The sequence below is a fragment of the Homalodisca vitripennis genome, chromosome 8, assembly GCF_021130785.1.
Source record: "Homalodisca vitripennis isolate AUS2020 chromosome 8, UT_GWSS_2.1, whole genome shotgun sequence".
Lineage (NCBI taxonomy): Eukaryota > Metazoa > Arthropoda > Insecta > Hemiptera > Cicadellidae > Homalodisca > Homalodisca vitripennis.
This window is the reverse complement of record NC_060214.1, coordinates 42,635,818-42,707,906: the sequence shown is the minus strand read 5'-3', so window position 1 is coordinate 42,707,906 and position 72,089 is coordinate 42,635,818. Positions and strand designations below refer to the sequence as shown.

The 72,089-nt window shown below is 30.8% G+C and overlaps 1 protein-coding gene across 1 annotated transcript; it reads left to right on the top strand.

Annotated features, from left to right (window-relative positions):
* The first annotated feature begins 35,825 nt into the window (after positions 1-35,825).
* Positions 35,826-67,582, top strand: LOC124368115. The gene is made up of 2 exons (XM_046825389.1): positions 35,826-36,277; positions 67,468-67,582. Exons 1-2 carry the CDS (start codon positions 35,826-35,828, stop codon positions 67,580-67,582), a joined length of 567 nt encoding a protein of 188 aa, XP_046681345.1.
* Positions 67,583-72,089: the final 4,507 nt, after the last annotated feature.

Here is a 72,089-nt window from a genome sequence, read left to right as displayed (position 1 = left end):
TTCTTTCATTACTAATGGAAACTTTATTTGGCTGAAAAACGTGTGTCCCAAAAATTCAATTTTTTGAGTGGCCAATACCATTTTGTCTGGGCTAACAGTGAGTCCCGCCTCTCGCAAACGATCCAAAACCAGTTTTATGTGCTTTAAATGATCCTCAAATGTATCACTGTAGATTAAAATATCGTCAAAATATGTGAACACAAACTGAAACTTTAAGTCGCCAAGCACCTTATTTAATAAATTCGCCAGAACCATGCTCCCCGATGCTAAACCGAAAGGAACATAATTCCATTCAAACTGTCCCGTACTTGTCACGAAGGCGGTATATTTTTTTGAAGCCTCCTGTAAGGGAATCTGATTATATGCGTTCACTAAATCCATGGTAGAATACCAAGAAGATTTTCCGAGGTACTGGAAGGCGCTTTCAATAGTAGGCATAGGTGTTGATTCTAATTCAATTATTTTGTTAATTCCCCGGTAATTTACTACTAATCTTTGCGAACCGTTCTTTTTTGGAACTAAAAAAGCTGGACTGCTGTATGGTGAATTTGATGGTCTAATTACACCCTGTTCAAGTAACGATTTTACGTGTTTTTCTACCAACATTTGCTTCGGAGGCGCATACTGATAGGGTCTAGTCCTTACCAACTGATTTGACGTTACTCTAATGTTGTACTCAATTAATTTTGTCCTTCCTAGTGTCTTGGTAATCGTATTTGGGTAGCTACTGATTATATGTTTCAATTCATTTATCTGAGACTGATTAAGAGATTCACCAAAACTTGGTCCTTTAGGGTTCGAATCGTCCACGACCTTGGCTTCCAAATTTGCTAAAACCAATGAGGTATTAAAATTAAATGTCACTGTTTTCCTTACCGTGTTTATAATCATACCCGAAGCTTGCATAAAGTTAAACCCTAAAATAATTGAAACAGGCAATTCCTCGGCTACTAAAAAAGGAAAGGTCCATGAACAGTAATTTATTTTGAAATGAATATAACTCTCATCTATGAAATTTATCGGCTGGCCATTTGCGATGATACCGGTACAATCTGTGGGCTTTATTCCTTTCAGAACACCCTTTTCGTTGCTCAACTGTTTTAGCGCACTGGCACTTATTATGGTTCTAGATGAACCTGTGTCAAGGAGACCGAATAAGGTAACTCTCCCAAATTGCATTGGAATATACATCAAGTCTGACTTGGGAACCCCAGTTTTAAAGGCATTGGCAGGTCTTACCACGGACAAAAGCTTTAAAGGGGGCGTAGGGCCTGCCTACCAACGTCCCCTTGAATTGTTTTAAATTATTATTTTCCCGATAATTATGAGAACTTCCACCAGTATTGCCTCCACGACCACTCCAAGGTCCTCGCCTATCACCATGATACCGTGTTCGTTCCGAGTTACTCCCTGTCTGTTGCTTGCTGACCCACCGGAGTGCCTGCAATCTCTCTTCGTGTAGGATTGGTGTGCGAGTAAGTTCTTCTCGTGCTATTATTTACCTCTGCAACCACATGATTTGGGCGACCCGAGTACTGGGGACTTGTTCCTGTATCACTGGGTCTGGCGTTATTATCAGTCCCCCGTCTGTGTTGGAACCATCCCCTGTTACCGGAGCTATCATTTCGGCCCGAAAGATTACCATATCTACTGTCTCGAGGCCAGTTTGAGTTATATGACTCACTACTTTTTCTATACGGGTACAAGGTGTAGTTTGCATTAGGCCGAGAAGGGGTTTGCTGAACATTAAATTCCCTAATACCATCGATAGTGGAACCCATCTCTATCAAATTCTGTAGGTGTGACGGAGTAGGCAGTCCCGCAAAACAAGCTCGCGTATCAGGCAAAATTGCTCCCATTATTATTTCAAAAATATCATGATCCTCGGCTTCCGGAGTTAAGATAGCACATATAGTTCGGATATCATCTACAAAATCGGTAAACCGCTCTTGTTGGCGCTGAGTTCTGTACACATGCCGACTTATTGCCTCCCGAAGTAATCTTCCAGGGAAGAATGCTCTTATGATTAATTTTTCTAAGCTGTGGCCAGTCTAATTTTTGAGTTACCGCTTCGTGAAAAATGTTTCGCAGACGCCCTTCAGTTTTGGGTAAAATATTCAAAATTACGCTTTGATCTGAAGTTATCTTCAAATTAAAGATTTGGAAGATTTGCGAAAGAAATTTAAGTATTTTATGCGGATCTCCACCGGAATTATAAGGTAAGGCGGCAACAACATCCCTCAAAACTGAACTTGAACCATCCTGACTATACGGTGGAGGATTTAATGCCGTAGCTAGGTTCCTATTAAAACTGTCAGCTGTCTGCTTTATAACTTCCATTGTTGATTGTTATTGCGCAGCTGAAAAATCAAAGACATTGGGTCTCCTAACGCGGCGTTGGATGATGTTGTTGGCACTGCAATACCATTAACCGAGGGTTTCTGTTGATTCGATTCCTTATCATCATTTAGATTTTCTGTAAGACCGTTATTTTTAATACTACCTGGGGTTTCCCGTTCGTTTACGTCCACATTTACTTTGGTAACATCAGACCGTTCCTCTTCGAAATTGTTTCCAGATATTAAGTTAAGTCCCATACCGTCATTGATTCGACTACTAGATGGAACCAACTCCGAACCAATTTTCTTTTGCGATTTTACAAAATCCGATAGCGCAGCCCTCATCTGCCGGACCGTACCACTAGCTAATTTGAATTTATCACACTGTATCTTGAGTTGATCCCTATCAAGTTTGTAAATCCAATTCAGACTTTCATCAGAAATTTGGATATCTTCGTCAGACGACATATTAATATCAAAGCACACAGATTCCCAAAAACAAGTAATACTATAGATCAAATAGCAATAACAATAATATGATAGTTGCGGATGGCCTACCCCTGAGCTCAATACAGGACGATTCTACCGGGCAAAGTTGTATGTGACATTTGTTTAACTCTCTAAGGCCTCCCTAATTATTTGAAAAAGAACCGCGTATCCCTGCCCATTCAAATGTAATAAATCTGGTTTCCCATTAAAATATTGCAATTCAAAATGTTTTAGGTTGCCTGTCCCCCTAGTATAGCCCTGAGTTACCACAGGATTAATGTCGACTAATCGTATTTCATGACTTTTGAATGTGGACAAGTATGAGTTGAAACTGTTAATTGCGTTCAGGTGCAAACTACCAGATTTAATTCTAGGGGATAAAGGCACTTTCATTAAGAGGATTTTAGACGGACTATATTTAATTCTTATTAGCCTGATAAGCGATCGGTATTGATCTCTTAACTGTTGCATAGCTTTGTTTTGCAGAATATCGTTTGTGCCTATTGAAACTAAAATAACTTGATTATTCGGAATTATTGTTTGTTTTATCTTAATGTTTTTTTTAAGATTAGAAACTGTAAAACCTCCCATGGTAATAATAGGATAAATATTTAATTTCTAAGGAATGTGGGAAATTCATAAGCCGTTTTAAGTGAGAGTCGCCAAGTAAAAACACATTCATTATTCTTTTATATAATATAGTATGGTATTCAAGGTAAAGTTTGAAAATTAGTGTAAGATTTAATTATACATAACTGGTGCCAACTATTACAATAAAATCCAGTATGTACAGTAAAGATTTATGAACACCTAGAATTGTTTGTTCAAAAATTGTTTTATAGAGGACATTTATTTATTTAAGCGAAACCTCTTATCGGGTCATATGATACTCACTTCAATCAATCGCAATAAAAATTACACAACTATAAAAACTTTCTTATGGTATTTATTAATGCTGTTTCAGAACTTAATATTAATTATTAATTAAGTTCAGGTTATTGATCAAGTTTACTATTAATTACTATTAAATTAAAATTGGTGATTTTTACTATTTATGAATTTCTTACAACAATTGTTAACACGTGTATGCTAAGCATCTAATATAATATGTTGTATTTTGTGAATGAATACCCTAGTTTACTATCACTAACCAAGGGACTGTGTTATCAGTCAATCAGCTGAGCTCTAGTGATAAGGTTTGAGGTCACAGCCCTTTTCCTCGGTTGATAGTTTCGTTATTTATTTATTCCTTACACACGTATTTATATGTGAACCTTAAATACACCCTATGTATTAAACACTGCAGTAGTTTCATGTACCTATTTGTAACACATGAAATTTAATTTAGAAGAGGAAAATTCATGTTATTACTCATCAATATAATTCTAAGATATATATTCTAAAATTTAATACAATATATACAATGTATTAAAACAATTTCTGTATGGTATTAGCAATAATGTAAGTTAGAATTTTAATGAATTGACTTTTTAACCAACACCCTCCAATAACACTACATTTCCAACCAATAAGTCTTTAATTTAAGAGTACCCAATTAATTACTGAAATCAAGCAATAATGTTACTTTCATAATTTACTTTACCCTAGGGGTTAATAAGTTATTATTTAAGATTTAAGTGAGAATATTGTACTGTTGTACCCCTTAACTAAAATTCAAAATAAAAAGAATTCCTGTATATAATCCTTCTAATTAATATCCTAATAATATCTTATTTAACAGAACTTCTAAATAACAATTATTTATGTTGAAATCAAGTATGACATGCTAATTTTCCTTCATGGTAATGTTTTCCCTTCCTAAACAATTTCTGTCTCCCGTTTAATAATATTACATATTTTCCATCTAACATAAAACTAACATGCTCCAATTTAGACTTATAAATTAATAAATTTTCCAACTTATTCGATTTAATAATCCAAGTACAATTCGAATACTATGCAACATGCTATGATCCCATTTCTTTGTTTTAGTTATTAATGAACACCCTTTATTTAATTAACTTTACACTATAAATACCCAAATCGGCCAATTCAATCTTTTGTTAAACGCTAAGGATACCGGAAAGACGTACAAACGGACAGACCAAATTACTTTCTAATTCATGATAACTAACAGGCTAATCACTAATTTCATGCCCGATCAGGTCTGCCGATTGAACCCGTTTCCTCCTGCATGAACCCACGAGGCTTGCCATCCTACACTAGTGAATTTAGAACATTACAATGAATTAAATGATAATGCAAAATAATATTAATTTACCTTATTTAATTTTAAAACAAAAATCTATCACAGACTGATCAACACCTTGAGGTTATCGCTCTGCTACCATCTGCAACGTTTCTAAGCACGTGCGTGAACGAAAAATTGTTTCGTGTCTCGGTTAATAAATAATTTGACCGCGCCAATTTGCAATTCACCAACTAATTTAAGCTTTAGGAGCCCGAGGTCGAGGTGGACACCCCTCAAGGTGCAGAGACAGCCAGCTTTGATAGATGTTTTAGTTTAGAAAATATAATTTAATTCAATCTAATCCCCCCGGTTTTATAACTATCGTGATCCTATTCAGACAGCAACTAAGGTGCACCACATTTATAAATGGTAATAGCATCTTCTGTAAAAAAGCACCATAGTATAATTCCCCTAAAATTAACCAAATTAAGTCCTAAGAAACTATTGGAAGGATCTCACCCATACAGCCACGGAGCCACCGGAACAACTGCGCTCGTTTTTTGAGCGACTCCCCCGACCTTTGATAACCGGCGTCAGTAGCGCCCTCTATCATGCAAGACAACTATGCCTATCTGACCACCTGCTAACTAACTGTTGTGCCTTCGGCACAACTCTCCTAACCTTGAATATTCATGGAATAATCCTTGAATATTCCTTGTTTTTTTGCGGATAAACCTACGTCGTTATATTGACTGCGCTACCATGCTTGTTATTGTTTTTGGTGAATGCATTTAAGTGGTAACTAAGAATACAGGTATATTGAAATTTTAAAGAACATTGGACAAAATTAGAATTTTTTTGCAGTGGTTTTTTTTTCTTGGTTACTGCAATGTAATTGGTGGTCCTTTATCACTGTTACTTATTTTTTTAGGTATATCAGTATTAGAGACCTTTGAAAACAGGACTTGAACAAATTGTAAATACGTTTTAATGTTGTATTAATGTTCTTAATCGGATAAAAGAGGCAAATTGTCACTGGAAGATATAACAGTCTCCTGATCTACTTCAGAAAAATTTTTAGGGTTTTAAGTTGGAGTGTGGAAACAGATGTTATGAGTACAAAATAAATATACAAAATTCTCTGCAATATTCCATAATACATAAATGAATAACTCGAACAAGTTCAGTAACAACATTGAACTATTTTATTCCACATTAGATTAATAGTAAGTTTGCAGTTCTCTTAGTGAAAGGACCTATGATAATGTAGCATTATGAAGCCCTAAAATAATTGCAAATCAGATGGATGTATGTTTATAGAACATATTATTTACGCTTTAATTATTGAGAGTTTCAAAACCTAAACTAAATTATCATTGGTCCGTATTTAAGGTTTGGTTTGTGATGAAGCATATTTGGTATGAATCAATTATATTGCACACATCATAGTTCAATTGGCGTATTCCCATTAAAAAGAAATAAAAAAACTAAATATTTATAGTTTTATTTAACTATAAATAAAACTCTGAGTCGTACTTGTGCCAGTCTCGGCGGAACAAGCTATACACACAATTGATCTTTTGAATACTTCAGGAAATACAATCTGCTTACTTCCAAAAATGTCATCTCATGATGGACTAAGGTATTTCTGGGACTGTATTTGCGTTTAATTTTTGTCCGATTAATAAAATATATTATACGTTATAAATTGTAAATGCGCAGAAAAATATTGTCTTTCACACAGTAAATACAAATAGCTACCCACTTTCCGGTTCCATAGTCAACTATCATAGTTCACATTAGGTTTGTTAAATGTATCGTTGAATCATAAGCATGAGTAAGAAATTTAAATAATATTTAACTATAAAAATTTGCATAATTTGTGTATTCTTAGAGTGATTAAAACAAATGTTACCGAAGCAAAGCAATTAATATAAATTTATGTGATTTATAAATGTATAATGAGTCCTAACTTCTTTAATTAGCTAATCATTAACAAATCCCATCACTCGAGGGGCTGGTAAATTTTAATTTGTGTTGGTATTTGTGTCATGATTTGTGATATAATTTGTTTTAAACATATACGAGTATTTAAATACAACAATAACAATTAGTGAAAGTTTCTATGGTTATTACGAGAGAAAACTAAATGTCTATCTCTAGCAATGCAGCCACTTATTTTTAAAATTTAGATCATAACATTAATAATTGGCTGTGTTTAGTAAATCTCGACGAGCAGCGAAAAAAACTAAAAAAATTTGTCTCACTAAAGTATGAAGACACTATAAGGCACACATTGTAAGTACAATATCCTTTAAATTTGACATTTTTCCTCTTGAAAATCCGAATACTTATATTTATATCCATCCCAGTTAGGGGCTTAGCTCATGGGAAAAATTTTATTTCGTGAGTAGAGTTCAATGGGTTTTTTATATTTATATTTTTGTTTATATTTATAATTTTACTTCAATTGAGTTGATATCCCTATATTTCTCAGATATAGGCTAAATTATGGTTTATGATACTAGACGGTAAAAATATTTTACTATCCTACAGTTATTCGGCTTTCTCATTAGTGACTTTAATCATGCCCTAATCAGCGTATCACACGCTTTGTGCATATTACACTGCATTTATGAGGAAATTATAGCATACTAGTAGACCTACAATCGCTAAACTAGGTAAATAATAAACTGTATGTTAGATAATATTGTTATCACACCGTCAAATTAATTAATTCTACATCAACACAGAGGGTATCAGGATATGGTACGTTAATTCCTATTACCACTTTGTATGATTTAACGATTGGTTTTATAACTTGGCATGTATTGAGTAGAAATATTGCTTTAATTTAAACTTTTATTCAAGTTAGTACTATCCTATGTAAAAATAAAGAGCTTAATTTAGAAATGCTTCCCATATCGTAAATACTAACTTATCTTTACATTTATTTAAAACTTATATGTGACCATTAGTGATATAGGTTATATGTTGTGTAAAAACTAAGAAAATTTCAAATGACCTATAAGAATGTTTAAGATTTATAACTTATGTAGATTACATTTTGTATTTTAATAATGATTACATTTATAGAGGTGACTGCAATACAAAATGTGTACCTTTACACGATTGTATGGTAATACCGCAACATAGTATACGTAAAAATATCATTACACTTTTTTCATTGACATTCAATAGTTTAGAATGTTTTGAAATAAGGAAGTATTAATTTTAAAACACATCACCACGGATATTTCATTTAAAATGATTATTTACTTGATAAACAATATAATGAGAGGAATTTAAACTAAATACTGATTTAATCATTTGTAATATCAGAAACATTAAATACAAAAACGTACCTTAAGAGTGAGGTTTTATACAATTCAATACGGAATGTGGCCTGTTTTATTATTCCTATATGATTTCAATCATCCCTGAAGTGTGTTATAACCTTAAAGTGTCATTTAATATGCTAGCTGCTTCACTTCTCATATATTCATGTCTGTGTTCTGACTCATCAGGTAAGGTTTTTACCAAGTAAAAGGAACCGGTAAAGTTTGATTTAAAGAAAAGGTTCTGATCTCTACCAGGGTGGCATATATTTTTCAGACCTTAGATTCTGACCCATACCTTTCTAGGATTGTTAGTGAGTCACATTCCTCGCGAAAAAGGATATATTAACCAAACGAGCTCAGTGTAACGATCCAAAGTTTCTTTCTTAAAAATAGTATGATGCCTTAGACAGGTATTTATTTCTATTGTCTTTACTTGAACAATACCAATGAATTAATTACTATTAATATCAGCCTTCAAGTGCAGAGCCTCAAGCAAGTCTTTCTAATACGGATTCTAATAGTACACACACACACACACACACACACACACACACACACACACACACACACACACACACACACACACACACACACACACACACACCACACACACACACACACACACACACACACACACACACACACACAAACACACATACACACAAAACAAACACTTATATATATATATATATATATATATATATATATATATATATATATATATATATATATATATATATATATATAGACAAATATACTGATATAAGGAATTGTTGAAGGACTCGATATAATGTAATGAAATTCATACTATAAATCTATTAAATATTTCGTGATAAAATTGTTAAATTATAGTATTTAATACTGTTAAGAATTTGCGTGTTCTACAATTTTCTGTTTTTCCATAATCATGGTTACTCATAAGAACAATTTACAGTAAAACTTATAAATTTCCCATGGAGTAACCTGCTCAATCATTGCACGCGATGTTCCTTGTTTTGAAATTAGGCTAATTCAATTTAAATAATCGTGAAGAAAAAAGTTTTAAACTTTAGAATGTGAAATTAAGATCGTCTATGTATTACGATTACCAAAAGGTCATCTATCTATATATCGTGTTTGTGATTTTTGATTAAGGATAGCCGTAATCTAATTCAGGAAGTATTTATTGCAATACAACTAATTGCGTAACACAGATCATGTTTATGTATTCGAAACCAATATTGAGGCTTCTGGCACGAGACAAGATACATTTCAGTTTAATGTATTTGTTAGTTGATAAAGCGCTGATGGCAGTCTCCTCCTGATACAATTGTACAATTATTTTATCGGATAAAATTGATCTTAGATTATATTATTGTGTTAGGATTTAATACTAAATCACCTCATATAAAGCGAGGTACATTAATTTATTCCTTTCTGGTCACTATTGAGTTTTGATACTGTATTGCACCCTATAGTACAAGACGTAACGCATGTTTGGGCCGTTTGGCTTAACATTTTAGTAATAAATAAAAGATACTGTAGTAAGAAAGGTTAATACCAGTGTTATAGCAATATCTTCTATACTCATGTGTAGTTAAAAAGACAAAATATTTTACCTAAGTGCATTAAAGAACAGTTAATTTGCATAAAAAATAGTCTTTAATGAAATGTCTTGCACTATAGTAGTACCTCAAATATTGTTAGTGAGTTGGAATTTAATGTATGTCAATATAAGTGAGGTAGAGCACTTGGTTTTGTAGCAGATATTTTTTTGTTAAGCACTTATTGTTGACTTGCCTCATCGGAGGGACCATAAATGTGCATATATGTCTACTTGTCCGTCCGGGTTTGCAAGATGGGGTATATTCGTTCGAGGATTATCACCCAGTATATATCTGTCACACATTAGAAAACTTGTAATATTGTAGAAATATGTTGAGTGATGTTTGACTCACATTTTGTAATTACGTTAATATATGTGTAACACCAAAACGTTTAATGAAGAAAAGTCATCAGGATCTTTAAATAAGAGTGTCTTTTTCAAAAGTATTAAAGTTTGGGCATGTGAAATGTTTCATACTGCAACTATTTCATTACCGGATCACTTATTATTTCATTATTTTTGTAATATTAGTCATTACGTTGCACACAACAGATCCAAATCCAATACAACGTTATAAAAAAAAAAATATGATTCTAAATGAACTTAGAAACACTTTGAGGGTTTCTTCCCATTTTAATCCACTACGATGACAGCAATATAGTGCAAAGCTGGAAATAGTAACTATAACTTTTTAGTAGGGTATAAATTCAAACAGCAATTAAGTGTGCTTTATACAAAATCATTACAGTGAATGAAAAGACTAGAAATAAACTCTGCTATTGAATCCGTTGAAGTTGCTCATAATGAGCATGCCCCCTCGAAACAGAACTGTTCAAGTAATCGCTATATTGTAATGTTATAAAATAATAATTAGGTAGTTAATGAAACAGAATTTTTAAAACAACTCCACTAACATTTTCAAGAATTTCCCCTGGATTGAAAAAACCAAACTATTGCATTTAAACATTTAAAACTCCATTATGAACCCAAACAGAAACCATTTTGTTTTTTTAACTTAACTATGTTTAATTTTAAAGCGGCTTGCTGTATAATCTGAACTTTTATATAAAGTTTTATAACCCCAACACCTATATCAGAGCATATACTAATTCATTACAAGCTACCTTTCAAAATGGTGGGTAATTATAAATTATAAACGGTAATATCTCAATATCTCCATGTAATATAGTATAAAATTGCGGGTAATATATTTTGTGGAGACAATTTAATTATAAATGCAATAACCTATTTCAGAAATTTAAAAAAATGGGTTGATAAATAAAGTAAATAATCGTTTTAAAAGCTGTGTACCAAACGATATAAACCCCTTTATAATACGATATCATTACTTGTGAGTTACAGCAAAGATTGTAATTTTAGCTGTTTTAACCTGCTAAATATAACGTTGAATTGTGATCATAATATCCATGCCAGTGGTGCGACTTAGGATTCATTGAACTAAAATGTAATAAAATAATAATGTGTAACAACTTTACAGGATTACACAGGATTGCAATTAGTTTTGTAGGGAATTGTAGTAAACTCGGTGCATTAAAACTAAAGATATAATTGGATATTGACATAATACAACTTAACGAACTCATAAAATAAGGCAATAAACAGTTGGGGAATGTAAACACAGTGAGAAATAATAAAAATGAATAATAAACCCCTTGGAAGTGGCCTCTAACTGAACAGAATTAATTCTAACCTTATACTGCAGTAAAAGTTTTGAATGATAATATCGTGCCTATTTTTCTATTGAGTTTTTTGATATTATTTACATATAGTCTCTTTTTTATATGCAGCTTAACTAAGGCAATCTGTAAATAAATATGAAAATAAATTTATTATAACCAATCCAGCATGATGGATAGCCCTTTCTTCTTATCTCATATACATTATCATGTTCTTTTTACAGCAGTTTCTTTAATACAATTCATTTTAATTGAAACAGAAATCTTTAAAAATTAAATAATTACCTTGTTTGTGCTAATAATATATAATTTTTTCGACCATTTCTCATCATATCCCAAATGCCGTCTTTTGACTAAAGAAATAGGCATTGAAAAATTAATTTCTAAAATTTCGCAGAATAACTACTGCCTCACTGTTTGAACTTAATGTTACAACTGCGTAATTTAATATGTCTTCTTTCCAAGTCTGTGTTGTGTGGGTTGGACAAATGACTGTAATTTGGTAACTTTCTTTTGATATCGTGACACACTGGTCTGCTGTGTACAATGGTAGTCTCATATTCATCACACTATTTCAATGTGCTATTTCTTGAAGATTTTACACATTGTTTGAACAGTTGATAATCCAGTTATCCCCTTTCAAGAGAGGAAATACCATGTGTAGGTATAAGTGCCCTGTCACTGCGTATGATCAAAGCTAAAGTTTGTTTAGCCTCACCATCTAGAAAATGGGGGACAATAGTTGCCAAATACTTGTTGTGCTAAAGAAATAGACTTATAAAACTTGTTATACATAACCAATAACCTCCACGTTTTAAACAATAAAAAGAGACTAACATTTTGTTTGTATTAATAAGCTGAACTATTACCATTGTCATGGAGGTAGGAGGGTACTTGTAAGTACTATTTATTGTTGTCCTAATTATATTTAATTCAGTGGTGATATATGTGTTTGTGTGCGTGTGTGTGTGTGTGTACGCGCGCGTGTGTGTGTGCGCGTGTGTGTGTGCGTAGTGTGTGTCGACAACAATAAAATGATTCGTTTCTGTTTATCTTTTTGTTTTTCTTTTCTTTTCCTTTTTTATAGGTCTTAAAATAAGGTTTCTTGGGCACTCTTTAAGCATATCCCGTATGTTGTCTTACTTCTTATAGCCATAAAACCTCATATACTAGAATTTGTTGCATCTTTGTCATGTCGTTCCATTATCATAACTGATTAAATTATTACTTTTTACACTGCTTGAATTTAGTGATATGCATCCAAACAGAGTATGTTTACTATTTAGTTATCTTTAAATCATACAATTGTAATTTTTTTCTAATATTTACATTATATATTAGTATTATTGTGATTGCAAACTCGAGTGAAGATGGACTCGGTTCTCACACACAGGCTTTTGCCCATGTGGGTACCTTCTCTTGTATATTATTATCACATGTTTGTATTATATGTAAATGAGATAAATAAATGAAAATGAAATGAATGAATATTATTATAACAAAAGAGTAATAAAATAAAGTGTCAAACTTTTCACTCCTAAAATGCATATTAGGATTTTAACGCTTGCAATCGTGACAAGTTGCAAAGTGCAATAATACAACGTTTAGAAGCCATGTTTCCCACTCATTCTGGGGTGACGTGAAATATTACTCTTTCCTTCTTATGCTTATGACTTGTGCTAGTGTTGTTTGAACACCTGGGTTCATTTTCTCCTGCCTGACCTCTATGCAGTTTTCGAATATGTTTGATCTCTTTTCATTGTCTTAATTTTTATAATTTTTATGAACTAATTATCTTTACATCTGACCCAGATTATTTATTTCAATCCTTGTATCGTTGTTATATTTTGTAAAATTATCAATGGTAAATGATACTAAGATCCTTTAAAACTTTTCATCGTTAGTAAAAATCTTTAGAGAAAGAAAAATGCATATTTATTAATTATTGAAAGTCCTGAAGTCGTGATTTATAATTTCGAAATACTAGATAAATGCTGGCCTAGAAGGTGCTGCTAACTGTTCAAGTATTGATATTATACTAAGGTGTACGTATACCGCCTTTCGTTAGTTTAAAGCCATGATTATTCTTTATATTAACAGTCTATTTAGTGGTACTTAAAAGTAGCATTGATCCTCTAAATGTTCGCAGGAATATATTACGTTTGACAGCAATGTAAAGCTTGCCTTAAGAGATAATTGCATAAATAAATAAAGTCCGTAATATCCTAATCACGTATGGACTTATTAAAAATACGAGTACATGATGGTGTTAGCCAGGCACAATGCCAGTTAGCTGTGCTAAAAATATTAGTATAATTTTTGCTAAAAGATTAAGTTTCTCCCTACTGTATACTAGAACACAGTTTTCTCTCTACAATCCGAACACGTGTATTCGTATTTACACAGATACACACAGAATGTATGTCGGCTTCGAGGCATGGATGTTAAAAGCACTTTTTTTAGTTAAAAGTCTTTCGTAATATAATGTATTCCAGTATCTTTAATAGTTCAGGTGTCTTAAATATTGAAATTAAATATTGCACAATTTACATACTTTTAAAATATACATTTGGGAAATAGATTTTTGGCTAATGACTTAAGAAGAAAGTGACGTATTTGTGTATAGACTACTTTGAGTTCCACAATTTTTATTTGGTCCGTCGTGAGGAGGGGGGTGAAATATACTTTTCTGTAGGATTGTTCTTTTGATAGTTATTCCACAGAATATCACAAGAACAAAATTAACAAAGGTTACTACCACCCAAAATTGCTTAAAGGCTCATCAAATATTTTTGAAGGTTAGTTGTTTATATATAAAATTAAAAATCCCTTACTAAATTATTCCTTATAATTAGGAAATACCATACCCTGGTAGCAATAAAAAATAAAAAAAACAAAGTGATGATTAGTAATTATTTTTGAATCCTATACACCGCTTTTGATAGTAATTTGTAAATTAACAAATTAAAAAAGTTGATATCTTGTAATAACATTATAGAATAGGAGTTGTTTAATTTTTTAAATTTACCTCTATTATAGATTTCCTCACATAGCTACAAATTAACTTGATTGCCATGACTCAAAGGCTTTATTGTAAGGAGTGGCATGTGAAGTCTTGCTAAGAAGATCAAGTCCCTTGCTTGGCAAAGAGGCATTTACAGGAGGACGTTCTCCTGGGATGAAAGCCTCTTAGCGTTTAATAATTTACTGAACAAAACACCCACACCCAAACTTTATTAATTTAGTATAAAACTGTAGCTATGACGCAATATTTTCGCCGGATTATTCTTTTTAAAAGTTTAATATCGTTTATAAAATCCGTCCTGCCATGAATATCATGAACATTTCAACAAGTTAGTTACATTTCAGTATTCAATAAACCCTGCAACTTCAAAATATTTTTAATATTTAAGGTATTTTCCTTGTTTGCCTCACTTAATAGTAAATTTAATATTTTCTTAATAGTTTACTATTAAAAATAATTATTAATATATATTAATTATTATAAAAAAAATTAAATCGACCAGGATTTAAAATACATTTTGGTACAGTATAATGTAAAGTTCAATATAATGTGTGGATGATAGCCTACGGTTTTTATTTCATTAGCTTGCCTTGAAACACTGAAATTAAGTAATATCTTTCTGCTTTTCTATTTCTATTTATTCTATAAGTTTATTAAGAGATTGAATTCATAGTAGACAATCTTCTACTTTTTTCTTAGGCAAAGTACTCAATCAGTAAAAGAGTGTGTAAGCTAAGAAACTATTTTTCCCTAGAGCAGAAAAATTAATACAACCTGTTTACTACTGACCACGTATTAGTGTACTAAAATGTGTATTATTTCCTTAGTGCAATGTAATAAGTGGTGTCAACATAACTAATATTACTCTTCCAATGTATAATATTAGTGTATATTAGTATAATTTCGTCCCTTGTGTTTACAAGGACACAATATTCTCTCCACGCTCCGAAGATGAATAATACAAAGACACGCTGAGATTGTATGTGCCGGTGTTGAAGCCTGGGGATTTATCATCAAATCTACCTTTAGAGCTCAAAGAATATGGAATCAAATTTTATATTCAGATTTTTGTTTGGAATAATATATCACAAAACATCTTTAAATTATTGCACATGTTACATTTATGAAATATATTCCGGTTAATTTACATAAGTATGAAAGCGTCGAAGAGTTTTTTTTAAAGACACTTAATTTCGTCGCCACTAACAGACATTACAGTGATAAACAATGTTACAAAATATTTTTGCAAGACGTGACAACACTTGCCTTAACTTTCCTTGTTTAGTATACGTTACTACAAATAGTAATCCAAATACATTGCATTGTACCATTGTTGTATTTTCATCGGTATTGATCAACTCAAACCTTATATTTAAAACAAGCAAAATAACCATAAATTATATATCTGATTGGCACAGTGCCAGAATTAGTGGTTTTGGAGTTGCAAATAATGTTTAATCATAAAGTAACACACAGCTTCATTAATGTAGGTTGTATTAGTCGGTTCAAGGTAGATCGCCATTTAATACGTGCCTCTTGTTATTTATATTTCAACAGACGGTGAATCCCAGACCTATTGTGACTTGTATTCTGTAGCTCAGTTTAAATAAGTAGTGTTTAGTTCTTATTAAGTCCATGTTATAGAGTTATAATAGAGGCGGCAGCAATACTGAAACAGGGCTGCTAGCCGTTAATACTGTCAGTCATACACTCGAATTTTTATTTTATTTAAGAGTGTTCAATAAACTAAACTATTTATATTATAAAAACTCTCAGACGTCTGTCTAGCTAAAATGTCTGTACTTTATTAGGACTGATCAGAAGAAGTCTTGAAACCTTAGAAAGCGATTTTGCTTACTGGCGAATTCACGCAATACATTGAAATATGTCATAACAAATTCAAGTCACCACTTTCAAACGTGGTATTTGAGAAGTTTACTAGCGAATTCGTTCGAAGTAGACTGAAAATGTGTCTTTTGTCTTACTCACTTGACGGTAGGACTTTTTAACAGACCTTCATTTTGTTGTCTCACGAGGGAGGAAATACATGTTATGTCTGCCTATACATCTATCTGTCCCTCCACAATATATTACAATAATGAACCGTTAAGTGCATTATATGTAAACACTAGTATATTTAGGTGTAGTACATGTAAAATTTTCCTTAAAAGTTTGGTGATACCTTGTGAAGAATATTTAAAGATAGCAAGAGATCCATTGCTGGCTATTAACAGATCTCCACTTTTCTAATTTTTATAAAGTAGCGTGAGTTTCAATAATGACAAAGATAGATAAAAATCCATTCAATGAGACTCTTTTGTGTGTCTAGAGTTAAATTTAAAAGAAATCACTGTAATTGTATCTGCTGTTGCTGTGAAATTAAGGTATCAGTGCTTATCAGTGACTTTACAAAGATTCTATACCAGGAAGAAAGTATAGTCTTAACTATGATAAGTTGCACTAAAATTTGTGTTGGATAAGTACATCTAGGTACCAAATTTAAACCATCTATCTTTGGAATATATGAACAAGCGTAAACCTTATAAGGACAAACACTATATTGGGGTATATTATAGTAGATAATTTTTTATATATAAGCTTGTAATTGTATATATATATATATATATATATATATATATATATATATATATATATATATATATATATATATATATATATATAATTTATAGATGTATACTTTACAATAGAAACTATCCTCTAGTATGGAATGCATTATTCAATAGTATGCTAAAAAATATAAACAGGATGTTCAACAAAACTTAGCTTTGGCTACAAAATCTTACCTTGGTTGGTTAATTACTTTTAAATGAGGTTCATATTATAACTGTAAAACTGTTTAAGATATCTTCTCTGTGCAATTCCAGTTTTACTCATAATTATGAATCTTTAACTAAGTTACTTCATTATTCCTCTGCGATACTGCGTCGCCTTTTTATACCTTTTTAAAATTACATTACATTTTACTGTGGGAATAACATATACTCAAGTAAATGAGAATAACACTTTTCAGTTACACTTTAAGATTCACCTTGCTTAGTTGCAATACATATATTAACTCAACAAACTACGAATATTTGAGTTTTATTATTGCAGGAAATAGTTCTCATACATGTGTCGTATTGTTTAATTATATTGACCGTATAATTTCAAGAACTTAACTAAAAGCTTTAAATTGAAATTAAGGTAATTTTACTTTTTTTGACCGTTATAAACATATCAACTTATAACTAATAGTTATAATTTTATAATACGTAGTTTTGGATTCCACATTCACAAATTGTACTGGTGCAGTCTGTCTGCTTCTCTGGCCGTTTGTGCGATAATGTTCCTTTAATAGATCTCCGATATTTGAAACCTGGGACATAGGTCATTCTACTTCTAATGATAAACTATGTTGATTTTAGGATATGGTGTAGAGGTACGGACCATCCGTCTATCCGTATTTATGCTACTTCTCTCAATCCGTTCTATCCCTTCCTTTAATACTTCGTGTTGCCGGTGTATTTTAAAGTTTCCTACCAAGTCCTTCTTGATATCTTGTGTTCATCCTATTATTCACCAACTATTTTGTTACTTTTTGTATCTATTAGATACATATTTGTATCGCTCTTTAGATGTTACTCTAAAAATGTATAACAGTTCTCAAGCGATTACTTACATTACGTATGTTTTTTCTGATACACGCGTAACTTTGAACTATGTAGGAATTGCAATAGAAATATATTAGAAAACTAACATTTTAGTTGAAAGGATTTTAAATTAAAATAGCTGCAAATCAGTCAGTCATTACCATTCAACTATTTCCAAGTCTGTCAAACTCTCTTATTCTACATGCATTATAGACTACCTCTCTATTGTCTGGTAAGTTATATTAACAAAGTTTGTTCACAACCTGACCTAGCCTACTCACCACGTGACAGGCTGTAACTCCTGCCTTCACCACTAGAGTGTGCTGACGTCAGTTTGTAACTAGAATCAGCCCAGAACGTATCATGTTACAGGTAGTTTGCACTTCAAGTCTAAGATCCAAGTGCACTGAATATGTGAAATTGTGTAACATAATAAAGTGTTACAAAAGTCAATATTTTTATTTAGAAAAATTCGTGGATTGCAAACGTAGCATCATCAACGTGTTATATGAAATGTACTCAGAATTACCGCAATAAACATTAAATTAAAACTTATATTTAATTGTTATGCCATTCTGATAATGAAATTAAACTATTTCTATACAGGTATGTATATATACCAATAATACACGATTTATACACTATACATTATACTTTAAAAAGCCTTTTATCTCACAAAACTTCCAGTAATGATCTTTGTGTTGGATTGGTAATAAAATTATATTTGAGAATTATAAACCACACAGTTAATAATAATTATATAATATACTATACAATTAAGTACAAAATACCGCACACAAGAAAACACATACGCTATTGTTCTTTGGAAAATTATTACTATATTTTTACGCACATCCTCACAACAGAATACTATAAATGCTAAATATTATCCTATAAGAAGTATTATTACTATACTATTACAATATATAGGTCAAACAGGTATTATTCAAACACATATAATATTTTGTAACCCGTATTTTATACTATTTGCAATACCCAGATATGAAGGACAGTGTACATGGAAGGGCATAGTTCTAACAGAATAAATTAATGATTGAAGGCTGGGATGTTTGGTGTCAGCAATACTGTCCTTTTAATATTTCCAGCTCCTATTACTAGGTTAGATATATGGATGACGTGACCTTGGAAATATCCTGCACCTCTTGCTAATCTCGTTCCGACTAAATAGATCAACATTTGATCTCTAAGAAAGACTCTTAGTACAGATTCTTCACGTAGTATATCTATCGTAATATATCTGCGATAGGCATGTTATAAATAATGTATGATATACTTACAAACTTTGGGAACAGACTGCTTTAGAATTTCTCGCAGAATTCTGATTCGCGGTCCAAATGATTATTGAAAACAATCTATAAATATCTTAAAAACCTGGTTGTTAAGATACTTTACAACTCTTTTTTCGTACTAACAATTCAATAGAGGAATGCTAATGAGTTCAATAGCTAACAACTATCTTATTTAATTAGATTATATCGGGTTTACTAAGTTATCTGTTTTTTAATACATCGATCTAGTTTACAGGATATGCCGGATAACTGTCACTCATATCCGTCGTATCCTCTCGTAGTACGAAATATAGGACATTACGATGAAATTAGCATAGAATTAAGCTTGATTTATAATTATAAGAAATGATTCCTTCCTAATCTCTTTCTGATACGCCTGGATGTACATATTGGCCGCGACTTTTCCCGCCCATATCGGCTATAAAGCGAACAAGGGTAACGTTCCGTGATGCGATACGAAAGTTTGTTTTCTCCTGTGCAAAACTTATATCTGTAACTCGCAAAAAAAGTATTCAATTGAAAACCATCGTAATACTTATTTGTATTTATACGCAATACTATTACATTTCTGTAATGAAGGTTGTAACGACAGCCATGACGCAATATTTAGCCTGGATTACTCCTTTAAATAACACTAGTTATAAATTTGTAATGGCGATTATAAAAAACACCGTCTTGCTCTGAAAATAATGAACATTTCACCATGTTAATTACATTTTAGTATTCAATATTCTCTTCAACTCCGCCGTCTTGTTTTACGTAAATTATTTTCCACCTCCTGTTTTACTCACTTACTTGTAAATTAACAATTTATTATATACACCTTTGGAATTATGTTTTATAATCTCCTTGATTTACTACATTAATCACCATCAAATTTTAATATTAAATACATCATAAACTGTAAAACAAGTATGTGATTTTAAGTATAAACACAAATATTTATTTTCTGGACTTTTAACTGTCTAAATAGAGTTTTTATTTTTTTCCTGTATAAGATGATTTTTCTGTATATATAAAATAGGAATTACAGGATTAAAAATAATATGAATTTGAAAAGTTATAAATATTGGCTTTATGTTAGCTGTAGATGTATACATTCAGGGTGGAATTATGAAAACAATAAGGTAATTGGTAATTTGTACTCTTTAATTTAAATTATAAATATTATTTATCCTTTAAAACGCTTTAATAATTTATAGATATAGTTATGTCGTAAATTGAGAAAAGATTTTGTTATATAACTGTACTCACAAGATTCTATAGCTGCTGGTAAAAATGTTATTTTAGAAAAATAAAATACTGCTGAATTATTCAAACCACCTTTTCCTAGTTTTAAATTCTATTATTCCATTTATGGTTGCAAATCTTATTACGTAGTTTCCTTTATGATGTATATTGCAATTATTTATAAAGTTATTCAGATCAATAGATGCTGCAACCGGATTTCAATAACCTATTCCTAGTATCTATATTCTATATATAGATTGATATATATAGATCGTATTTAAATATATATATATATATATATATATATATATATATATATATATGTATGTATCTATATATATAAGGTGTTTTGTGGGAGACTTCAGAATGTGTTAGTAGAAACAAAAACAACAACGAAAAACGTGTATATAAACATATATCCTATCTCGCTTCGCTTAGTGTCTGTCTGTCGATGTATGTTTTGATTTTTTTAATCGTATCCCAGAACCTTACGTTAAACAAATTAACGGAAAAATAAAAACATATAACACGTATTTTAATTTGCCATTTCGAAATAGCGGCATTTAAATTTTTCAAACTATGATTTCTAAAAAAACTGTTACTCACGCTTAAAAATGGCGATATAATTATTTATCGCAATTTAATAGTAAAATTAAACGTACTAATTTTTTTTAATATCGCTTGAAAAATTACACAATTAAATCAATTTTAGTTGGTGATTGTTTATTGTTTTCTTACTTGTACAAAGAATCGTTTTAAGTACAACACCCAATTGTTTATATTAATTTTAAAAAAATCTCCAATAATATAGAGTTTGTTTTAATTAATATTTAATTTCCAATAAGAAAAGAGTTTCAAGAATGTAACTAATTGTTTTTTTATTTATTGGTATTCTCATCATTAACAGCTGTTTTGTAGTAATATTACAAATAATTATCAATTATTTTCTTAAGGATCGTACTACAGATGATTTAATTTTTACCACTTGCTGTAAGTATTATTTTAGATTTTAGTTTTGAATAGCGTTCACTGGCACTATTTATTGCATCACATTGTTAATTATTTAAAAGGTGGATATGTACAGCAATGAGGAGTACGAGTAAGGGGTCACACGAGTATATAATAGTAATAATAATAATACTTCTCTATTGCTGTAAGCATTAAAAGTATAGCAAAAGGCGTTTTTAAAATAGTATGTAAAAAATAATGCTACCTTAGTTAATCATAGCTACACTTAATTACAAATAGAAGTGTACGAAACAGAGATTCCTGATGTGGAAAAATTGCTCCATGTGCAAGGAGGATGCAATAGCAAAAAAAGAACGAAAAATCCCTTAACAGCTAAACTGAAGCATGCATTATTAAAACACATTGAGCAGGCTTTGTACCTTTAAATTTTAATATAAATTCTATGCAAGAATCAGACTTTTTATCCTCATACATGTCTCATTTTATTTAAACACAAATACTGTAATGCAAATACCTATAAGTAACAAACAATTAGGAGTTCTACGTAAGTCCAACAAGTAAGAGAGCATAAACACCTGTTGCGTGACACTTGGTGTAGAGTACTATTTCTTAAAAAAATTATTGGAGAATACATTTGTATTTATGTCATAGCTTTGATAAAAAAAACAACTCATAAAGATCTTTGTTATGGATTTTTATACGTATTATATGCGTTAGTAACTAATCCATGCCTTCAATTAAAACTTACTGGATTATTGACTTAACATAACTTTATGAACTTTCCGACGGAGGAATAATTAGGAAAAATACTAAAACAACTTATAAAGCTCACTTTGTGACTCTTTATTACAGCGTAATTTTGAGTTATTGGTATACACATAAAGCCCCTGTTTTAATTATTACTATTATTACTTTCTATTTAGGTTTATTTAATGTGTTTTAAAGTACGTAATGTATTATATGTACGTCTTGTATAATGTAATATACTACAAACATTTTATTGGTTGGCGTAGTGTATAGCAAAGTACAATTGATAAATTGCAATAAAGATATTCATGATATTTAGAATAACTTTCTTTGATAATGAACAATGAATTAAAATTAAAAGTTTTCTCTGTTAAATATATGCCCCGTTAAGATTACACTACTTTATGTGTGTTATAAACATTACTCCTAATAAAAATTTTCTTTAAACTTTATAGTTTTGGTGTTACATTTATTTTATGAGTTCTATCGAAGCGTATCACTCGAGGGGAACCTTACTGTCACGTGTTTGACCACAACATATTTCGTAAACAAAGTGATGATTATAACATTTTGAAAGACGAAGCTTTTCAAAGTACAAAATAAGCTATTATAGGTACGATAATGTAAATCTATCAGCAATACTAATTAATTAATGTGAGAAAGACCTGTCTAACGTTGAGTCTGTAACAATTAAGAGAGATGGACAGCAAAACCTGTGTGTTTAGTTTTAATTAGTACATAATAATTGTAAAACTCTGACATATTATAACAGAGTAATATAATAGTAAAGTCAACATTACAAGATTCAGTGTGTGTTGTGATGTTGTACGAGGTCAAACTTATAATTAAACTCCAGCGATAACATTACACGTTTTTTATATTAATAATATTATCATTAGTTAAAGATCATATCCCAAAAACAAACAGATTAATAGACTTGAAATTTTGCTTTAAGTTTCGCTTTATACAAAAAAATTCGGACACAAGTTTGCTTTTTCTTTAAGATAAAATAATTTGTTTAGGTGCCCCTTATATTACACGGACAAAAACTAAAAAAATAATTAAATAATTGTTTTGGTGCAAAATTTCGAAGAATACATACTTTTCTCGTTATACACAGACCATAGAGGTATAAATCCTATTACGTGTTTTTGCCATTATTAGTGAAAAATGTTACGCGAAATAGAAAAATTCCGGAAAGAAGCCGTTATCGTAAACTTTTTAAAAAACTATATTCTAGTTACTGGTCTATATGATAGCCTATTAGTCTTATGAACTTATCTCTATTCACTTTTACACGTATTTACTTCTAAAGTGATTGAAGTTTTGTTTATGTCTGTAATATAATGTATTGTTGCCTTTTATAATGTATACATGGTATATTTGTTACCAAATACTAGCTCCCAAAGGCAAAGCATGATAAGGGATTCCAACAGGCGCTCGTACTTTACCCCCAGAAAGCATAATATATTTATGTAATGTGAGCAATGCAGTATGCATTCCTGTTAATTAAATACTACTAATAATAAAACAGTTTAAATATTTGAACCTTACATTCTTTTTTAATAATATACGCATTTAATTTATGACCCCTTTACATAATGACGTTAAATGGTTTAGGTATGGTTTTTAGTCTAGAATACTCTTTATAAATAGGTCTCAAAATTTTCATTTTACACCTACTCTATAATATGAAGATTATTTGAATCTTCAAAGTTTTTAGTTAACAATATTTGTCACATATTTCATTGCCATAATGGTAATAAAGGATCACTAAATTAGATCCTTAGCTAAGGATTAATATATTTTTTACTACAAATGAGCAAATGTTTTATATTTTATACGGTACCTACATAAACGGATTGATAACATTCATTAATATTTTAGTTATCAGGTAGGGCCTAAGAATTATGGTGGGTTTAATAAATACTGGTTACAATAGTGGATTATGGTGTCAGATTAAACAAAATTGAAACTACGTGTGAAGGAAGGTGTTAGGGTTATTACTAGCCTTTCGTCGAGCTCATTAACACGTGTAAGGATGTAACAGATTTCATACCTTATTACTATGCATACATTATCAAAGTTCTCTTTGTGACTTAAAAACTTTAAGACAACGAAGAAGCATGTTTCACGGGACATAAAGGATGTCTTTAAAATAAGCAACCAGTTTTATCTTGGAAAATATAAATCCTATATAAGTCTTGAAATAGAGAATCATTCTATGATTTTAAAGTTATTTACATTTTTAAATCTCTATTTGTAGAGTAATATTTAAAATTTTCCTCAATTTAAATGGACATCATAATTAATACAAAATTAATTAATTTTAATAACTAACTTAATTAACTAAATTCATTAATTAATTAAAATATTATTATAATCATAAAATTACACAGTTATGTACATTTTATAATTAGCCCATGTTGAATGGATTTAAATCCCTTTAACTCTTATGAGGTCATTGGAAATGTATCTCATGGACGGCTCTTAAACAGCAATTTATAAAATGATATATTAAAATATTTTATAATCTAATGTTGAGAGATGTTGGGCAGGGTAAGGTCACTTATGTAAATGGCGGCAATATCAGCTACTGTAGGGTACTTGGCACTTGAGAGCTTCTTTACTGGACTTTAGAACACAATATACCACATAAATCTTATAAATAAGCGATTTAAATGTTAAAATATTGCTTTGGCGTAAACTTACGTAACAAAACAAGTGTCTTGTTCGACAATAGCTTCGTTTTAATATTTTGTTTTGTTATATCTATTAGACAACACATTTTAAGATGCATTGCGTACCTAAATTTTTCTTTGGAAATAAAATATTTGTAACACATATTAAATTGATTTCCTTTCTTGCGTGTATGGTTCAAACTTATTTACACGTACAAAAGAAGATACTCGTATTTACAATGTAGTTGTGAGTAGCAAACTATCGTAGACTACGAAAACGTTTTTTAAGCACATTCAGTAAAGCATATTAAATCTAAAAGAGGTTCCGTAGTTAAATGTCAAATGTGAAAGACACCTATTATTCTTTTAAATATATAAACAGAGACATTGCACCGTATAAAGTCCTGCAACACAACACAATATTTGAAGAAATTAATTATACTAACACCTCGAGAAGAAAATGGTTTTGAGCAAATAATCCTGCAAATTTAAATAATAATGTTGTTAATTTTGATGTATAGTGTTAGGTAAACTGTTTTAAGTAAATATTACAAGGATCATTAATCCACAACCATCACCTTGTAGTCATCTAGGGCTTCCAGTGTGGTGGCTATAGAAGAATTAATTGACGTGATTTATTTTTATTGATCTCTATGGACAATAAATACTGAAATGTTTCAGTAGGATAGATCATTGGTCATACTTCGCTCTTACTTACACCTAACATATAAGGTCAATAACCTTCAGCTGTTGTTTGAAACCACTCAAAAGAACAGCACATCTTAAAATAAACTGTAACACTGTATCATAAAAGATTATTAACAAACTTATATTTATGAAATAGTTTTAAAACCGGAGCTTGTACGTGTATTTATAAAATTTCAAGAACTATTGTATCGAGTGTAATTTTATCATTCCGTTCTAGGACTAGGAAAATAAATTATCCGGTCTGACTAGAAAAATACCAAGGCAAACGATATGAGCTAAGAAAGTTAAACATAGTGCCCATTTATTTATCTAACATTATACTGCGCCCCTTATTTATCTCTCTCGCTTATTTTTCGCGTAGCTGTGGAAAATTAGCGCCTTAGATTACCAGTATTATATATTCAATTGTACGTGGTAAACTAATAAAAGCTGTTACTGCCAGCTGATAAAGTGCGCCATTGCTTCAACCCCATTTGAATAGCAAGAAGTACGCACCTCTGTCACTTGCAGGTTCAACCGTATTCTACTGCTTTGTGTATTACCTCACCTGTTTCTGAGCTGATGCCTGCTTTGAGCTGTATACGCCTATTCGTATCCTCTCCGATATATATTTTTATTGTTAAACGCATAAAAAATACAAGAAATGTTACTTAAATCATGTATAGTCGAATCATGTAAATAAGCAGAACCATGTCTGGTTAAAATTTCCAACGACAGATTTCTTTATATGTGAAAGAATAGCTGGAATATACTGTTATGTGTTTCCTTATTATACAATTACTTGAAGAAACAAACCACAATGGTTTTTTTAGAGTAACATTTTAATCTTTAAGCATAGCAACTTACTTAAAAATGTAATAGGGATCAATGTAAATATAAATATTTGAAGAAATTGAAATTTTAGGGTATACCGTATTTTATATACAGGTAATAAGACGTGTAGAAGTACCATTTTATGGAAAGTCATTCATCTGGAAAAGATAAACTCTTGATATAAGTCTTTCAGTTCCTGTAATGCCCAGTGAAAATACTTTATTACATGATACCAGTTTTTGAAGTTACTTGAATTTAACAGCCTTTTAAATTCCTAAGGAGGGGTTTCAGTAACCAACGTCTTGGAAAGTAATGTACTTTTACTATGTACAGTATTTTAAAGTACAATTATCAAAGAGTGATAACACTATATTTCTATGTAGTACACTTAATATTTAAGTAAATGTTAATCCATATGTAATTGATAATAAGCTACGATATTTGAGTGATTCAATCATTTAAATATTGGTTACTTGTGTCTAGTCTGTCTTATAACAGTGCAACCATTCGATATTTGTTTTAATCTAATGTATTTTTACTCTGTTACACTACACACTGGTTACTCTACAATAGTAACGAGAATACCACAGAAAAATTTGTAAATAATAGTCATAGCTGGAAATATTAATATTCAATTTCATCATATATCTTAATAACATATGTAAGAAACCTTTCCTCAAGATATATCAATGAGAAGTTCATATGTACTCTTCTACCGTTCGTTAGAAGTTTTCTATTTTTTTTCACATTTCTGTCCAGCTAACCCCGAAAATCATGAAGAAATGGCTATGGATTTTAAAATTTGCATGCATCCTCTAATACATATATATATTGCAACACGTATTGTAGTGTACTACTACTTTGTGACAGTTAAATAAAGTTGAGAGGAACAATTCCATTAGCCTATCATTATAAACATATCCAACTTTTCTTAACAATAACCTTACTATCCCCTCTCTACAAATAAAGAAAAAGTTGTTCAACTGCACCTCAGATCTCTCCAGGTTTAACGCTTCAATTCAATCCTTATTGACAAACTATTAATTAATTGTAAATTATTATTAGGCAAATACAACAAATGTAGATAATTAGGTTATTACATTTTTACTGCTATTTTTGAAAATAATATTTTGCATATTAACGTGTAAATAATGTAAATTATCAGTTATAATCAGGACAAAGCTACGTTCATTATACTCAATATAACTCATTTTTTCTGATTTTGAGAATAATACAGCACAAACAGTGTTATTTTTACGATTAACAATCATTCCCAGTAAACCTTTAATAATACTAGTATAAATATTTTTATACTATAGATAAAATATATAATAATAATATAATATATCTTGATACATTCTCCTTATCGATACTGTAACACTAGAGACAAGGCGAGATACAAGATTTATGTTCCTAGCTGATTGGTTTGTTTGGCTGAACGGTGAGTGCCAGGATCTGCTGATAGAATAATCCATCAGCGGATTATCAGGCTCAACAATTAGTCACACAGAAACTTATTATTCCTCAGGTGTATATTATTCGATACTGCAACACCTGAGACAAGGCGAGATACAAGATTTATGTTCCTAGCTGATTGGTTTGTTTGGCTTAACGGTGAGTGCCAGGATCTGCTGATAGAATAATCCATCAGTGGATTATCAGGCTCAACAATTAGTCACACAGAAACTTATTATTTCTCAGGTGGCATCGTATATGTAAAAACATGTAGATATCTTGCCATATAAGTAAGACAATTTTAATATGATTTGTTTTGTAAAAACACATGTCTTTTATAAATAGTCTTTTATAAGGACATAATGCGACTAAACTCCTAACTAATATTTTTTTAAATATCAGCTTCACTAAATAATTCTTTTTTTTTCAATGAGTGCAGCTAATTCCTAAGAGGTTCACTAAGGGAAGTGCTTAATGTCTCCTAATGAGCTGAAACTGCTCAATTAAATCTGCACTAAATATATTAAATTCCATACAAATTTCTTGTAACACTTAATAAATAACGTGGGTCGTCTTTTTTATTAAATTATTTTAGAGACTATATATTATACACATTATTATTAAAATTTCCTGGCACCAATGTAAGTAAAATAAAATATTTCTATTAAATGTTGTGCAGAATAGAGGTGGTAATTATTGTATGAACGTATTTGACAGCTGTCACATTTACTTCAGACTCCAGCGTCATTTCCATTATAAAACTCAAGAATTCTCCTCTCAGTGGTAACGTTTTATATAGTTATATTTACACAACAACTGAAATATAACGTATAGCTTTACGTATATATTTATTGACTTTGTACCTTTCACCAACGTAATCAGTTGTAAAGATCACAAAAACCAGGAGTAGATATATTCTAAAACCTGCGTATTTTCTTGATTGAGGCTCAAGGCAAGCCGGACTATATCAACAGTAATATACCCATTAGAAAGATAAGGGCTCATAAACGCACTAAATAACAAATAAGTACCAGTCAGAGATTCGTAAAACTTTACGAAACCTATTTCGGGCCGAATGAGGATAGTTCTTGTCACAGTTAAGACAACTTGTTTCATAAGCTGTAACGTGTTTTGGTGTCTGACTGATTCAACTTCAACATTCAGGGCTGAAAGTTGGCTCTTAAAGTATTAAGCAAAAATTATACGTTGCTTATGTTATGTGACACTTAAATTGCCTGAGTAATGTTTCAGTATAAATTTATTGTTAATCAATTCGAATTTATAAAATTACATGTTAATTTAAATAATGTTTAATAACAGGTATTGAAATGCTATCTGTGCGTGATTAAATTGATAATTTTTTGGAGATGTTTGTATGTCTTTGTAAAAAAAAAAAAACAATAGGACATCTCCTTGGCGTTGAAGTGGCCCGGATCTAGCTCCCTTAACGTCTGGTAACACACAGTTGCACTAAGATATTCTTTTAAAAAGTTGTACTTAGCGTAGATGGAAATAAGTAAAAAGTATGTTTTACAAAGCATAAAGAAATGCTATCTAGAAATATTATATAGACTAAAAAGTGTTCAAACAATTTTGTCAATCTAGTAAATTATGAAAATAAAATCTGTTTGATGAGATTTTCTGTGGCGTACATAAAGACACAAAACGTCTTTCTTAGGTTTTAAAAACCTTACTAGAATTTATTACGAATGAAAGTATTATTAGAATAGAAATGACAGTTTTAAACCACTCGAGTAATAGACTTTGCTCACTCTATTGCTAACTAATTAGTGAGAACTCAATATTATCTTTGCAATCATTTTAATTTCTAAAAAGAATTATCCTGGTACTGTAATGGATAGTTTTTGTTCTCACACAATTCCTTTTTCTTCTAGTTAATATCTTAATAATAATAATTTATTAGCTAATTAATTAAGTTTATCTTTCACTCATACTGTGTCATTAATGAAAGTCCTATAGCAATCCATAAAACAGTTTAGAAAAGTTATGAAAGTCTAATCAGAGACCTGGCAAAATAACCTGTTTGCTATAACAATATCACAACAGGCTTGTTCTTTTGTATAGATCCTTATTTGGAAATAGGAAAGACCGAGATCATTGAAAGTGTACATCCGCCTCTATATGCGCATTGAACTGAACAGTTCATTGTAAATGGTTTCTTGATTAATTCTTTAGTATCATTGAAAAGAAAATAAAGTTTTAAAAGCATATCTCCTAACAATTTCTTTTAGCAAATATATGTTAGTTGTGTTATAAAATAATAAAACCTAATTTTAAATTATGTTTTCAAATGCTTAGTACACTTTTTTATTCAATCTATTGTATATTTGCTAATACAATCATGAAATAAAGTCATATTTCAGTCCCCCTAAATGTAATATGTAATATGTTTACATGTAACAGGAAACATGTAACCTGATTGCACTAAATAAAGCATTTGCCAATCCTCTGAGACAACTTGAATACTTACTCTATACTTAGCAATGATGTTTTACCAGCAATACTGGATTATATCGTGCAAATTACAACATGATAATGTTGTATAACATGGTAAATAAACGGAATAGGATATAGTAAAGTCTTTTTTTGCGACATTTGAAATTTATATTAAGATGTTTTGTAGTGAGCGAAGTCTTATAGTAAGAAAATCGTATTTATTGTGTTATAAGATTGAATAACACGTTTCACATACATTTTGCGAGAAAATTATATCTTTTTTGTCAAAAATATTTATTGTACCATAATTTAATAAGCAATGTTAATATTTATTTGTCAATAGATTGTGTGGTCTTTCTGTTGCTTAAATGGAAATAAATGCCTTTAATAGTGTAAATCATAAACAATTGATATGCTAAATCAAAGAAACGTATTTCAAATTAATAATTGAAAGGTCTCATATCCATGATTGAACGTAAATAAAGATACCAAATACGGTAACTATTATAAACATTTAATTTATAAAATAAAATAAAATATTTGTTATTCAGTGTTGTTTTTTCCCCTAGTAGTTTCCGTAAAGCAAATAACGTTGAATGGTAAACTCTTGTACTATATAAACTACTGCGAAACTAAAATATTGTATACATCGATTACAATTTAATATTTATCTAGTAAAAAGTAGGTATATTTATTATGTTTATTAAATGTAATGATGCAGTAAATATTACATAAACCAATTCTACATTTTTGCATCTTATTCATTCTTCGGTGTTTACAAATCTAACGTTTACTGAAATAGTGGACTCGTTGTTACACTATTCTTTGGATTCCTCATTATTTATTCAAGAGTACCATTATGGGAGAAAGCTTGTGTCATTAGGCATTAATTGACATATTTTTTTATAAATACATAAACTTCAATGTAGAACTGATTGAAGTGGTAAATATTTGTTCTTTTAATACTCTTATTGTAGTGTGATAAAAATATAAATAAAAGTGAAAGTCATAACAACACTGTGTAATAAACTATACAGGAGAGGACACTATATAGGTTGGTGAACTATTTTACAAGCTGATCCACATACTGCTAACAGGGTAGTTAATTAGCTGTTAATTAAATCACCTCGTTATCAAGCATTTTAATTAGTCGATTCTCGTATCAAAAGTGACTGCTTACGGAATTAATGGTTTATACTGTGTTTGTCCAACTTATTATCAAACATTTTCTACTGTAGAAAAAGAAAATTTAGCATTTATTTAACAAAAGTTTAAGTTGCGTTTAAAGTTTTAAATAAGTTTTCTAAATTAGTATTTGCTATTCGGTTGTGACAATGCTGTACCTTCCTTTGCCGCTTATAGTACATGGAAATGAAATGCAATTTCACATTTCTTTCTCTGTACCTATAATTTACAATGCCATTTAATTTAAGGTTTTTGGAGTACATATTATCATTAATTTATGATTTTACAATTGCATTGGAGCGTGTCTACAGTTTTGGATCAATTTGGGTATGAACAAGTTTATCTTGTAAATAATTGAAGAAATATAAATAATCAAGTTATTCTTCTCTTTAAATATATTAAGACATATATGCGTTGAAATTAACACAGTAAAAACTGTTATTACATCCTGTGGGTATGTTTCTTTAATTCATGAGTGGAAACTAAGTATCAATTTTGATGTAATCAATGAAAGCATTAAAAATCCTGGCTTCATTATCACTACTTTCTATTCAAGAAAAAATCATTTGAATTTATGGATTTTTAATAACAAATTGGCATAAATATTTGTTTGGCATAAGCACCTCTCAAATTACGTTAAATGGTTAACAATATATTGAAGTCATGGTTGGAATTTTGTAATATCCAGAGTGGGTAAACCTGGGAACTGGGATTGTACCTTGAAAGAATTTGATAGTTTTGAAGTGGAATATTCCACCGTATGAAGTGGAATGTTGCACATTATTCATGTAATGCAACAACGAAACTTACTTATTTTGTTTGCAAGTAGTAAAACATCACTTAATAACTGCTGAGGAAAGAGTTTCTGAAGCTTTCAGCGCTACTATAGCCTAAACAGTAAAGCATATTAAAACGACACTAAGAAAAAATTCTTGGTAGTTGACAGCTATACTGGAAATTAAAATTAAGAAACTTTCCACATTATAGTTTACTTTAAAATCCATTTATTCTGAGATCATCACCACCTTGATCTAGAACCTTGTGTAAGTATATTCCGTTTATTCTTTCAAATTAGCGGTTAGATGTCGCAGAAGTCTTTAATATTGAAGGTTTGCTAACGTAGATTAACAAACACAGACGGAGAAAGAGAAGTAATGCACTCTGAAAGGGTTTAATCCAATTCTTTTGTAAACGAGTAAATTGTTTGTACGTGCCAGAATTAGAATTTTGTATCTTCCTTGTGTATATTGTTCGTACTGCACGTTTATTTCGGCACTTATAATCATTAATAAACACAATGCATAGAATCCTTTAAATATAGAACGCATCCATCATCTAAATTCATTGATTATTCAAACAACATATTTATTAAAATTTTTGGATTTCAGACGCAACATAACGCGAAATGTGAAATGGAACTGTACTCAAAATTCGCAATGAATTACAAATTCCCTTCATAATAATAAAGGTTTTATCTATAATTAAAAATGGCTGATAAAGTGGCTTCACAGGCAAAATATAGAAATATAAAAACACATTAGTGGAATATATCTTTCAAGTTTAGCATCTAAATAATTTATTGTAGTGGTATAATTACCATTGATTTAAAATCGTTAACAGTATCTCCATCATTCGAATCGCTCCTAAATCATTGTCAGTCTACATAAAAAGTACCGTTCTGGAAGTTACTTCAGTTGATTAGTCTTACCAATTCAATTTAAGAATCTATTTTCTCTTTGATTTCTGCGCACTCTTGCGTTGTAGTATTCTCCCTACCTTATTGGAACTTGTATTATTTAAGCAATGATATGCAACATAATTCGTTGTATAAAAATGTGAATGTATGATGCTTCTAGATATATTGATAAAGATCATCTGCAGCCTTTAAAAGTTGTATGCAATCTCATTTTCTCAATAATAATTAATAAAAATAAGTCTCAAAGACAAAAACAAGTACAAAGTTTTTGTGGGTATAACAAACGAATTTAATGAACATCATAAAAGTCTATCCATCGTATGCTCAGATAAGCTTCTAAATATGTCACATCTACCACTCGCAACAGTAGTTGGGACTAAATGGATGGTTAATCCATACGAATTAGACACAACTGTGAATCCACTCTTGCTCATTGATGTGTATTCCCTCTACAACAATGTCTATACAAATCATATTAAATTTATAGGACCGTTAAATTTGTGCTTTTTAAGCTCCAAGTTGTTTACTTTTTACTTTTAAAAGACATATAATTTTCTTTAGGGAATAATTTCAAATAAACTATTAAGCTCAAGGTAACATATATCTTAATTTAGTAAAATAATGTAATTGAAACAATAATGTGATCCAGAGTTCAGGATCAGAGTTGTCATTTATCTATAACTAGAAAAGGTTGGCATATAAAGCAGACTATGGGAAAGTGATGTTTTGTCGGAGAAGAACAATTGTAAAACTTACGGAAGATAATGTTCTTCATTGCACATTCTGAAAACCTAAAATAAAAGTTCCACACATAAAAGTATTTTACAATAGAAAGTAAAAATTAAAGATCTCATTATTCTGAGACGAGTTGCTTTTTCTATCTAAATTAATTATTATTCTTTCTAAAATATTGAAAGTAAAAAAATTGTGAGATGGATCCCAAACGGTAAAGGTAATTTATCAGAAACGTTTGGAAAATATTCTTTATATTCAGTACAGAGTAATAGTTTGACTACCCGTACAGTAGTATAACAGTGAATGTAAACCTGTAACTATCAGCCTAAACTTTATTTCTCGGAGTAATTTTTCTAATGTAACTGGATAAAATTATTTGAATATTCTTACTAAAAGAACAAAAACATAGATTTAACTTTTAAACTATATACTTTATTCACATGATACTATTGTTTCATTGTTTTTCCCCAACTCAAATAAAAAAATAAATACTATATTTCACTCACAGAATTGATCCATTAGACTAAGACTTTTAGTATTTTAGTCTTGTAATCGTTTGCTAACCTTCTTAAAAGAATTTTTATGTTTACTACAAGTATTTACTGAAAAGTTATTATCGTCTTACATTAAAAAAAGTAAGGAAAGAATACCAGACCACGTGATAACCGGATAAAATTGCAAGATAACCGAACCATTTCGAGCGTAGCTGCTGCTTGGATGGGTGACCGCTGAGCGATCTGGTCCTTGCAAGCAGCTCACCTTGTTTCGGAAGTCACTTATAAGTAGTTGGTCCCCAGGTTGTGTTATAGAGAGCTTGTTATCTCTAACTTGGTCTGGAAAAAGGACACGCCCATTAACTTTTAATTTTACCACATGCAACGTAACAGGCTCCGCTGAAGTTTTAAACTAAATACAAATAAAAATCTTTTTTATTCTTGAGATATCCTGTAGACAGGGCAATAGAAGACAGATTTTGACAGTTCTCGAAGGGCTTCTAAGAATCCAAAGAAACACAGGATACAAGACTATCTTTATGTCTGTTTTGAGTAATATATTTTAGTAAAATCTGATTAATAAAAGATAGCTTTTAAATATGATGCTGGCAGTATAAAGTGCACGGGAGGATGTGAAAGGAGTTTTCACCTTAACTGCGTAAGTAATGTTTCCGATGGAAAAGTTAAACGGTCGACGAAAGACTGGAAATGTTCAGGGTGTAGGAACAAGTTTTCTTCGCACGGGAGTGTGAAATCTACCACTTCATCATCGGACGTTCTTACAAAAGACTTTCTCGTCAAGGTTTTGGAAGAGTTTAAGAAGGAAGTTTTTTTCCTAAATGACTTCGTTTAAGAGCGAAATGAGGGAGATCTCGACGTCGGTGCAGTATGTTTCTGATAAAATTGATGCTTCAACTTTATTGATGGAAGAGATAAGAAGCAAGTTTGCCGAGTTGCAGAAAGAAAATATTTTGCTTAAAGCTAAGAATGAAACGCTGATTAAGGAAGTAAATGACATACAATAAAGAATGAGAATTTCGGAACAATACTCGCGTGTGAAAAACATAGAGATTAGTGGTCTACCGGTAACCAAGAATAAAAATGTGACCGAATTGGTGGCAGACTTGGGAGCAGCTCTGGGAGTGGATATAAAGGAGACGGACGTCGGTGCAGCACACCGGATACCCTCCTTCAGGACTGACATTGAGCTGGTACTCATCGCCCAGTTCTCAACCAAGGGGATGAAGGAGCAGTGGATCACCAAGGCCCGCCAGAAGAAGAGTCTCACGGCCCGAGATGTCAACCAGCACTTCCCCATCCAGCGAGTCTACATCGACGACCACCTCTCACCAGAGAATAAGCAATTCCTAGCGAAGCTCAAGCAGAAGGGACGTGATATCGGCTACAAGTTTGTCTGGTCTCGAGATGGCAAGTTTTTCGCGAGGAAAGCCGAAGGCCACCCTGTCAAGAAGATAGTTACGTATGAATACTTGGACAAACTGAAATAAATTAAGTAAGTTCTTTTTGATCAGTAAATTTTAGTTGTGCAATTTTTAAGTACATATACTTTTTTTCATAAATCATTAAATTAATCAATTCAGTTAAAATAATTTTATTCTAAATGCAACAAAAAAATTCTTTTAATATTTTTTGTACTATTCAAAATAGTATCAGTCAAAATTTAATTTATGCAAATATAACAAGTATTAGGCAAAATTTCAATATTTTTTTATTAGATTTCAGCCAAATTAAAAATTAAATTAATTTTATTGTTCTGAGTGAAATTTGGATTGGCAGTGATGAGGTTGGTTTGTATAATATTCCTGGATATAATACTTTCTATTGTTTTAATAATAATTTTAGGTGCGGAGGTGTAATTTGCTATGTGTCCAATGATATTTGTGTGGTAAATTTAAATTTTAATCTAACGACTGCTGATGCTTTACTTTAAAAAATAAAACTTGATCATGTATTTTACCTCATATGTATATATAGACTACAAATTTTTTCTGAGAATGATTTTATTGAAGAATTTACAAACAAACTAACATTAATTTCTAACTGTACCGTTTTCATTGGAGATATTAATTTAAATACATTAGAAAACACACAAAGTGTTCAAAGTTATTTAAGTATGTTAAGTAGTAATGGCTTTGCACAGCTTATTGATGGTCCTACTAGAATCACTGCTAATTCACAAACGTGTATAGACCATATTTTTGTTAGACACCGTGTTTAACAATTTTTAAAAGTGCCATTTTTGATGTTGATCTCACTGACCATTGTATGTCAGGTTTAGCAATTACAGTTCCTAGTAATCAACATGTAAATATCACAGTGGTTAGTCATGATTTTAGTGTTATTGATTATGATGAATTTGTATCAAAACTGAGCGATATAAGCTAGGATAGTTGTTTTATAACTGAAAATGTTAATGTATGTTTTAATGATTTTTTAAATATTTTATGCAATGCTATTAATTTTTGTAAAAAAATTAGGGTTACAATAAGTAAACTTGAGGAAGCAAAGATAGTTAGCCCCTGGATAAACACGAAGTTAATAAATAGTAAGCTAAATAGGAAAACAAAGTTATATAAAAATATAAAACCAGTATATAGTAATATATCGCATACTTAATATATCGATAGGACAAACATTGTAACCTACAAAAAGCCGGTCTGATTTGTCAAACTAGTCACAATCGTAGCATGCTGTGCTGTTCCTAATGCTCATAATGTTGTACCATCCACAGACAGATTGTACTATCTTTATAATAAGCTGGAATTAGAACAAAGCAGCACGTTTAAAGTTGGTAGCCCTGTTTCATACTTTATCATACAAATCGTCTCTCGTCACTCACACCCAATTGCGGCAATAAGTTATAATAAAACCAATACCGACCGTGCTCTTTGCGTTGAAATTTCGTAACCTTGTTGGTATTTAGCTAAATTGTAGGTTTAGATTATGTTATTTTGTATATAAATTCTACAGCTTTTGTGTCTGATAATTAGCTTCTAGACTTAATCTATGGAGAAATTTCGTATAGATCCTAATAATTTGTCTTACAACAAATGTCTTTGTAACGTTTTGGTTGCTAGTCCTGCGGAATTATCTGTTTCAGAGCATTACGATTATAAAAACAAAGGTATAAATTTGATTGTGATACTTTGCATAACCTCATTTTCAAACAATATAATAAATTCATGTAATTTATTATTATTTACGTATAAAGTTGTATAATTATAACTTAATTTCAGACAAAAGAAATTTATATATGCAATGTTTATAACAGACAGTAACTATTTTTGTTCTTAATGATTGTTATTACAATAAAATGTTTGATACCTAACTGTTTTAACTATTATATCAAAATTTTAAAATAATATTAATTTAAAGATAAAAATTATAAATAATTTTTATTTATTTCTTTAGTTATTAGAATATTTAAAACCACATGAGTGACACGGTGACTGTGTCAGAGGGTTTATTGGGTGCTGTATAGTTAGATAGAAGTCTAGTGAAGATTTTAAATATTTAACCAAGAAACAGATGCCACAAATTATCAAAAGATCCTGCAGACTGCAACGAAAGAGTTCTCGCAAATAGTGATGGCCAGACGAACGGTTAAAAATTTGAATTTTGTAGCGACAGATTATTTTTATAATCTATATAAATCTAAATAACAATTATTAAGTCTGTAGAGCCTCTCTACCAAGAGTTTTTACACCGACTCGAACAACAAGATTCGTGTTAGAAAACAAAACAACTGTTAAAAGAACTAATTTAGCTAGGAAGGATCTAGGTAATAACAACCTAGCAACAAAAATTCTTCCAATGGAATTGCAATAGTATACAATAATCAATGGTTATTAATAATTTTAGGCGAGGTTCTAAATCTTATATATATAAAAATCTTGAGTCACGATGTATGTTGCCAATAAACTCCAAAACGACTGAACCAATTTCAATCAAATTTCACATGTATCCGTAATTTAGTCTAACTTAGAAGATAGGATAGTTATTATCTGAATTATTCGCTTATGTCGTGAATATAAACGAATAAAATGAAGAAAAGTTTTCGAAGCGCCTGCACATTATAACCTGCAATTACGAGATAGATACGTATATTAAACAGTGAAACACTATTTGAAGGCGCTAAGTTATGATGTATAATTGTCTAAACTAAATTTTTGGTTGAACTTAAAGGTTGAGTGGTAGACCACTTTGTAATAAAATACATTATGCATGTACAATACATTTTTGACATATTTTCTTGATCGTAACATCAAGGTAAAATCTATATCGGGGTTGGAAATATAATTTACTTCAACCAGAAATGCTCATACGCGGGCAAAACTTACGAAAAGCGTGCGAAGCCGCGGGAAACAGCTAGTCATCTTATATATGTTTAAAGTGATCTTAAAGACAATTTAAATATTAAATAAACCACTTCAAAAAGAAATTATTCGTTAACAATTTTATTTGGTTTTATTAAAATAATAGGTAATTTGTATTTATTCGTTTATAGAGTTGGTGATTTTCTGTATATTTCATGTTTGCCCTAGAGTACCACCAAGCATTATTTTTTTGGCGAATACAAAAATGCTATGAATTTATTATACTTGCGAAGAAACCTTAAACACACTTTATGGGTTCTATACATATATATATATTTTTGGGAACTGAAGGATTACTGCTAATTCTTATCTTATCATATTCCCCAATCTAGTTTTATCATATTCTTACTTCTTTTCTTCAAAGTACTAATCATAAATGGACTCTTATTTACAGAAATAAATTTTAACAAAACCAATTTTTTAAATCATTGAATCCCGAATTAAATATAACAAAAATCCCAAACGAGATGTCTGTGTAACCAATGTAAACTCATTACCACTATAAACGCAAAGCTTCTAATTATTAACTTATTACTACTAAAAGTACAACGTATCACTTTATATAATTATAAGTGTTAACACAATGTACCGGACGAAACCAAATAGTTGCATATATGGTCATCTAAACAAAACGGTATATTTGTGTGATTAAACTTAATGTTTCCTAATAATTGTGCAAAGGAAAACGTTAAAAGAACTTCATGTATGACTTTACTAGTCTTAAATTAAAAATTGTATACCCCTCTGAAAATTACGATATGAAGTATAAATCAATTTAGATAACTGAATGTAGAATCAGCGTAACTTACTATCGGACAAAAGTTTTTTCGCTTGACAGTCTCTCTCTTTTTCCTCATGTAGCAATGGAACATTTTAACCTTAGATTTACAGTATAATTTGATCATTTGTACGTGATGAACTCATAAATTATGTTCCCACCTGCTGAAAATGGGTTGATAAAGTGAACCAATGCTACCAACCGTATTTGAATAGCAAGAATTACGCACCTCTGTCACTTGCAGGTTCAAGCGTATTCATATTGCTTTATTTATTGCCGCACCTGTCTCTCAGCTAATGTTTGTTATAACATGTACATTACTACGCTTGTCCTCTCAAATCTATTATCATTGTTAACGTATAAAAATATACGAAATTTAATTTCAAATACATAATCAAATCATGTAAATATGGTGTGCTTGGTTTTGCTTAAAACTTATGTATATATGTTTATGGATTTAATCGTACAACATTAAATTACGTCAGTGTGATTGATTTCATATAAAATGTATTTGTTAATAAAACCATTTGACCTTACAGCCGATTTGTTTTATACACTATTTTCTACATATTATATAGAACTATCAATGAAGGCTAGAACTTAAAATTCACAATAATGTGCATTTATAAAAACAAAACCTTTAACAGAGTAGTTTATAGTTATTAAAACGAATAAGTTATGTTGAACGATAGTGTATTTTAACACCACGTACAATGCACTGAAATACTTTTGCACCCTAATCAATATACGATATTTATAATATGTGAACTGTTTTTTATTTCGTCATAAAATTAAGTCTGAGTTTGCACAGGTTCAAAACCTCTTGTGACTGTGGTTATTTTATCGGTACTGTCTATATGGTTCCGACTCTCCGATTATTCTTTGTTATAAAATCCTCATGCAGGCCTATGGTCCACGAGGGTAGTTACATAAGGATACAAATGAGATTGGCATCTCCTTAGAAAAAAAAACTAAAACGGGGCCAGCCTTACTTACAGAAAAACATTTATTATTTTAAGTATCCAACTGTCACCGTAACGTATAAAAATATTACATTTCCAAATACATTCTAGAAGAGACAAAAATGATGAATCTACAGATGTAAATTTAATGTTTACTAACGTTATGCACGGATCAAATAAACAGCACCAATCGAATAATTCCTGCACAATTTATATAAGGGTAAATCGTATACTAAATGAGTATACTAACGCCGTAATTAGGTTATAAACGCTACTATAATTTCAACTTTTAGTAAGTCATCTTCTGGTTAGTGAATTATCGTGTTACTAATACCTTTAGGCGGAGGCGGTGCGAATTTTATTTAGTAATGCATTTAAATATTTAAAACGATGAGTACATGTAATTTTACGAGGTACCCCTTAATATAAATTAATTATCAACTCGCTTAACATTTCATTTACGCGGTAGTTAAAAGTTACTGCCATATTACGGAGTTATTAATGAGCAAAACCTAACTACCCTGGACCGAAACGACTTACAAACGGAATCACTAACGTGTGTTTCCCAAAGTTGTACAAAAAATATAAGGTTCATTCTATCACCAACATCACCAGTTAAGTATCTGGTTTGTATAGTCTTTCATTTTACTAACTTTAATTTAGGTATATCTTATTAATTACAACTTGAAAAGCATAGATATGATATGTTGAAATGCTTCTTCTAAAGAGACGAATGTTACATAATAATGAAATATTTTTATAAATGCTAAATGGAAGGTTCACATGAAGTATTGTTATTAGGTAATTATTACATTTGTATAGTTGATGGGTATTTTTTGAGTGATGAAACAAACTGAAACTCTAATTAACTCTAGTGAAATTAAATAACCGTTTATTATCACCTGTAATATAAACTTTTAACATGTTTGAGATATATTTCAGAGGTTTATTTATTACATTATATAAACACAACAGGAAATAAAATGTTTAGCATTTATGATGGATTACTTGCGTATTAACAAGAGTAAAATTCTATGACAATCAAGTGTAGCGATCAAATGGTACTCTAGAAATTCTTAAACTATTTAATGTGTGAGATGTATTGTAAGTGCTGACACTCTTTGCTGTAACAATCTTAACACAAAAGAAGATAAAGAATAATATACTGTTACAATTGCTTGTTAGCCCAGTAAAAGGTGTTACATTCTTTACCCAGCATGAAACAACTATACAATTTCACATAGCTATTCTTAAATGAAATGTTTGTTTTATTTTGTGTGTTGAGACTATTTTCTATAGCAATGTAAACTCAATAGTAAAGAAAGAAACAAATATTTGTATAATTGCTTATTGGTGCGGTAAGAAATCTTTCCTTGTCCCGCCTCACATAGCAATACATTTTTACACCAGTTATTCTTAAGTTAATTATTTATTTTAATGGAAAAGACATTTTTATACTTACTTCCACCAAGGATACAAAGCAGTTAATTATTTATGTGAGATGTATTATGGTTATTGAGGCTAAATTTCTATAGCAATCTAAACACAATCGAATGTAAAGTAACATATATAGTTACAATTGCTTGTTGGCGTAGTGAGAAGTGTTACATTCTTACACACTTTTTTATACCGATAGCATTGTAAAATAGTTATATTTAAATCATTTACTTGTTTTGGATGTATTGAGAGTGTTGAGACTCTATTTATATATCAACGTAAACTCAATAGAAGATAAAGAAACTTATACGGTTATAATTGATTGTTGGCGTAGTAATAAGTGTTACACGCTTAGCCCAACCTGAAAGCGATAAAATTTTATACTAGTAACTTTAATCTGTTTTAATTTTGTTAATTTTGTTGCAAGAAGAGCCGGTCTCTAGATGCTCCGGGTTTTCAGACTTAATGATGGCAAAATAAACCAAAAAAGATCTTCTCTCTATAAAAAATTTTAAATCTCCTTAATATGTAAGGATTTGTGTAAGTACTTGATTTACATTTAATATTCACATGCTGTATTTAACTAATATTTTATTAGTTATATTATACAATTATAATATAACTGTTACTTTAATAACTAACTATTTTAACTATAATATTATACAATTATAGTTAAAAATATCAAACCAATGATCAGTATTCTGAATTAGGAGTTATGATCAACGAGATAAGCAAACATTGCCCAGTAGTTCTGCTACTTAGATGGCTGTCACTTTTATTATGGAAGATATCTAACAATTAAATTAACTATTTTATTAGCTAATGTTTTATCTAAGTTATCAATAATTATCAGTGAAGGCTATCTTCGTCTTTCCGAATTTGATGCCAAATAACTTTTTTTACATATTTGCCATAGACAATTTAATAAAACCTAATATAATAATAGCTATTGTATAATCAATTATTTCAGTATAAAAAACAGTAGGAAATTTTGAATGATATTTTGAATGATATTATACTGAAATATTATAATGTGTAAAATTGATTGTATGGAAGTTAGTTTGGTGTCGAATTCAAACCCACATTATGACAATTAGACTAACTTGAAAACAGTGTTTTGTTGTCTCGTTTGTCATCCACGAGAAAAGTGATATAACAGGTGGTCCTGGATTGTGGATGTTTAACTTTATTACATAATAAACAATAAAAAATATGAGACACAGACCATGTAAAATATTTTTTCAGTAACTATGAATAGTACTTTAACGAATATTTAATTAGTTTGGAGTTACATTACTAGTGAGTCAAATAACTGTTTTACGATAGATTTGATTTATTAATTTTGTAGTATTGAAATAAATATTATGCACAGTAAGTTATACATAGGATTCCCTTCACATAGTATATCAGAGAATTAACAATACGTAAGGTAATAATATTTGCTCGTGGTGACATTATAACCAATGCTCCCTATAGTTACTTATATTTTGATTTTACTGTAGTATTTAACTATTTTGATATATAATATTATTTGGCCTGGACGGTTATTGTATATCTTATAATATATCATACTTATCTGGGTATAAATATCTATATTTAAAATTAGTAAAACCATTGATTTTAAGAAACTATCCTTGTTTACGAGTATAAGTTGATTAGCTGAAGAACAATAAATCGGGTTCAAAACAAAACTCTTGAATGAGTGGTCAGGTCATTAAACAAACGACTCGAGTCAGCCTCATAAATTAAAATCCAAATCAACAATATTCCGATTTGCAGTAGAGAAAGTTGCTCCTAAAGAATTTGAAATACGTATTATTTTTAGTAAATTACTGTACAATTAAAACAAAGTGTTTTTAAAACATTGGCACTTTATTTCGGTAAAAACCGTCTTCAGGTGGAAAAATTGTATAAGATATAAAAATATAAAAGAAAACAGTACAAACGAAAGTAAATAAACAGTGAATAAAAAAGTATATATATACTCTCAATCACAAAAAGTACTTTCTCCACCGGAACTCGAACTCGGATCTCTCACTTGCCGGGTGAGTGTGCTACCATTACATCACAGAACCCTTACTTTTTATGATTGAATTATTTTGTATTTGGCGGTATCTGTCACATATGCGTCACAAATAACCATACTAACATATTATCGGAAGATCAAACAGGTGTCAAACGCCTTTTATTTACATTTAATTGGTATAAATGGCAATAGCCGAATTTTATTTTAATAAACATTCAATTTCAAAAGGTACTTGTTTAGAACCTGGTATCTTCCATTAGTTGTAGCATAAATACATTTATATTGTAATAAATCTTAGAGATGTCAAAATTAAATGATTAGAAAAAACGTATTTTGGTTAAATATATTCAGTAAGTACATAAATATTTACGTTTACAAATGACTTAGGAAATATTTATTAAGAGGTGAATAATAAATATATTAACAAAGTTTGTGTTAGGGAAGCCTATATTACGTATGGGGCTAGACAATTTTTATTTATATCTGTCTATCTGCTAGTCGGTACAATATTATTGTGAACCACTAAATGACTTATAACAGAATTAGCAAATTTGTACACGAACTAAGTACACGACACTTTCAACTCAACGTGGAGATTCACGTTAATTATATCTACCCTTTCTGTAGAGTAACATAGATGTCGGTGGATAAAAGTATTAACAAGTGACAAAGTCTCTCTCTACTCGAAAGATATTTCCAGCGAGATTTGTTGGCATAATAGTTTTTCTGCCGGGTGATATAAAAGTTACATTTCTGTATGGATCTGTCTGATCGTCAGAGCGTTTACAAGACATTACCTGGAGAAAATAGAATTACCTATAAACCTGCAGATTTACATGCATCCTTAGCTTAGCATTTTCTGCAATACCTAAAGTGGCGTACTCCATAGCACCATGATGGCAACTCAAAATAAATACATTTTATACAAAACTAAAAAAAATATGAAATTTTAACGTGTTCAATAGGAAAGGTTTTATGCTAACTAACTGGAAGATATCTCAAGAAAGATGTAATAGTAAATTTTAAACTTTAGATGAAACTTTATTTCTAGTAGTAAAAATTATTTTTCATGCTGCATATTCATCCATTAGATAAGATTAACATGAGATATAACAAGGACCTTTAATTCCTAACGAGCCATTTAAAAGTAATCACGCACTCCTATTTCTGTTTGGAGGGTTTGCCTAGCCCCTGTATCTTCAACGACATCCAAGAGTTTCTGCCCAATGCTAACCATGAATTCGTCAGTTGGCTGTGAGAGTCTAAATTAAGTTCTATTAACCACATGCCTCTCACAATCATAATGACCAAACATTATGTGTTATTTAATGCGTAAATAATCTGTATTAACCTCAAAATAATGTGTTTAGCAGTGTCCTCCGACTTTTTACATGGTCTATACCTAGGATCTTTAGTTGTGAGTATTAATGTTTGCAAGTGTTTTCTGAAATTACTGTGTCCAGTAATACATGAAATTTGAACTTGTGTCAAAATACATTTATTTAGCTTTCTCAGCCATTTTGTGTATTTGATATTCGTGCCTGGAATGAATGTTTTCCAAATGATTAGGCAGAGAAACTCTGCCATAGATGGCAGTGCTTATCTCTGAACCATTTCCTAATAGGTTGGACAACAGTTAACTGTGGCTAGAATACCACAAGTTGGGTCAAGATTAATCAATCGGTCCTTTGAGCTATTTCATACCACTTTATCAGTGAGACTATTGACCTTAAAATATGCATCTTCAGGAATCCAGCGGGTATATTCAGTTATCACTAACAAGAACGGATAAAGTCTTCTTTATTAATAAGCAATTCCATTCAAGCCTTTAAATAAATTTTGTAGACTTAAGGTAAGTAAAAGTGGTCTGACTATCAGATTGTATCACAACCCATTGACTCACATAATTCCTAGTCAATACTATATCACTTCACGCTAGAAAAGTGTAGATTTCAGCTTAAAAGACTGTAGGATACTCTCTGAAACGTTTGCTGTTTTCTGAGATTAAATCACACTACATATATAGATCATTTCTCAATCAAGGAGCCAAATTCATACCAGACTAGATTACTCTTATTTAGATTTTTCCCTCTTTCCTTCTCCAATCGTCTCGAGATCGGAGGGTTACGAGAAAGTGTTTACTAAATACAGACTCTCTTGCAGTAGCGTCAGATGTCGTATCTAATATTGGATCGCATGCTGCCTTAGCAATAATACAGTGAACCGTAGTAATCAAGCTTACTTTCCAGTGGCTGACAGATTTCAGTCCATGTGCTTCCACCATGATGACTAATTCTAATATTAAGAGTCTTAATAAAGAATTCTAAATTAATTACACTAGTAAAAAAAGATGTTAATTACACACAAGTGATAAGTGTTGTATTTTTTTACGGGATAAATAATTACAAAAATATTTTAAATTATTTCTCAAGTTATTTTGAACATTGAATTTATAGTTAATACATATTTATCTTTACATTTTTTTCCATTATTGCTAAACATATTTTTAATATAATATATTAAAATAAGAAAAGAAGAAAATTTTTCAGTACTTCTTAGTTATGAAGAGTGTCAATTAAATAAAGTTTTACGCACTTTTCCAGCCAAACATAGCAAAAATAAACTATTTAAAAAAAATTTACTAAAACGAATATTTACACTGAACTATTGCATTTGGCTTAAGTTGAATAATTGATTTTACATATATTTATACTATTTAATATATAGTATTATATTACTGAAATATGATATTATGTATTATATAATTGCAATATAAATGTGAGGGTGCGAGGGAATAAAGTTTTCCAAGGAATATAGCTGAGAAAAGTATAACATAAATGTGTACTCTTTAATATATAGTATTATATTGCTAAGATATTACATTACGTATTATATAATTTCAATAAAAATGTGAGGGTGCGAGGAATAAAGATCTCCAAATAATATAGCTGAGAAAAGTATAACATAAATGTGTACTCTTTAATATGTAGTATTATATTGCTAAGATATTACATTATGTATTCTATAATTTCAATAAAAATGTGAGGGTGCGAGCAATAACGTTCTCCAAGGAATATAGCTTAGAAAAATATAACATAAATGTGTACTCTTTAATATATAGTATTATTTTGCTAAAATATTACATTACGTATTATATAATTTCAATATAAAATTGAGGGGGCGAGCGATAAAGTTATCCAAGGAATATAGCTGAGAAAAGTATAACATAAATGTGGGGCGACCCTTCAGGGCTACTGTGAGACCACCCTTAGGTTCCCTGGATACTCGGCTCTATTACCTTATCTGCCAACACTTCCCACATTGTGTCCGCTGGTTGCCAATACTGACCTCAATCCCGTATATGAAATGCTTTATTTTACTGGAAACATTGTACATATATAGTCCGTTGTGGTATATCAACCATAATCCATGTCAGGACATAAAACATAACATAACACTCTCTTTACTCCAGTAACCAATATTTTATATTTCTCGTCACTCCATATAAAGATGTTGGGAAAAAATAAATGAATGTATGTACGTGATGTACATTAAGAAAATGTGAGACAGTGAGAAAGCCTTTTTTTAAAAACAAGTGTAATCTTGGTGTCTCTTTTGTCGAAACGATACGATTTTTATTTGAACTTCACTATCCTCGATGTTTTTTATCTCTTCATACTGACATTACTCCCGATTCCGATCAAGAAAATCTAATTTAATTTAAATAATGTTTAATTATATTAAATATTAATAATTGTATTTTATTAAATTTTTAATATATTGATAAATTTATACAAATTATGATAAAGTAGGTATGTGTTAAAGGTCAATAAATAAACCCGTGAGGGTTTATCAACAAGGCTTTCCAAAGGAATTGTGTATTTGTGTACAGTATAATGTAGGCTACATTTATTCCGACCCTTAAGGGCTACTTTGAGACCGCCCTTACGTTCCTTATATAATCGCATGCATTACCTTATCTAGCAGAACATCCTACACTGTGACCACTGGTAAGCCATAACGACCTTCCCATAATGTAGGAAATTGCAATATTTTAAAATATAATTTGTATTGAAAAGAGACGATATGTTTGATTGAAATTAAATTTTAAAATTTGTAAGCATCTCCTTTTACATAGTTTTGGAAGAGGAGCAAGTTGTTAAATTATTTATAAATGTATATCTACACTAAAGTTCTATGTTCAGTATTTTACCAATATCTACCAGTTACAAAGCTATTGTGTGTTTTAAATTGTGTTATGGTACCATTTTCATAATACCAACAATGTGTTTGACATGAATCGCTAGCACACTTACAACATATTATATTTTTTACAAGCACACCTTAAAAATATTATATTTATTATTATTAATTTAATATTTCAAAGACAAACAACAATTTGCAATCATAAAATACAGTACATTAGGATAGTCACTAAGCTTAAAAAGATTTGGAGGTCTCCAAGGCTAGACACGGACTCCAACACTCCCTATGTTTATGTATTATTCATGTTCGGAGCGTGGAGATAAAATTGAGTTCTGGTGAACACAACGGACAAACTTTACTTTGCAAGGATAACATTAATTTGTTTGACAAAACTGGCACATATTAATTCTTCTCAACTCCATAAAAACATAAATTTTTGATTACAGTAACTCAACATTATTATAGTTTTCATTTAATTTATTTATGTCAGAATATAGTTAAGTGTAACGTAATTAACTTTTTTCGTTTTTAAATCCCGAATGAAGAAATCGAGGATACAAGCCTTAAAATTATCAAGTAATACTCTTGCCTAATTGATGTTTCTAATTCAGTGCAGTTTTATATTTAAATTTCATTAAATAGGATAAATTTTTAAATTGATTTAGAAACACCAACAAAAATTATTAAATGTATAAAAAAACTTGCATTATATGATAAATTAAAATTAAAAAACCAAATAAAAGTCAGCCAAACTGGAAGGTTCAAACGGAAGACTGTGTGAAAAGTATTATATTTATTGGGAGACAAATAGTTTTTTACGAATGATTAAAATAAGTTGCTTAAACTTTCCATTTTATTTTTTTTAAATTGACAATACAACAGACAAAGGAGTAACAAAACGCTGTACGCCACAACAAGAGGGTGGTCGATGAGCGTAATCAACCTCACCACTACATCACACCTCTGTTGCTAATTACTGCTGACACATCAGTTTGTGTCCTGCTCATTCCTGTGTAAAATTTAAAAATAAAAAATAAATTTTGTACAAGTTTTACAAAGTTTAAAAACAATGTTATAAGAAAAACAACATAATACTTTATTACGTTTGCAATAGACGACACCATATTAAAACCTTCACCAATTATTTTGATGTATGATTCTTTTATTTGTATTATGGTTTCTTATGGAAAATTCAAGTATATTTGTCTGTTTAAATGTATATCATAACGATGTCTCGCAAACGGAATGATCAATAAATTTGAAAACTTTATTGAAACTTAATTTTTATAAATGTTAGGCTAGATCTGATTTCATTGTAGTGTATGCCACTCCATGGATTGGCTTGTGTAATATATCTTTTGTTTTGCTTGAGAGCAGTTACTATTTCTTTCTTAACAGAAAGTTGAGAATATCTATGCACAGGACAACTCAAGATTAAACTGGACTATACATTCAAAACTTCTCAAGTAACATCAGCGCAGCCTTTACTTTGGAGTTTAAAAAAAATCATACCTTGTTACTGTTGGCACTGAAACAGGTATTTATGGAATCCTCTATACCACCAAACTAAACATATTAAAACCCGCTTAGGCTGGAAATGAGTCTCTGGTTTGGGATATAAATTTAAATTGAAAAATAAAAATTAAAAAGGACAATGTCTTAGAAATATTTGGCTTTTGTGTACAACGGGGAACGTAAGAAAGAGCTATAAAAATAGGATTTACTGCCGAAGCCAACGCCATGCTAAACGTTTATAGCATATAACGTTATGGTTTTGTATCACTAAAGTAGTGTACAAATGGCTGATACACAGAATGCGATGGAGAGTAATATTTTTCTAAAGTAACTATATGCTACATGGACTGAACACCTTTTTATAATAAATATTTTAGGGCTGTTTGTTTACAATCACCAATTGTAAACGATAAATACATAATATTTTCGTATTAAAAAAATCCCCAATTTCTATATTGTTTTGTTACAAATGAAGTATAAATTCTCAAAATAGTCAATGTTCAATGCATAAATTAAACATTACATGGAAAATAAACATAATTTTATTAAACGTGTATAACCTTATATTTTAAGAAACTTATATCCCCTTAATTGATTACTAAATCAAATAACAATATAATTTTACATAAACATTACATTGCACATTACTAAATGTACAGTGGTATTTTAAAATAATAAACTTTGTTTTTTAAGTAACATTATTTTTTAAGCAACTTAATCGAATTTTAATTTATATAGGGATCTCAAAGAGAAGGCAGTCTTTAGTGGGTTAATACGCTCTCCTTTCTTTAAAACAGGCATTAAAGGTCATTCCCATTCCCTGCCAAGTGTAGTCTAGACCGTTTTAGTGGCACTTACCATTGTGTCCGCCATAAAGTGGGTTGCTTGAATTTCGCCTGTGCAGTGAAATCTTATTTTTATAGATGCTTCTAAAGCCAGGAAAGTAAAATGTAAACGTAGAAAATTTATAAATATCGAATCAAAGTTAAATTATCTGCTTTCCTTTTTCATTTATCACTATTATAGAATAATATGGTCGACGCCTAATAACTCAAGGGCACAGTGAAATTTCATTTCCATGTACTGTTTTATGAAATGTTATCATTACCGCAATTTTTAATAAAAGTTAGCAATAAAGTATATTTTTGTAATTTTTTTTTAATTTGAACGTAACTGTTATTTTAAAATGCATAAAATTGTTTTTAGCACATGCTGTTTAAAAATGGTTAATTACAGAGATTGAAATGATTCCACATATAAATATAGTACGATATTGAATCATTCATTATCCTCATTTGTCTACATATAATTATTCATATTCTCTGTTATTGTACGCCGTAGATTATCTTGTCACTACTGTTATCTTTACTGTTGCTGTTTTTGAAACATTGTTATAAATATTTTTGTTATATTATGTTATAGTTTATTATGTTATTTCTATTGTTATAGTTTATTTATTGTTGCGGATTACATGTAGGTATTGGTACAGTTTTAAAACATTTACAGACACACACACACACACACACACACACACATATATATATATATATATATATATATATATATATATATATATATATATATATATATATATATATATGTATATGTGTATGTGTGTATATATGTGTGTATGTATATATGTGTATGTATGTGCGTGTTATTTCTTTTTATATATCACGCCTTGCCATAGTGTATTATGTTAACATAATTTTTCAACCTTTCACATGTTCTGTTATAGAAATTCTTGTTTAGGTTAAGTTGTTATAAGTTAATATGGATCTTGAATTTAAAAATGGAGAGTATTTCCGTAGGAAATAAAAACATAAATTTGTGATGGTATCCAATAACGAAGATATTAAAAATGATTTGTTGGAATTTTTACTCAAAACTCCCAAGCGTTTCTTCATAACGTAATTAAAAGTAACTGAAGGTCAGTGCATTAACTAGGCTGTTAAAATATGTATGTTATGTTTATCCCTGGAACTTTATTGCAAATCTTCTGCAAAGCTATGAGATAGAAAACGAGAAATTGAGTTTCTCTACTTCTTTCCAGCCTGATGGTTTGTGATACCCAAGAGTAAATTCACACCGTGTTGGTTCTAGTTAAGTGTCAATTTATGGATGAAAGCCAACGTAAGGAATTACTCGCAATAACGTCTTCCAAATAAGGATGTATTCTTACAAATGGTATTGGAGTTCATTACCTTATAAGTGTTGGTTCTAGTTAAGTCTCAATTTATGGATGAAAGCCAACGTAAGGAATTACTCGCAATAACGTCTTCCAAATAAGGATGTATTCTTACAAATGGTATTGGTGTTCATTACCTTATGAGTGTTGGTTCTAGTTAAGTGTCAATTTATGGATGAAAGCCAACGTAAGGAATTACTCGCAATAACGTCTTCCAAATAAGGATGTATTCTTACAAAAGTTATTGGTGTTCATTACTTTATAAGCCTGCTAAAAGTGCTTTTGAGTGAAGAATGTTGGAACAATCTTTATTACAATTAATGCATCTACTGACATTTTCATTATAGCGATAGTAACTGTTGAACCAATCATATACAGATTAAATACTTTTTAAAAACTGGTAAGAGGTGAAAAAAAACATGTAGTATCTCAGTAATACAGAGGCCTTATGAAATTTTTAATAAGATCTCGTGGTCCTCTTCGTTAGAAAAAAGTACAGACATTTTTATTCACGAAAATCTAAAACAGAATTATAAAGACCAAAAGAGTTAGCAAACAAGTTTAAAAACAGTAAAATATTAAATTAGAAGTGTATTTTATTCAACAATCAGCTGTGCTGTCTTCTGACAAGGGGATACCAGTCCTAATGGCCTTATTTTGAGTCGGTTAAAATCATGGCTTCAACAAACGATATTTTCTTGTTCCTTGTGGTCCTGTGAGGTGTTAAGGTTCAATGTATTTCTTTTAATATAGAGACGAAACGCTCTTTAATGATGTACACTGACTCCATCGTCAGAATGTCTCATTACTTATTTGTTTATCTACAACTATTGTTAAATTAGTGGTGAGTCGTATTTTCAAATATAGCAATATTTTTAGATCATGATTTTTTGAATGCTGGAAATCCAGGTATATCCCTTCATCATAACTCAAAACAGATAAGGATCTCAAAGATCAAGTGGTAATTGCAGAAGAGCACTGATATCAGCTTTAATAATTTCATAACATATATTATAGAAGTAAATCGACAAGAACATTTTTTTAAACAAATCGGTTGCATCAATATTGTAATTTTGCAGTATTGAATATTAGATTTCAGTAACTGTTTCATTAAGATAAAAAATCAAATTTAATGAATACAATTAATACTTAATTATTTATAGTGAAATATTAATTTTATATAGTAAGGATTATGGATAGTTATAAAATATTCAGTAGCATTTTAACGAATAGAATATGAATAGGATGGCGTAATACTTTTTTTCCCGTTTTAGCAGCTCAAGAAGAAAATTTTTTTCCCCGCTTTATCGACAGATAATGAGTAGGACCACAACTATGGATGATATTGCCACAATTTCCAAGGAATCGCGAAATGAATACGTTGTACCTGGCAACTCTTTTAGGAGGATAAATTTTAATACGTAGGAAACATGATGTGAAGTATAGGATGGGCTATCTCTCTCTGAAGAAGTTCTTTATGTTATTAAATATTCATGTTAAGCAAATTACATTTGGTTGTAATTGACACAAACAGCTGTATACAGGTTGCGTTAAACAATTCACTAAATGTTCTGAGTTCTCGTACTTGTCTAGTACTAAAAATGATTAATGCTAAATGGTGTTAAAAGGATAAAATAAGTACTAGATTCTAAATTTAATGAAGGTAATGAGTTTATGCAAGGTAAGCAAGCACCCATAACACAACGGTGTATAACCTACTACTAACTATTTACTACATGAATCTAAATGTACTTGCACATTGTGATTTTTATATACTTGTAGATCTAACAGTTTATCTATACGACCACGGTCCAAGTAGATTAAATAATTTTGTTAAAAAATATTAAAAAATAGTAGGTAGCAATCAAAATACTCTAAGGATTGATTTTACTGTCAATCCACAGTACAGTTTAAATAAAATATAAAATACGAATACGAAATTACATAATTCAGATCTACTATATTAATGTAGTAAAATAATTATCAATTTATGTGTAGCTTTGTGTCAATCAACATGGATTAATAACTTATATGGGGCACTATAAATTTTTTGACCAACGATGCATATCTCTAGGCACTGATAGATTTGATGAGGTTGTGACTCACAGAGCTGTTTAAACGTAATGTAAGGAGGCAAGTAATTGTATGAAGAGTAGCAACTTTAAAGGATAAGGATTTTCTTAAGAGTAGTATGTTTCAAACGTGTATTGCAATTTTCTTTTACGTTATATTTCAATTTTAAGCTAGCTTTATATGTTGTTGAGACATAATTTATTTAAGTTATTCCTCCTTTAGAATTAATAAGTAAAATAAAAAAGTGTAAGGAATTTTGGAACACACAGATAACCGTTTAAAGCTCACATAAATTGTAAAGTATTGCTAATGGTGTTGTTCTGTTCACCTCTCCCTCAACCCCAAACACAATTATGCAACCCTCCCAACTCCTTTAGTCCCAATCCAAAAAGCTGTTATTAATCGAATGCTCTTTGTATGCTTTGTTTTTACAAAAATTAAATTTTATGCGAATTCATTAATCTATTCTGTTCCACAAATCCTCGTCTTAGCTAAATTAATTGATTGTATAAATTAATTATATATATATTAATAATTGGATACATTTACCGCTTGTAGTATTTTGGGCAAAATTAGTTTAAACTTTAACAGTTTTGTAAATTTAATTTAATAATAAAAATGGAGTTTTTCATTAATTATATTGTAAGACGTTAGGAAATGATATTGAGAAAATCTGCATATGTTACTTAAGGACAGTTGGTAGATTCTGAATTGAGCCTTTGTTGTGCCAGCTCTGTTGTAAAACTATTACTGGGTTATAGTAGATTAAGATCAGGAAAGTTGGATAATTCGTTGGAAACGTGCTAGGCCAATGGTTTTGTTCAGAAATTACATAATTAATTATTGGTAGATGGGGGAATATTTAAATCAGCGCTTCACGATATCCACCGATATTTTTGTAACAGTGCGCGAATCTATATCAGTCCGTTCCGTGTGTGTGAAAAGTTCCGTGAGTGAGTTTTGGGAGGTACGAATTTTCTTTCTGAATTACGTTGTAACTAATTCAGGAGTTTTTTTTTATAGAGAATTTTACGCAATTATTGAAGAATTGGTTTTAGATATATAAAAAGTAATTCAGTGAAAATAAAGGCTGTTAGAAGAAACAAAATGTTCATGTAGTATACGTCTTGATACTTTTTGAGATTAATTTCATCTTTATAATAGTTATATTAGAACTATTTGAAACTAATTTATCTAATTTTACACATTAATAAAAAGCAACATTGTAGCAACTTTCGTTTGATTTGTTTTGATCAACTGGAACGTAAAGGGAACTTTACAAAATCTCACAGTTGGAGTTTAAGTAGTAGTCACTCAAATAAAATCTCATATCGGTACATATAGTGGGTATTTACTTGTTAATATTTGCTGAGGCATAACTTATTAAAATACATTTTATGCCGACTTGAGAGTTGATTGCTACAACTCTCCTAACCTTGAATATTCATGGAATAATCCTTGAATATTCCTTGTTTTTTTGCGGATAACCTACGTCGTTATATTGACTGCGCTACCATGCTTGTTATTGTTTTTGGTGAATGCATTTAAGTGGTAACTAAGAATACAGGTATATTGAAATTTTAAAGAACATTGGACAAAATTAGAATTTTTTGCAGTGGTTTTTTTTTCTTGGTTACTGCAATGTAATTGGTGGTCCTTTATCACTGTTACTTATTTTTTAGGTATATCAGTATTAGAGACCTTTGAAAACAGGACTTGAACAAATTGTAAATACGTTTTAATGTTGTATTAATGTTCTTAATCGGATAAAAGAGGCAAATTGTCACTGGAAGATATAACAGTCTCCTGATCTACTTCAGAAAAATTTTTAGGGTTTTAAGTTGGAGTGTGGAACAGATGTTATGAGTACAAAATAAATATACAAAATTCTCTGCAATATTCCATAATACATAAATGAATAACTCGAACAAGTTCAGTAACAACATTGAACTATTTTATTCCACATTAGATTAATAGTAAGTTTGCAGTTCTCTTAGTGAAAGGACCTATGATAATGTAGCATTATGAAGCCCTAAAATAATTGCAAATCAGATGGATGTATGTTTATAGAACATATTATTTACGCTTTAATTATTGAGAGTTTCAAAACCTAAACTAAATTATCATTGGTCCGTATTTAAGGTTTGGTTTGTGATGAAGCATATTTGGTATGAATCAATTATATTTCACACATCATAGTTCAATTGGCGTATTCCCATTAAAAAGAAATAAAAAAACTATATATTTATAGTTTTATTTAACTATAAATAAAACTCTGAGTCGTACTTGTGCCAGTCTCGGCGGAACAAGCTATACACACAATTGATCTTTTGAATACTTCAGGAAATACAATCTGCTTACTTCCAAAAATGTCATCTCATGGTGGACTAAGGTATTTCTGGGACTGTATTTGCGTTTAATTTTTGTCCGATTAATAAAATATATTATACGTTATTAAATTGTAAATGCGCAGAAAAATATTGTATTTCACACAGTAAATACAAATAGCTACCCACTTTCCGGTTCCATAGTCAACTATCATAGTTCACATTAGGTTTGTTAAATGTATCGTTGAATCATAAGCATGAGTAAGAAATTTAAATAATATTTAACTATAAAAATTTGCCTAATTTGTGTATTCTTAGAGTGATTAAAACAAATGTTACCGAAGCAAAGCAATTAATATAAATTTATGTGATTTATAAATGTATAATGAGTCCTAACTTCTTTAATTAGCTAATCATTAACAAATCCCATCACTCGAGGGGCTGGTAAATTTTAATTTGTGTTGGTATTTGTGTCATGATTTGTGATATAATTTGTTTTAAACATATACGAGTATTTAAATACAACAATAACAATTAGTGAAAGTTTCTATGGTTATTACGAGAGAAAACTAAATGTCTATCTCTAGCAATGCAGCCACTTATTTTTAAAATTTAGATCATAACATTAATAATTGGCTGTGTTTAGTGAATCTCGACGAGCAGCGAAAAAATTAAAAAAAATTTGTCTCACTAAAGTATGAAGACACTATAAGGCACACATTGTAAGTACAATATCCTTTAAATTTGACATTTTTCCTCTTGAAAATCCGAATACTTATATTTATATCCATCCCAGTTAGGGGCTTAGCTCATGGGAAAAATTTTATTTCGTGAGTAGAGTTCAATGGGTTTTTTATATTTATATTTTTGTTTATATTTATAATTTTACTTCAATTGAGTTGATATCCCTATATTTCTCACAGATAGGCTAAATTATGGTTTATGATACTAGACGGTAAAAATATTTTACTATCCTAGAGTTATGACTTTTCATTCGGCTTTCTCATTAGTGACTTTAATCATGCCCTAATCAGCATATCACACGCTTTGTGCATATTACACTGCATTTATGAGGAAATTATAGCTTAAGGGAGTACTATACTAGCAGACCTACAATCGCTAAACTAGGTAAATAATAAACTGTATGTTAGATAATATTGTTATCACACCGTCAAATTAATTAATTCTACATCAACACAGAGGGTATCAGCATATGGTACGTTAATTCCTATTACCACTTTGTATGCTTTAACGATTGGTTTTATAACTTGGCATGTATTGAGTAGAAATATTATTGCTTTAATTTGAACTTTTATTCAAGTTAGTACTATCCTATGTAAAAATAAAGAGCTTAATTTAGAAATGCTTCCCATATCGTAAATACTAACTTATCTTTACATTTATTTAAAACTTATATGTGACCATTAGTGATATAGGTTATATGTTGTGTAAAAACTAAGAAAATTTCAAATGACCTATAAGAATGTTTAAGATTTATAACTTATGTAGATTACATTTTGTATTTTAATAATGATTACATTTATAGAGGTGACTGCAATACAAAATGTGTACCTTTACACGATTGTATGGTAATACCGCAACATAGTATACGTAAAAATATCATTACACTTTTTTCATTGACATATTCAATAGTTTAGAATGTTTGAAATAAGGAAGTATTAATTTAAAACACATCACCACGGATATTTCATTTAAAATGATTATTTACTTGATAAAAATATACGAGAGGAATTTAAACTAAATACTGATTTAATCATTTGTAATATCAGAAACATTAAATACAAAAACATACCTTAAGAGTGAGGTTTATACAATTCAATACGGAATGTGGCCTGTTTTATTATTCCTATATGATTTCAATCATCCCTGAAGTGTGTCATAACCTTAAAGTGTCATTTAATATGCTAGCTGCTTCACTTCTCATATATTCATGTCTGTGTTCTGACTCATCAGGTAAGGTTTTTACCAAGTAAAAGGAACCGGTAAAGTTTGATTTAAAGAAAAGGTTCTGATCTCTACCAGGGTGGCACTTATTTTTCAGACCTTAGATTCTGACCCATACCTTTCTAGGATTGTTAGTGAGTCAAATTCCTCGCGAAAAAGGATATAGTAACCAAACGAGCTCAGTGTAACGATCCAAAGTTTCTTTCTTAAAAATAGTATGATGCCTTAGACAGGTATTTATTTCTATTGTCTTTACTTGAACAATACCAATGAATTAATTACTATTAATATCAGCCTTCAAGTGCAGAGCCTCAAGCAAGTCTTTCTAATACGGATTCTAATAGTCTATAGTCATATTTGTCTACACACACACACACACACACACACACACACACACACACACACACACACACACACACACACACACACACACACACACACACACACACACACACACACACACACACACACACACACACACACACACACACACACACACACACACACACACACACACACACACACACACTCTCACACACACACACACACACACACACACACACACACACACACACACACACACACACACACACACACACACACACACACATATATATATATATATATATATATATATATATAGACAAATATACTGATATAAGGAATTGTTGAAGGACTCGATATAATGTAATGAAATTCATACTGTACATCTATTAAATATTTCGTGATAAAATTGTTAAATTATAGTATTTAATACTGTTAAGAATTTGCGTATTCTACAATTTTCTGTTTTCCATAATCATGGTTACTCAAAAGAACAATTTACAGTAAAGCTTCGAAATTTCCCATGGAGTGACATGCTCAATCATTGCACGCGATGTTCCTTGTTTTTAAATTAGGCTAATTCAATTTAAATAATCGTGAAGAAAAAAGTTTTTAACTTTAGAATGTGAAATTAAGATCGTCTATGTATTACGATGACCAAAAGGTCGCCTATCTATATATCGTGTTTGTGATTTTTGATTAAGGATAGCCGTAATCTAATTCAGGAAGTATTTATTGCAATACAACTAATTGCGTACCACAGATCATGTTTATGTATTCGAAACCAATATTGAGGCTTCTGGCACGAGACAAGATACATTTCAGTTTAATGTATTTGTTAGTTGATAAAGCGCTGATGGCAGTCTCCTCCTGATACAATTGTACAATTATTGTATCGGATAAAATTGATCTTAGATTATATTATTGTGTTAGGATTTAATACTAAATCACCTCATATAAAGCGAGGTACATTAATTTATTCCTTTCTGGTCACTATTGAGTTTTGATACTGAATTGCACCCTATAGTACAAGACGTAACGCATGTTTGGCAGTTTGGCTTAACATTTTAGTAATAAATAAAAGATACTGTAGTAAGAAAGGTTAATAACAGTGTTATAGCAATATCTTCTATACTCATGTGTAGTTAAAAAGACAAAATATTTTACCTAAGTGCATTAAAGAACAGTTAATTTGCATAAAAAATAGTCTTTAATGAAATGTCTTGCACTATAGTAGTACCTCAAATATTGTTAGTGAGTTGGAATTTAATGTATGTCAATATAAGTGAGGTAGAGCACTTGGTTTTGTAGCAGATATTTTTTTGCTAAGCACTTATTGTTGACTTGCCTCATCGGAGGGACCATAAATGTGCATTTATGTCTATTTGACGGTCCGGGTTGCAAGATGGGTATATTCGTTCGAGGATTATCACCCAGTATATATCTGTCACACATTAGAAACTTGTAATATTGTAGAAATTTATTGAGTGATGTCTGACTCACATTTTATAATTACGTTAATATATGTGTAACACAAAAACGTTTATTGAAGAAAAGTCGGGATCTTTAAATAAGAGTGTCTTTTTCAAAAGTATTAAAGTTTGGGCATGTGAAATGTTTCATACTGCAACTATTTAATTACCGGATCCCTTATTATTTCATTATTATGTAATATTAGTCATTACGTTGCACACAACAGATCCAAATCAAATACAAAGTTATCAAAAAAATATGATTCTAAATGAACTTAGAAACTGTTTGAGGGTTTCCTCCCATTTCAATCCACTACGATGACAGCAATATAGTGCAAAGCTGGAAATAGTAACTATAACTTTGTACTAGGGTATAAATTCGAATAGCAAGTAACTGTGCTTTATACAAAATCATTACAGTGAATGAAAAGACTAGAAATAAACTCTGCTATTGAATCCGTTGAAGATGCTCATAATGAGCATGCCCCCTCGAAACAGAACTGTTCAAGTAATCGTTGTATTGTAATGTTATAAAATAATAATTAGGTAATTAATGAACAGAATGTTTAAAACAACTCCACTAACATTTTCACGAATTTCCCCTGGATTGAAAAAAACCAAACTATTGCATTTAAACATTTAAAACTCCATTATGAACCCAAACAGAAACCATTTAGTTTTTTTAACTTAACTATGTTTAATTTCAAAGCGGCTTGCTGTATAATCTGAAATTTTATATAAAGCTTTATAACCCCAACAGTTATATCAGAGAATATACTAATTCATTACAAGCTATCTTTCAAAATGGTGGGTAATTATAAATTATAAACGGAAATATCTCAATATTTCCATGTAATTTAGTATAAAGTTGCGGTTAATATATTTTGTGGAGACAATTTAATTATAAATGCAATAACCTATTTCAGAAATTTAAAAAAATGGGTTGATAAATAAAGTAAATAATCGTTTTAAAAGTTGTGTACCAAACGATATAAACTCCTTTATAATACGATATCATTACTTGTGAGTTACAGCAAAAATTGTAATTTTAGCTGTTTTAACCTGCTAAATAAAACGTTGAATTGTGATCATAATATCCATGCCAGTGGTGCGACTTAGGTTTCATTGAACTAAAATATAATAAAATAATAATGTGTAACAACTTTACAGGATTACACAGGATTGCAATTAGTTCTATAGGGAATTGTAGTACACTCGGTGCATTAAAACTAAAGATATATTTGGATATTGACATAATACAACTTTACGAACTCATAAAATAAGGCAATAAACAGTTGGGGAATGTAAACACAGTGAGAAATAATAAAAATGAATAATAAACCCTCGAAGTGGCCTCCAACTCAACAGAATTCTAACGTTATACTGCAGTAAAAGTTTTGAATGATAATATCGTGCCTATTTTTCTATTGAGTTTGTTGATATTATTTACATATAGTATCTTTTTTATATGCAGCTTAACTAAGGCAATCTGTAAATAAATATGAAAATAAATTTATTATAACCAATCCAGTATGATGGATAGCCCTTTCTTCTTATCTCATATACATTATCATGTTCTTTTTACAGCAGTTTCTTTAATACAATTCATTTTAATTGAAACAGAAATCTTTAAAAATTAAATAATTACCTTGTTTGTGCTAATAATATATAATTTATTAGACCATTTCTCATCATATCCCAAATGTCGTCTTTTGACTAAAGAAATAGGCATTGAAAAATGCATTTCCAAAATTTCGCAGAATAACTACTGCCTCACTGTTTGAACTTAATGTTACAACTGCGTAATTTAATATATCTTCTTTCCAAGTCTGTGTTGTGTGGTTTGACAAATGACTGTAATTTGGTAACTTTCTTTTGAGATCGTGACACACTGGTCTGTTGTGTACTATGGTAGTCTCATATTAATCAGACTATTTCATTGTGCTACTTCTTGAAGATTTTACACATTGTTTGAACAGTTGACAATCCAGTTATCCACTTTCAAGAGAGGAAATACCATGTGTAGGTATAAGTGTTTTGAACAGTTGACAATCCAGTTATCCCCTTTCAAGAGAGGAAATACCATGTGTAGGTATAAGTGTTTTGAACAGTTGATAATCCAGTTATCCCCTTTCAAGAGAGGAAATACCATGTGTAGGTATAAGTGTTTTGAACAGTTGATAATCCAGTTATCCCCTTTCAAGAGAGGAAATACCATGTGTAGGTATAAGTGTTTTGAACAGTTGATAATCCAGTTATCCCCTTTCAAGAGAGGAAATACCATGTGTAGGTACTGTATAAGTGTTTTGAACAGTTGATAATCCAGTTATCCCCTTTCAAGAGAGGAAATACCATGTGTAGGTATAAGTGTTTTGAACAGTTAATAATCCAGTTATCCCCTTTCAAGAGAGGAAATACCATGTGTAGGTATAAGTGTTTTGAACAGTTGATAATCCAGTTATCCCCTTTCAAGAGAGGAAATACCATGTGTAGGTATAAGTGTTTTGAACAGTTGATAATCCAGTTATCCCCTTTCAAGAGAAGAAATACCATGTGTAGGTATAAGTGTTTTGAACAGTTGATAATCCAGTTATCCCCTTTCAAGAGAGGAAATACCATGTGTAGGTATAAGTGCCCTGTCACTGCGTATGATCAAAGCAAAAGTGTGTTTAGCCTCACCATCTAGTATATGGGTGACAATAGGTGCCAAATACTTGTTGTGCTAAAAAAATAGACTTATAAAACTTGTTATAACGTCACGATGCATAACCAATAACCTCCACGTTTTAAACATTGAAATGAGGCTAACATTTCGTTTGTATTAATAACCTGAACTTATTAACATTGTCATGGAGGTAGGAAGGTACTTATAAGTACTATTTATTGTTGTGCTAATTATATTTAATTCAGTGGTGATATATTATTAGAACAAAAGAGTAATAAAATAAAATGTCAACCTTTTCACTCCCAAAATACATATTAGGATTTTGAAAGTTTGCGATTGTGACAAGATGCAAAGTGCACAATACAACGTTTCGAAGCCACGTTTCCCACTCGTGCTGGTATGACGTAAGATATTACTCTTTACTTCTTATGCTTATGACTTATGCTAGTGTTGTTTGAACACCTGGGTTCATTTTCTCCTGCCTGACCTCTATGCAGTTTTCGAATATGTTTGATCTCTTTTCACTGTCTTAATTTTTATAATTTTTATGAACTAATAATCTTTACATCTGACCCAGATTATTTATTTCAAATCCTTGTATCGTTGTTATATTTTGTAAAATTAGCAATGGTAAATGATACTAAGATCCTTTAAAACGTTTCATCGTTAGTAAAAATCTTTAAAGAAAGGAAAATACATATTTATTAGGTATTGAAAGTCCGGAAGTCGTAATTTATAATTTCGAAATACTAAATAAGTGCTGCCTAGAAGGTGCTGCTACCTGTTCAAGTATTTTCATTATACTAAGTTGTACGTATACCGCCTTTCGTTAGTTTGAAGCCATGATTATTCTTTATATTAACAGTCTATTTAGTGGTACTTAAAAGTACCATAGATCCTCAAAATTTTCGCAGGAATATATTACGTTTGACAGCAATTTAAAGCTTGCCTTAAGAGATAATTGCATAAATAAATAAAGTCCGTAATATCCTAATCACGTATGGACTTATTAAAAATACGAGTACATGATGGCGTTAGCCAGGCACAATGCCAGTTAGATGTGCTAAAAATATTAGTATAATTTTTGCTAAAAGATTAAGTTTCTCCCTACTGTATACTAGAACGCAGTTTTATCTCTACAATCCGAACACGTGTATTCGTATGTACACAGATACACACAGAATGTATGTCGGTTTCGAGGGATGGATGCACTTTTTTTAGTTAAAAGTCTTTCGTAATATAATGTATTCCAGTATCTTTAATAGTTCAGGTGTCTTAAATATTGAAATTAAATATTGCACAATTTACATACTTTTAAAATATACATTTGGGAAATAGATTTTTGGCTAATGACTCAAGAACAAAGTGACGTATTTGTGTATTGACTACTTTGAGTTCCACAATTTTTGTTTGGTCGGTTATGAGAAGGGGGGTGAAATATACTTTTCTGTATGATTGTTCTTTTGATAGTGATTCCACAGAATATCACAAGAACAAAATGAACAAAGGTTACTACCACCCAAATTGCTTAAAGGCTCAACAAATATTTTTGAAGGTTAGTTATTTATTTATGAAATTAGAAATCCCTTACTAAATTGTTTGCTATAATTAGAAAAAAACCATACCCTGGCAGCAAAACAAATTGAAAAAAGTGATGATTAGTAATTATTTTTGAATCCTATACACAGTTTTTTATAGTAATTTATATATTAACAAATTACAAAGTTGATATCTTTTCATAACAATATAGAATAGGAGGTGTTTAATGTTTAAAATTTACCTCTATTATAGATTTTCTCTCATTGCTACAAATTAACTTGATTGCCATGAGGCGAAGGCTTTATTGTAAGGAGTGGCATGTGAAGTCTTGCTAAGAAGATCAAGTCCTTTGCTTGTCAGAGAGGCATTACAGGAGGACGTTCTCCTGGGATGAAAGCCTCTTAGCGTTTAATAATTTACTGTACGAAACACCCACACCTAAACTTGGCTACTCAAAATACCAAACGAATATATTGTTTTAATTATATTCATTTTCATGTATTTGTAAAATTGTGGGAATAACTCATAAATAGTGGATTAAAATTGCCCGAGTGGCAGACCAATACCATTGCTTTGGTAAAACATCCTGAGAATAAATTATTTTGTTTTTTTCTAGTTTCTACGTGATCGCACACAATAGCTACTTTTGTTATATTTAAGCACTTATTCTAGGCTAACCATTTAATTGAGAGGCTTACTACGATTTGTTAAGATATTGAATGCTCTTTATTTTAATTTAAATTGCTATTCATACAAGTGGTTTGAGACAGTACGGGATAAAAAAACAAAATAGCATGAAAAATATGTGTTGAGAATTATATTCAAACATTGCATATATTTTGGTACTTACTTCTGTAGATGAAACTAAATAAAATACTACTGATATACATACCGCTGAAACTGCCTTCCTAATAGAGTTTATGTTTTGTAACTGAATCCCTAGTTAACCAGCAATTTGGCGTCACATTATGTCAGTTTTAAAATTTAGAAATATTTCGTGCGTTCCTAGCTCAACTCTCAGTAAATTGCCCAGAAAAACAGCAAAAATGAAAAATATTTGGTAATAATTCTTGATTGTGTCTAACTCTGGATTATGACAATAAACATCTATATATATATATCACTCTTTATTTACTTTCGTTTGTACTGTTTTCTTTTATATTTTTCTATTTTATACAATTTATGCACCTGGAGACGGTTTTCACCGAAATATAGTGCCAATGTTTAAAAAATATTTTATTTGTACAGTAATTTACTAAAATAATATATATATATATATATATATATATATATATATATATATATATATATAAGGCACAGGTACAAATTTTACGGAATAGCAGCGCTAGTATCGGGATTTACGTCACGAAACAATACCGGATGACTGATTACATCCTGTTTGTCAATTTCTGGTCACAGTGTCCGTAAATTATTATGCAACCCGAATTATAGGCTAAGCTACGCTATCTCTCCATGTCGCATTCAATTAGTGTGCGGTGATAGCTTGTTAGTTGTTTGACGAACTTTATGTAAAAAATATAAAAAAATTATATGCACTCTATGTTGATAAAAATATGTTGAACTAGAACATTCTAGAGTAAGTATTAGGTTTTATATATAATGTTTACAATTACTTATTGGTAGTTGATGAGATTTTGATATTTCTGAGATGTGTGCCATGTAGAAGTAAGAGTCTAAATTCATAGCTTAAAATTTAATAACACTCTTAGATTTTTCTCAATACATATCTTACACAAAAGTTTCAATCTGTTTTAATATAGAGTAAAATAAAAAACTTTTAACTAGCACGTTAAATATTCGTAAAGTCCGATAAGTAATCGGGAGAAGGAGCTATTCATACTTTTGTCATAAGTTACACAAAACATATAGTTGGAGGCCCGGAACTGAATGATTGAACGAAAGGGTTGACGAAGGGGTTTTTTAGCCGGTATTCTGCGAAAAAATAGCCTGCGGGAGTCCGGCACTATTAAGGAGAAAATCAGCTTCTTAGTGTGTGTAAAAAGCATTTTAATGTACTACCAAAAAATGGAAGTTTTCACCATGCACTATGGAACTTTAAGCTCATTTACCACAATTGTTTAAGGATTTTCAATATCGATTATGAAATGTTTAGATTATCATAACAAAGTGTATGCTAACTGATTGAAAACCAATCAGAGATAAGATTGTGTTTGAGTGTTGATAAATTAATGCAGTGAAAGATTTTATGAATCATCTTGAATTTGATAAATTCAAGCATGATCTGAAACTCTGGAATTCTTGCTCTCTGATTCTCACCGAGAGAAAATACCAAAAAAGCGCAAACAAACAGTGTGGACTGGGGAAACTGAAAATAATATTATATGTAATCCATTTAAAAGTGTGCTATGACACTATCGGTATTTCCGTCCAAATAAAGTGTGTAATTAATTACAGTAATTACTGTATTGTACAGAATGTGGCTATAAAAATAACAGTTACGAGCTAAGCTTTAGCAAAGCCTATTACTCGTAAGTCTGGACAAAAATTACTTTATGTTTGTATGTGTGTCTATCTGCCTGCCTTGTAAGGGGTTTTCCCCTATCTCACTAAACACTTCTATCCCGCGGGAAAACCCACCTCCGCACTAGTCTTTTGTAAGGGGATTCTATCCTGGGTCATTAAACTAAAATGAGAAACACAGTTTAAGTGAAACACTGGTCTGCTTTATTACATCTATCCCCAGTCTATGTACAATATATACAAATGAGCTCTGATTCCTTAACTCTAATATTTACAACTTGGTGTTCCCTTAAGAACTCCCGCACTGGACCTGGAGCTGGAGGGCCGAGCTGGGTATCGAACCACGATCTCGTCAGGTGCAGTCCTGGGATCGACTGGTAGCCCCCGTAAGCTCCTTAACCTCCGTTGAAGTGCTCGAGGTCTAGTAGCAGGTTTCGGAGATCAGCATAGCTGTCACGACTCTATGGTCCCCGGTTGAAACAGTGGCGTATGATGTCCCCTAGCTCCGTCTTCTCTCGACTGGCTGGCAGACCATCACATCCAAAATCACGACTCCTACGAGTACTTCTGATCAGGTAGCGATTCTGCATCAGAATGAATCTGAAAACATACAAACTCTCTTTATATGTATCAGATAACATGTGGAAGGAGTGGGGGGGCCATCCCCATCCAACCACAACTGTTAAAAATGACATCGGTGGCTCAACACGCCCTCCCGATGTTCCGCGGGCTCAACACGCCCCTGCGGGGATGCCGGGGGCTCAACACGCCCGTCCGACGAGGTACCGGTGGCTCAACACGCCCGTCCGGTGTCCCGCGGGCTCAGCACGCCCATGCGGGGGTTTCGGGGGCTCAACACGCCCGTCCGACGAGGTACCGGGGGCTCAACACGCCCGTCCGGTGTCCCGCGGGCTCAACACGTCCGTCGGACTGGTCAGGCCGCTAGGGGCCGATTGCCTTGCCAGCTCCACGCCTCCTGCTTATCTAGTAAAAGAGTTGTGGTGGGGGTTCCCTGTTATGGTGGGGGCTGGCAAGCAGTAAGGCATTGCTTGATTTATTATACATTTTCTAATCCCCTTTAAATAAATTGTCTTATCTCTTTTGATTTTCTACGACCAAGTATTGTTTTTCCCTTTCTATTACTTGGGGACTCAAACACTTCGTTACAGCCTTTTCACATGATTTATCGAATATGAGCTGACCTGCAGGACTTTAAACTTTGCATGAAGCTTTATTTACATTAGAGTATGATGACTCTATGGGATTTGAGTGAGTGTTAGTGAATAATTTTACATTGTTATTATTGGTAATCATGATATCAGTTATACAATATTTTAATTTGTATGTATATTAAACTATTATTTGAGATTTCTAAATGAGAATTTTATCCATAGAGACGCAATAAATAATAAGTTTTTATATCAGCGCCTTCTTGCATTATACTACAATATTTAGCTCATTTGAACTTCTATTATTGGAAAATTCCTAAGAAACCTAATGTATAGAAGAGAATGGGAATCCAATATGTGGCAAGATATCTGAAGAAAGATTGAAACTGTTGACTTTGCGTTTAACCTAATTTTTACATAGACGAGTATGAGTTCTATGTTAGGAGATGTCGCATTGAATGTTACTGAGAGTAATTGAATGCTATGACTTATAGAGTTTATCTTAGAGGTATAGAGAGATAGGGGGCTGATAGACTTTCTCTTTAGCCTGCCGGGGAAATAAATATTTCTTTATGATTGTCTGCTTTCCACACCTGTCAACAGGACCTCTCGAGAATTAAATCAGCTTTAGTTTGGATTCAACCTTACTGAAGTCTGTTACGCGAAAATTGGTATTTTATAATTTTTTTATTTTATTTTTATTTTATTTTATTTTAACCTAGTATGTATTAGGTTAGTTCTTTACCTGAAGAAGAGATCAGATTGCAGATCTCGAAACGTTGTGTTACTGATTTCTTGTTTCACTGAACGATGGCAAATGTCCGGAAAAATCCTGTTTCCTTCACGCTTATAGCCTTCCCTAATCTACTTTTTGTAACTATTGATCTTTGCTTACGTTAGCTCACAGATTTTAGAAATAGCAATTTAATTACTATGGTAATAAACATTTAAAAGTTAATTCTAAATCAGAATTGAGGCAACAAATATCATTAAATTTTGGGCTCTCCTTTAAGCTTAAATCAGTATCTTTTACATTTATTGATTGATGGTCAAAAATAGAGAATATACAAGTCGAACAGTTTTTCCCGCTTAGCACAATTTGCCATCTTTATTTCCTAGAGATATTATGGTACCTAGTTTGAAGAATGAGGATATTGATGGTATTAATAACGGCTGGAAATAATACAAAATCATAAGTCATTGCACATCAAAATATCTTGCACAACAGCAAACTAATACATATACAGGGTGATTCAAAACTAAACGGCAATCTCTCGAGAGCTTATTCTATAGCTAAAAACAAGTAAAAAAGTTCATATAACCATATGCCCGGAAACGCTTCGTTAGCGAGTTACGCCTAGCGAAAGATTTCGCCCGGATTTCAGAACCCTTGGTGAAGTCAGGCCGTATAAAAATGGTAAAGGTAGTTACAAAGATACAAATACGATTGTTTTTTATGTTTTTATATCTGACAAAGTTATTAAAATTCGTCCCAGAGCTGTAAATGCAATACTTTCAGAGATATCTTACGTAAAACACAAAAATTGGTGCAATGAAATAACACACTTTTGTGTTTAACGTAAGATTACTTCCATAAATGTTAAATAAAGGTAATCTTTTTCTTAAACAGATTTGTAGAACATTTAATTCTGAAAAGATTCATGTGAATTACTTAGGAAAAAAATTAATAATAGGTATTGAAATTTAGCTTTATTTAAAAATAAAACAGACGCACAAAAATGCATATTCTTATCTGCATAAAATATTAACTAATGTTTAGGTTGTGAGTAACAGCTGATCATTTATTCTAGACTGAACATTAACATAAAATGTATTTTCCTTTATAAAACTGTAATAATCACCTATAATAGTTGCTCAAAGTGTCCTCCGTTGTTAGCAATGCACGTTTTCGCACGACGAATCCACTCTTTTCTAGCGCGTTTCGTAACGTTTGGAGCATTCTTGATAGTTTCAGCCGCCTCTGTAATGCGATTACGTAACTCCTCTATGGTGTTAATCCGTTTTGAATAAACAATTGACTTCATCCAACCCCATAAGAAAAAGTCGGCTGGCGTGAGGTCAGGAGAACGTGGGGGCCATTTTACTGGTCCATTTCGACCAATCCATTGTCTACCGTATGTATCATTTAAATAGTTTTTCACATCATTAGAAAAATGTGGAGGTGCTCCGTCATGCATAAACCATGCATTTATTCTGTTTTGAACAGGAATATCTTCCAAGAGGGTAGGCAGGTTTGTTCTTAAAAAATTTAAGTACGCTACTCCATTAAGTCGATTAGGGAGGAAAAATGGACCAATCCAATTATCAACTAGAACACCAAGCCATACATTGACTGAAAATGTATGTTGAAAATGCCTCGTCGCAGTTTCATGTGGGTTGTCGTACGCCCAAGTATGGGTATTACGAAAATTTACAATTCCATTTCTAGTAAAACAGGATTCATCAGTAACGAGAATACGCCGAAGAAAATACTGATGTCGTAAACAATTTCTTCTTAACCAGCGGCAGAACATCTTCCGTTTATTAAGATCTTGCGGTAACAAGTCTTGAACACGTGTTATATGGAATGGGTACAACTGTGCTTCATGAAGTGTCCGCCATACGCTTGACTGGCAAATATTTAACTGACGTGATAATCGTCTGGTGCTTGTGGTTGGTGATAATTCTACAGCATTTATTATTGCTTGTTCATTATTATATTTCCTTGCGCTACGTTGACGACCAGTATCTATTCGCTTCGGTTTAAAGCTACCAGTTTCTCTAAGTCGTCTCTCCACAGCTTCAAATGTTTTGCGATCAGGTGTTCTTCGATGTGGAAAAGTATCACGATATTCCTGAACTGCAGCTAAACCATTCTTGTTAACTTTGCCGTAAATCAGTATCATGTCCGTATACTCTTCAAACGAATACATACCATTTACATTATCTGCCATTATTTACTAAGATAATTACATACACTTTTATAAAAATATTTAATGAAATATTTTAAAAATAAATATTTAATAAAATATTTTATACACTTGTATAAAATATTTCCAAATAATCACAGGATCTCACAAAATACAATCTTCACACGCCACAATACAAAAACCTCCATAAAGGTTATTCAAATATTACTTCATGAACTTAATTGTTGATCAGCTGATATTGCCAACCTTTGCAAAGAAAATATGACGATAAAAAGTGTTGAATAAATGATCAGCTGTTACTCACAACCTAAACATTAGTTAATATTTTATGCAGATAAGAATATGCATTTTTGTGCGTCTGTTTTATTTTTAAATAAAGCTAAATTTCAATACCTATTATTAATTTTTTTCCTAAGTAATTCACATGAATCTTTTCAGAATTAAATGTTCTACAAATCTGTTTAAGAAAAAAATGACCTTTATTTAACATTTATGGAAGTAATCTTACGTTAAACACAAAAATGTGTTACTTATTTGCACCAATTCTTGTGTTTTACGTAAGATATCTCTGAAAGTATTGCATTTAAAGCTCTGGGACGAATTTTAATAAATTTCTCAGATATAAAAACATAAAAAACAATCGTATTTGTATCTTTGTAACTACCTTTACCATTTTTATACGGCCTGATTTCACCAAGGGTTCTGAAATCCGGGCGAAATCTTTCGCTAGGCGTAACTCGCTAACGAAGCGTTTCCGGGCATATGGTTATATGAACTTTTTTTACTTGTTTTTAGCTATAGAATAAGCTCCCGAGAT

Excerpts from the sequence above, each read along its gene's own strand:
- LOC124368115 (XM_046825389.1), top strand. The coding sequence starts at position 35,826 with ATGAGAATTTCGGAACAATACTCGCGTGTGAAAAACATAGAGATTAGT. Across the intron at positions 36,278-67,467 it reads CCTGTCAAGAAGATAGTTAC|AACTCCCGCACTGGACCTGG; the intron begins GTATGAATACTT and ends TGTTCCCTTAAG.